The sequence below is a fragment of the Phoenix dactylifera genome, chromosome 17 (assembly GCF_009389715.1).
Source record: "Phoenix dactylifera cultivar Barhee BC4 chromosome 17, palm_55x_up_171113_PBpolish2nd_filt_p, whole genome shotgun sequence".
In the NCBI taxonomy this organism is placed as follows: Eukaryota; Viridiplantae; Streptophyta; class Magnoliopsida; order Arecales; family Arecaceae; genus Phoenix; species Phoenix dactylifera.
In genome coordinates, this window is record NC_052408.1 from 3,706,922 (window position 1) to 3,779,010 (window position 72,089).

The 72,089-nt window shown below is 39.5% G+C and overlaps 5 protein-coding genes across 5 annotated transcripts in view; 3 read left to right on the plus strand and 2 right to left on the minus strand.

Moving 5' to 3' along the window:
* The window catches only part of LOC103719073 (molybdate-anion transporter), a 5,832-nt gene extending 2,175 nt beyond the window's left edge, over nt 1–3,657 (minus strand). The window contains exons 1-6 of the mRNA XM_008808144.4: nt 3,391–3,657; nt 2,932–3,076; nt 2,659–2,827; nt 689–959; nt 329–594; nt 33–248 (exon numbers count right to left, since the gene is read on the minus strand). Coding sequence (XP_008806366.1) covers nt 33–248; nt 329–594; nt 689–959; nt 2,659–2,827; nt 2,932–3,076; nt 3,391–3,541 — 1,218 coding nt within the window. The 5' untranslated portion in view covers nt 3,542–3,657. The remainder of the gene's footprint in view (nt 1–32; nt 249–328; nt 595–688; nt 960–2,658; nt 2,828–2,931; nt 3,077–3,390) is intronic.
* Nucleotides 3,658–24,330: 20,673 nt separating this feature from the next.
* On the plus strand, nt 24,331–28,733 carry LOC103719074 (ras-related protein RABA3). The gene is made up of 2 exons (XM_008808145.4): nt 24,331–24,804; nt 28,002–28,733. Exons 1-2 carry the CDS (start codon nt 24,332–24,334, stop codon nt 28,462–28,464), a joined length of 936 nt encoding a protein of 311 aa, XP_008806367.2. The 5' UTR covers nt 24,331; the 3' UTR covers nt 28,465–28,733.
* Nucleotides 28,734–34,511: 5,778 nt separating this feature from the next.
* On the minus strand, nt 34,512–36,074 carry LOC103719075 (2-keto-3-deoxy-L-rhamnonate aldolase-like). The gene has a single exon (XM_008808146.3). It carries the CDS (start codon nt 35,849–35,851, stop codon nt 34,745–34,747), a length of 1,107 nt encoding a protein of 368 aa, XP_008806368.1. The 5' UTR covers nt 35,852–36,074; the 3' UTR covers nt 34,512–34,744.
* Nucleotides 36,075–37,051: 977 nt separating this feature from the next.
* LOC113463529 (rhodanese-like domain-containing protein 14, chloroplastic) lies at nt 37,052–44,405 on the plus strand. The gene is made up of 6 exons (XM_039114764.1): nt 37,052–37,481; nt 37,689–37,735; nt 38,372–38,464; nt 42,858–42,996; nt 43,103–43,205; nt 44,070–44,405. The coding sequence occupies exons 1-6, from the start codon at nt 37,298–37,300 to the stop codon at nt 44,185–44,187; spliced, it is 684 nt and encodes a 227-aa protein (XP_038970692.1). The 5' UTR covers nt 37,052–37,297; the 3' UTR covers nt 44,188–44,405.
* An 8,566-nt stretch (nt 44,406–52,971) lies between these two features.
* On the plus strand, nt 52,972–54,633 carry LOC103718948. The gene has a single exon (XM_008807965.3). The coding sequence runs from the start codon at nt 53,142–53,144 to the stop codon at nt 54,357–54,359; it is 1,218 nt and encodes a 405-aa protein (XP_008806187.1). The 5' UTR covers nt 52,972–53,141; the 3' UTR covers nt 54,360–54,633.
* Nucleotides 54,634–72,089: the final 17,456 nt, after the last annotated feature.

Below are 72,089 nucleotides of genomic sequence, written 5' to 3' on the forward strand. Positions count from 1 at the left end.
TGGAAAAATAAGCACAGCGGTTAGATGATTACATTGTAAAGCACAATGCACACAAATATGTTAAGGGGAATGCGGAAAAAGTTCATGATTGTGCTCCTCGCCTCCTCAGGAATGTACTGAGATCTCATCTTCATAATAGATGGCCAAAATATCCCTACACATGCTTCGAAGGTACAGAAACCAAATAGCAGGATACAGCCCCCCAACGACATGCTCCCACCTTTTACGGATGAAGATGTTACCAAGAACTGTTCAAAAATGGCAGAAAAATGAAAGAATGATTACATGCAAAGAGTTTCATGACAGAGGAAGCAAACAGGAGACTTACACTGGTGATAACAGGAAGGAGGAGAGTGAATGATGAGATTGCAAAAACAATTTGCATATAACCTTCAACTTTAAGTGTCGCACGGGCCATCAGCCGAGATGCAATGGAGCTCCCAAGCATTGAAGCCAACATGAAGGTAGCAAAAATAAAACCATGAGGAATGTCCTCCTCGTTTGGGCTTAAAGCAGGAGTCCACAAGAATACAAAGGTATACATTGAGCCTTCAAACAGTGATTGAATTGCACCCAGCAAAGCAATTTTCTCATCTGAAATGACAGATTATCATAATATAGACCTCAGTGACCATATTAGTAATAAAAACACCTTCAAACATGTAAAGAGAATAATAAGCATACTAACCAGAAGCAATGGCTACTGCAGCAACCTTAAATTGGCTAAGTAAGTCCTTGTTTTCTGAAGGATCTCCATAATTTTCACCCCATGTTGATAAGATAATCGCCATGCCAATTGCTAGGAAGCAGGCAGCAGCATCAAAGGGGGACACAGGGCCAAAACCCAAAGTATCAGTCAGTAAATTAGCGAACAACCCAGCGACAATGGCTACAAGACCATTGCCAATAAATATAGCCTTTGAAAAAGTTAGGGAGAGCCACTGTGGTTCAAAGCCCCTCTGTACAAGGTTTGTAAAAAGGGATATCAGCATGGAGCGTACAAATTTGATACTAAAGCTATGAAAGACAGCTTGTGCTTCCAGGAAAAAATCAGTAGATTCTGTGGATGTCTTCACAGATAAAATATATGTGAGTCTACTAACCCAACATCTGAATCATACACTTAAGAATGTAGTAGCATTATTTGGTTCTTATCATTTCTGTTCCTTGGATATTGGTTCAGGTGAAATTTCCATGGCTCCAAAACATAACACGACAAATTCCAAAACATAGGACTAACAATCTATTTATGTGCCTGCATATGGTATAATTGTGCATAGCATGTTTTGACTTTTGAGATTAGCTAATTATCATAGTAAATTAGTTTTCTACATGCTTCTTGCAAAATCACAATAACAGTTGACAAAACATATAAACTTATATAGTATCTATCATCAATTAAGCAAAAGAAGGTGATAAAGTAGCATAGTTGACATTTAAATGCAATTGATCGACCAAACATGCAAATTCATATGAACCTTAAGTCAAAGGATAATACTTCTCATATTTATGTTCTAGCATTTCTAAATAAATTTTAGATATCTGATATATGTTTCAGTAGCTTAGAGGAAACAAATAACAAAACAATATATAAGAAGACAACAAGTTCTCGGGGATTTAGTCATGGGAAGTTTAGATCTTATAAAATAAAATGAAGATCCTTTGTTTAGAAGAATCCCAGAAGAATACAAAAACTGATATGCATACAAATAACTAGCTACTAGAACCTAAAAGCATAAGCTATCAGGGAAGGGGCAAATAATGTACACCAAGCGTTAACAGTGCCATCACATATGCAACACCACTACCACTAGCTCGAAGAATCTATGTAACAAATAATTGTACAATTCTTCAATTACCTTTAATTTTCATCTGGGGTTCTGCCTGTAGCTTTTTGAAAATAATTAATTATTTTAACTAATCCTATACATGACTTTAGTATCATCAATATTCCATGGTCCCTCTATCAAGGTCTCCAAAATTTAATAGAGACTTGTACAGGCATGCTAATCACATACCTCTTTTCTTTCTTTTTATTTTTTCACCAAACCAACACAATTTTTCTCAGATTTTTCGTAGAATCATGAAAAGAATATTTTCCCTTTTCAAATTTAATCTCAAATTATTTCTCTTAAAAAAAACATTAGTCTGAAATTATCAATATGCCATGATGCTGATGAGGCATCAAGTAGGAAGGAAAGAATGAACACGAAATATATGCCCACAAAGTCCATATTGATGATATTATATAAATGAGCAATTTTGCAACAGGATCATGCAGAGGCAATGAGGAAGGTTCCAAAACTTCAGAAAATCATTGCAAAGGTAGGTTGTTGGGGGCATATAAACTCTACGTGGAAGAAAAAATAAAAAATAATATAGCGAGCATCCAGATAAAATGGAAAGCAGCATAACAATAAGATAACAAGTAAACAACTGAAGCAGGCCTGGTGATATATGAACTGAAAGCTCCTATTCAGAAGTTTACATCTGAGCCAAAACAACAGATTGATATTGACTCCCAACATGACTCAGTGTCCAAGTAACATATTACAAGTAACCAGCAATTTTCCTACTGAAAACAATCTTCTCCCAAAAACATAGTATATCTTGACTGCACTACAACTTTAAGGTTAAAAAGCTCTAGTTACACATCACCTTGTTGTGTTCAGCAACAAGCCATGACTCGAAGGCCGAAAACAAGAGCGAGGTAGCGATTCCTCCCAATATACGACCCAACATCAATACCTTAAACTGTGGAGAATGCTTGGTGATACAGCTCAGGATGTAACTTATGCAGTATGTCACACAAGCCCTCTTCCGACCCCTGCAATTTTATACCCAAAATATATATATAAAAAAAATCGAAGACCAACAGCAATCACTACCGAAAGACCACATAATTAAAACATTTGAGAAGGGAATTCTCACTGTTTGTCAGCCATAGATCCAACAATCGTCCCAAAGAGCATGGAAGATCCAAATCCAGCAATGAAGAGCCGGCCAATTTCTCCCTTCCCGAATCCATACGTGTGGTAGAGGTAGTAGACATAAGGACCCTGCAACCAATCTCCAGCTGCCAACCAAATAAAAGACAGGAAAGGTGAACTCCTGAATGCATAAAGTCAGCCGAGCTTTTCCTCCCAAAAATCACAACCATTGGGTTCCGAATAATTAGATCTCCAAACAAATTGGCATTCTCGATAAATAAACTCTTAGATCTAGTGGAAGAATGATTAGATCAGTGAATAAAGATGTAGGAATAAAGCAAATCCAAGCGATCTGAGCCTCCCCAAAGCTTTTAAATCACTAGAAAACAGCCCAAAATTGTTTTCAACATCAGATCTGAACTCAGGTGAAGCAAGAGAGAGTTGAGAGATCTGGAAGTACCCATCATGAGGGAGTAGACGACGATGTAGTTGTTCTTGAAGGAGTTGAAGGCGACGGAGGTGGAGATGCGGTCTTTGCTGGTCTTGCTGAACTCCAGCAGCGCCACCACCACCGACAGCCCCCCGAACAGCAGGTAGTACAAAGCCTCCATTGCCGGTTCCTTTCTTTGCCCCTCCCAAGGATCGACAGAAGGGAGAGAATGGCTTCGGGGCTTGGGGAGCCTTCCCTTTCTCTTTCTCGCAGAGGGGGAGGGGAGTGCGGAGGACCAGTGGCGATCCCGAGTTATATATGATGAGATTAGACCGCGCCGGTAGGATGTCATTTGGAAAATATTAATATTAGAATAATTTATTCATTTCGAATAATGGGGCTGTATTTAAAAATTAAAAATTATTGGATTTTGGTTCCGATTTTTTTTTTTTTACAGTTTTGGTGTTTTTTTTTTTTGGGTGAAAAATAAGAGGGAAGGGGGAGGGGCAGAACCCTACCCTCGTAGCAACCCTACTGGGTTGAACCTTTGGGTAGGCTCCGCAGGATCAACAACCATAGCTGCACGGAGTATAGTAGAATTCTCCGATACGGTCGTTCGGAAAGTCTCTCCAAGGACGACTCCCATACAATTCCTGCGAGAGCTAGAGAAGCGTCTACGGGTAAAGCACCAGCGCTACCGCAGTACTAATGGAAGAAAAGCATATCTACACAGGGCAATCCGGACGTGGAGCATGTAGTCCTTTCGAAAGTGTTCGAATCTTTGCTAAATCTAAAATTTAAATATATTTATTAATAAGTTGGTATAAATTATATTATAAAAATTATAGATAGTATTGTTAATTTAATTATTTTTTTATTTTAAAAATTATTCGATTTTGTTTTTTTTTTACTTGTAAAATAATGGAAATGTGTGCCGACTAAACCATGGGACCGGGCCGTACATGTATCTGGGCTGCTTTCAGCAGAGAGCACCATTTTAAAACCTTTATTCCAGCAGCTGTCAGCCTTGCGATGAACAGAGAAACCGCGTTCTTTTTTTTTTTTGCTAGAAACGGTGATTCATACTATGCGAGAACGAATATACCTAGAAGAGTCAGCATACAAAATATCCCGGAATGCACCAGGCAACTCATCCTCACCAACCCATAGGGAGCCGCCTGAGTGGCTCGCAACATACGCCGCCACCCAGTCTGCCGCCCCATTGGCCTTCCGATATACATGCCCAGCTCTAAAGAGAATCCCTCCCCTCACCATCAACCATATATCCCGGAGTAGTGGGTGAACTCCCTGTCGCTGTGAAACCCCTGACGAACCCAACCGATCACAGTGGCCGAATCTCCCTCCAAGAGGATGGAGCTCGCCCGCAGCACAAATCGAGCATATCGCAACCCCATCCAAGCCGCACGCAGCTCTGCACCTGGGACAGAGATATCAAAGATCTGACAGCCTCCAGCTGCCACCGTACTGGAGTCCGGGCCCCTGATAACAAACCCAGCTCCTCCCCTACTGCCTCCATCCTGGACAGAGCCATCAAAATTGACCTTGAGGAAACTCGGGGGTGGGGGCTCCCAGATGAAAAATACCAGATGAGGAGCTGCCGAGGCAGAGTGGGGGCCCCAGGTGTCCCGAGCTATCAAAGGTCCATAGTCCATATCTGCATGACAGAACTCTGCTGCCTGTGCCCGTGCCCGCTCCATCACGAACCACGGGGACAGACTGGTATCACCAAAAATGCGACCGTTCCTGGCCAACCAAACCTGATAAGCTATACATGACGCTCTAATAGCCACAAAACGCGTCAGAGGGGAACCAGACAGACCCCGAACCTCCTCCAGGAACCCGTCCCTACGGCTCCAGATGCCCTCCGAGAGCCCTGACAGACTCCAAGTCCTCCTCGCCCAACCACAGTGGAAGAGAACATGATCCACTGACTCATCCACCTCACATAGCGTGCACAAGGGAGAAATGCTAACACCCCGTCGGCACAACTCTGAGCTCGTCGGCAGGCGATCCCAAGCCACCTTCCAGAGGAATAGTGCAACTCTCTCGGGTAGGCCAAACCTCCAGACCCAACCACGGTCCCTACCCAGCTCAGACTCCTGCAGAAGGACCCGAGAAACGTCACCAACTCTGACTCTGGTCCTGCAGGTGGTACTCCAGACCCTGACATCTGGAGCTGCTGATACCGGAACGGGAAGGGCCCGAACCCGCTCCGCTAAGTGCTCCCCAAGTTACTGGCCCAGCCTGTCCTCATCCCACTCCCTCTCCCCTCGAACGAAGAGATCACATACCCGGAGTCCCGCAACCCTCTCACCACTGATCATCGTACGCCACAAGCTCAGTGGGAGAGCATCCACCCATGGGTCCTCCATCACGTCAATGGACCGGCCGTCGCCAATCAGCCACCTGGAATGTGCCTGGGCCATAGGCAAGAACCTCCGAATCTCCCGCCACATGAAGGAACACCTCCTGCTACCCACCACCTGGCCCCCCAAGCCTGCTCGACCAAATCTCGCTATCATAACCTGACTCCAGAGCCCGTGCGGCTCCAAAACAATCTGCACCGCCCGCCTCGCCAGAAGTGCCTCTCGCCTCGCCAGGAGTGACTGTACCCCCAGACCGCCCTCACTCAGAGGCAGGCAAACTCTCTCCCAGGCCACTAGATGCATCCTGTGGCCTCTCCCCAAGGAGCCCCATAGGAAGCTACGCATAAGGCGCTCAATCCCCACCAGCACCGTCTTTGGCACAACTGTATGGGCCATAATATAAACCGGCATGGAACTAAGCACTGACCTGACCAGCGTCAGCCTGCCCATCATAGAGAGCGATGAGGCCCTCCAGCCCTCAAGCCTACTCTGTACTCTCTGCACCAAAGTGGAGCACTCTGCCACCCGCAACCTCCTCCCAGTAATGGGGACTCCAAGATAATCCAATGCTCCCTGCTCCTGCATCCCCAGTATCTCCCTAATCTCCCGATGCACCCTCCGCTCCGTACTCGGACTGAAAAGTATGGATGACTTGTGGAGGTTAATCCTCTGCCCAGATGCAGCACAGTACTCCGTCAACACACTCTGAAAGACATGGGCATCCCTCGCTCTCGCCCTAGCAAGCAACAGACAGTCATCTGCAAACAACAAATGAGAAATGGGGCGGACACCAGAGGCTGGACTATATGCAGCCAACCCCTGGTCCTCACAAGCAACATGTAGGCAGCGAGAAAGCACATCAGAGCAAATAATAAACAGATATGGGGACAGAGGACATCCCTGGCGAAGCCCCCTAGTGGCTCGGAAGAAGGGGGATGGCGTACCATTTACCAAGATGGAGAAGCTCGGCCCTTGCACACAGCCAAGGACCCAGTCAATCCAAATCTGATGAAATCCAAAGCTCTCCAATGCACGCCTGAGGAAGTCCCAGCGAATCCGATCATAAGCACGCTCCATATCTAGTTTCACAGCCATCAGACATCGCCTCCTCGAAGCTTGCTGCAGGTCTCCCATCATCTCCTGAGCCAGCAAGATATTATCCGAGATACTCCTTCCCCCCACAAACGCCCCCTGCTCCATACTAATCATGCTAGGCAACAGAGCCCTCATCCTCCCAACCAAGAGCTTCGCAACTACTTTGTACAAAGTGGTGCACAAACTAATGGGCCTATAGTGGCCCGGCTCCGCCGCGTCCTGACGCTTCGGAAGCAAAGTGATATAAGTGGTCTGCCAGTCATCTGCCATCACCGCCCGAGTGAAGTATACCTGCACTGCCTCCACCACTGACGACCGAATGATACTCCAGTACCTCCGAAAAAAGAATGGCGGAAATCCATCCGGACCTAGTGCCTTGTCCTCCCCCAGAGCCCAAACTGCCTCCTGCACTTCTCTATCTGACACTGGCTGGATTAATGCTTCATTTTCGGCCTCCTCAACCCGAACTGCCGGACTAGGGAACTGATCCTGCACATAGGGCCCATCTGCCTCCGTCCACCTAGATCTGAAAAAATCAAAAAGAACCTGCCTCACTGCACTGTCCTCCACCACCCGCTGGCCTACCCCAACCCTCAATGATCGGATCATATTCCTTTGCCTTCTGATGACCGTCGATCGATGGAAGAAGCTGGTGTTCCGATCACCCTCCTTGACCCACTGGACCCTCGACTTCTGCCGCCAAATTACCTCCTGTTGGTGCAGCAAGGAGTGATGTGAAGATAAGTAGCGTCGCAAATCCGCCATCTCACCCTCCGGTAGCTCACCATCTCGATCCTCCCTCCCCTGAAGATCTGCAATCCTGCCCTCCACCTCCTCTAGTCTCCGGAATATGTTACCCACTACCTCCCGGTTCCACCTGCGGAGACGACGCTTAGCAAGCTCCAACCTGCGTGACACCCTCTGCATGGCATCACCCTGAACTGGCAACCCCCAAGCCTCTCTAACTATTCCCCAAGATTGGGGGTAAGACAGCCATAGCTTCTCAAAACGGAAAGGACTATGATAACTGGAATTTGAAGCTGTGGAGATTAGAAGAGGACAGTGATCCGAAGCTACCCGAGCAAGATGACTAACCTGGTAGGAGGGAAACCGCTGAATCCAGTCCGGGGAGGCAATAGCCCTGTCAAGCCGCTCCCACACTCTCAGTCTACCAGACTGGTTGTTACACCAAGTGAACCGCGGTCCGGAGAAGCCAAGATCCACTAAGCCCGAACCATCCAGAAAGTCACGAAACTCCCTTCTGTCTACAGAATCAGAATAGGCTCTGCCTCCTCGTTTCTCAGAGGGGCCAAGGATACAGTTAAAGTCACCCACCACCATAGTCGGCACCCCCTGAGACAGCAAACATGACAACTCACTCCAGAGGACTCTCCTGGCTCGATAATCCGTGCTAGCATAGACCCCACACAGGACCCATGGGGGTTCATTCGGTTCTGAGATGACCATCACAACCTGCTGCGGGCAGTTACAAAAGACATCAATAGAGGCCACTCCACGTCTCCACAACATCACAATACCTCCAGAGAACCCCTGAGACTCTATCACAAAGGACTCCCAGTCAACAGCCAACCGCCGCAACACCCGGCGCAACCCTTCTCCAGAAACACGTGTTTCACAAATAAAACAAATCTCGGGGCGGTGAAGTTGAACTAATCTCTTGAACGACGTCAAAAATGAAGGCTTAGCCGCCCCCCTACAATTCCAAGCTAGGACTTTCATTTAACACCATGAGATGGCGATGGGGCTCGCCCCCGACACATTGGGCTAACCGCCCCCTATAAGGTACTTGAGTCTTCCCCGGACTCCACCCCACCACCCTGAATCACCGCACGCAGCAGGTCAACCACTATCCCGTGGGAATTAATCGGGGACCCATGACCAGAGCTGCTTAGGATGCCTCTCAACACCACTTTACCAGCAGCACAAGAAGAGGACTCTGCGGGCGCCCCAGGGGATGAGACAACGTCCACATCTCCCGTTCCTGGCATCACAACTGGTAACAAGCCTTCAGATGACCCACCGCACTGCAGCGACGGAGACGGACACCCCACCGGCAACGCCGTCGCTTGGGAGATCCCATCAACTCCACCCACGTCCGCCTGCGGCCGAGGGACAGCATCTATCTTCCCACCGCCACCAGCCACAGCCATGTCGCCGACACTTCCGACTCTGGAGATCCCATCAGCTCCACCCACAGCCGCCTGCGCCCGAGGGACTGCAGAGGTCGCACCACCTCCTACATCCACAGCAGCTTTCGGCTGCGGGGCTAAACCCACCACGACCGGGCCGCACGACGCGTATGGGACATCCGCCGCTGGCCGCACCGCTCCAACAGGAATGGGTCCATCCCCCGTCGCCGGCCGGACGGGGGCCCTCACCGGCGGCAGGGAGGCACTCCGGAAGTGCCTTCTTCCTGCCTCCCTCCGCCGAAGCTTCGGGTCGTCGAAGGAGGACGACGACGATGACCGAGGGAGCAGAGTCGGCACAATCCTCTTCTCCCCTAGGCCCTTGGTAGTCTTTGACGGGCTGCGGGCCCGCTTCATTGGGCTTGGGCCCTGTCCACAGGCCGGCCCAGAACTACTGTCCTGGCCCAGACCATCCTTAGGAAGGCTCAGAGGGACTGGATCCGGCCCAACCGGCTCGACCCAACCCAGACCCGCTCGGCCCATGCCATCTGCAGTCGATGCCGAGTTCGACCCGAACTCCGGTCCGAGTGCAGAGGACTCAGTGTCCATCACCACAACCGCCGCCTCCTTCCCCGGCGACCTCCTCCTTGCTACCTTGGCTGGCTTCTGCCAGCCTTCCGTATCCGGGGGGGACTCAGAGAGAGACTTACCAGCCATAGGAGACTTCGGCCCCAACCCGGAGACCTCCCGCACCGGCGTATGGTCCGCTTTCGACTTGGCCGCTGGCTGCTCCTTCGACTTGCTCCCCTTCGGCTGCCAGACCTTGGATGTAGACAGCCACGGACCGAAGGGCAGTCGGCTTCCCTGACTGTTATCCTCCTTCGCCACCGCCTCCGGCTCCGGGGGGAGAGAGCCTCCCTGTTCGGCAGACGTCGCCGGATCTGTGGAGGGGAACGGACAGTCTCCCTCACCGTGCCCAAGTCTGGCGCACCTGTAGCAAAACCCCGGCAGATTTTCATATCGGAACTCCTGCCAGTGAGAATCACCACCCACCTGGATGAAGGTCCCCGGCCGGAGTGGTTCGCCCACGTCCATCTCGACCTTGACGCGGGCAAATCCCAATTTCCGGCCTTGGTCGGTGAATTTGTCCAGCGCCAGAGGCCGACCTGCCTTCCCCGCAATGCACCAGATGAGTTCCTTTGACCAGTACTCCGTTGGCAAGTTCGGGAGCCGCAGCCACATGATCGCCCGACTCAGCCTGTTGGCCCCCGGGACGAAATTAGGGCGCCATCGCTCCATAGCCAGGAGCTGTTCTGCCACGAGCCAGGGACCGGCCTCCATGGCAGCCTCCCGATCCTTCTCGCACCGGAACCGGAAGGCATAAGTCTCTTCCGCCATCACGAAGTCCTCGACGTCATAGTCGAGTTTCCCGACCACCCGCAGCTCCCTGCGGATCCATTCCACCGGAACACGGCGGCCCAGGCAGCGCATGAGGACCGTCGTGTCACGCCAAGCCGCCCTAGCAGCCTCCATCTTCTCCGGCGGGATATCCACCACATCCGTGAACCTCCGTTTCAGGGACTCCAGCTCCGAGGGCGAGATCTGATGGTTGGACCAGATCGGCACCTTCGAGTGGCCCTTCGCCACCTCCGCCCACGACCGACTCTTCTCGCCCACTCGCTGCTGTTGCTGCGTCCCCTTGCCGCCCCTGCCTACCTCCGGATCAGGTGCCCCCTGCGCTGCCATCCTCCGAGGGAAAGAATGCAACAAGAGATGGAGGTTACCCGGCGAGGGCTCCCTCCCCCACCCCCCTCACAGTCACTCACCAGGCGTTTGGCAGAATTCCCCACCCACTGCACGAAAATTAGCGCATCTAGGCGCGTCTCCCAAGTCACTCTCTCTCTCTCCTCTCTCTCACTCACCAAGCACTCTTTTCAACCGCGTTCTTCCCTTTATCCCCGCGTTCTTCCCTTTATCCCCGCGGCCGAGCACCTTCACCGCAGTGATGCTTCGGCGTTATCGAGGGTACAAATAGCACCCACCCAAAAATGGTTTTTCGTGGGACGATTGGGAATATCTGACTCTCCCACTCAGTTTTTTTTTTGGTACATCCCACTCAGTTTTTTTCGATGACCAAAGTTGCTTTCATCTTCTAGAAACCTCAACCTCCTAATTTTTTTAAAATAAAAAATAAAGTGTTGCTGAGAGAGAAGAAGCAGGAGTGTAGGCTTTACCATTAGATACTAGGATGCCAAACTTGTGGCATCTGGAGGTTGGCAGATTTTTGACAATTTTATCATTAGAGCTGATCGAGTTTAAAACTGCATGAGAGAGCATCTTCTATACGAGACATGTTTTGGATGCGGTTTGCATTCATCTCGAAGCAGACTCGGCTACAATGATTGAATAGATTTGAAGTTGGCATAGCGATGCAGGCGGACAGTTGCTACTTCACGACACACGAAGACTAGTGAGAGGGTGTGGCTTGTTCCGGGCCATCATGTCTAGCGAAAGACGAACAATGCAAACTGAATAACCTCCTTTATGGCTCATCACATAGGAGGGTTTCTCTGCAGTAACTAAATATTTGTTCCTTCTTAGCTTTTTTTTTTTTTTAATTTTATTTTATTGGTTGTACTTATGCATGTTGTTGTTAAAAAATAATAATAATAACAATAAAAAAATATTACTGAAATAACAGCTATCGTAACCCATGTCCTAGATATACGCGGTAACCCGCTATGCATGGGTAGGACTCGGCCCCATGAACGTACACGACGACGACATGACAAATAAAAAATATAATTCAATCTAACAACAGTTCAATAAAACAAAACAGAGGGAACAAAACTTCCATACTAAATAGATTTCGAAAACTTGAATTGACCGCACACATCAATTCCAAAAATCTAAATTAACAATATGATAACAAAACTTTAAAATAATTTATAAATCAAGTCCAATACTTCAGAGTTTCAACAAGTTCTACAAAATACAGTAACAAAAAGGGTTTCTAAAGCAGAACTATAGCAGTGAAAGTGTGGTCGAACTGCCACCAAGGTAGTAGCCTGGTGGTAAGGGGGCGATAATTCCGCCCAAGTTGTCCGGGTTCGAAACGCGCGGGCGTCGATTAAATTAGGGGACCGGATGCCCCACGCCCGGCTGGCTTGTTGGCGGTTATGCTTTCCTTCCACTTGTACCAAGGTGGCGCTGGGGTGACGTACCCACACGTGAGGCGGTGAACCCAGTGGGGTGAGCCCACGGGTCGGGGAAGGCACGCGAAAACCTGCGACCTGTATCGAACATTTCCTGGTGGAAGGGGGGCCCAGTAATGGGGCTGCTACGCGGGTGGGCTGGTCCCTCCCCCTCCCCTCCTATTTTTTCACCAAAAAAAAAAAAAAAAAAAAAGTGTGGTCGAACAAAGTCTACAAGCCTTGCTCTAAAGTCCCACCCCAAGCACCATCCATATAGAGAGAAGAAAGCAAGCTGAAAGCCTGATAAAGAGCAAAAATCATAGCTAGAGGGAACAGAAAGCTTTCAGACAAAGTATCGTGTTTTAACCCCTATTATTCCTGCAAAGAGTAGATCCAATGTACCATATTTAACCATTGTATAGTAGGTCTAGTGTATTGAATTTAACTCTTCAAAGTAGGCTCAAAATGATCGAAGTTTTGAAACAATCAAAATGATATTGTATAACCCTTATTAATCCAAAATATAAATTAAAGCGAATTATTTTGCAACTACAGTTTCATCTTACTTTTTAAAATATAATGATGGTTCGAAATTGTTTGTCAAATCCTCAATCATACAGAATACCAAAGAGTTTTGAATATTTGAAGAGAGCGTATGGTTTCAAGAAATATTTTAAATAGTTTGGAAAATACAAGGTTCTAAGTTCCTTGCAAAGTTTTTGAATTGATTTAATAATATTCTCTTTAAATATGACAAAAATCCATAATTAGAGATGCAAATAATTTTCAAAGATACCTTGGAGTTCTAATATCACAAACTTCACTTGCTTGATTCGATTTACATGCATACAAGAAATATTTGGCAATAAAAACTGTTGGAGTTTCAGGTTTGAATGATCCCAATACCTAAAAAAGATAGTACATAATGAGTACAATGCATTCCAACAAAAAAATATTGTTACGGATGTGTACTAATGGTGGTATACATTTCATGCTAATATACCAACTTCACATTGGCTTGACATGATACAGACCAGTATGGTCCAAAAATTCTTAATATTAATTAAAAATTCATGCACTTCATTCAAAAAAAAATAATTAATTTGAAAATATAATTTTTAAATTATCTACAAATCAATTGACATAAATATATTTTAATAGAAATTAATACAAGTAATTCCAAAAAAGTGTTTCGCATAACATTTGTTCTCACTTTCGTGAAACACTATAAATTATCTAAGATAGATATATTCCGTGGGAAAAGAAGGTAGGATGCTTAAAGCATAAGATGTCACATGAATAAAATAGTTATTCCATTCGAGTATTTATAAAATAGTTAGCACAAACCTGCTTTAAAAAATATAAAGTTACAGCTCTAGGTACAGGGTTGCTCGACAAAGACCTTTTACCCACGTACCAACCGCTATACTGCTCCCACTAGTTAATATTCGAACTATCTGGTTCAAATCAAATTCAAATAAAAATTCTGGTACTCAATCAAATCTGCATATAGATGCTCACCCATAAATTTGGCCGAATCCAAATCCATATTTTGATTTAAAATTTTTCCAATCCATAATTGAATATTTGTTAAATAATTATCTCTAAATAATCCTAGAATGGAGCCTATGATTTGTTACTTAGGATAACAAACGCTCAGCCTCCAAGCACCAACATTTAATTCTATTTTACAATAATGATTTTGTTGGGGGACAGATGGGGGATCTGGGACTTTAGTCCCATATTGGAAGAGTAGCGAAAAGGATTGTGCCTTATAAAGAGGGGCCACCCCTTTCCTTCCGGGCCTTTTTAAGAAGGACAAAGCTATGAGGAGAATATTGTCCATTAAGAGCTGCACACGACACGCGTCGCGCGATACGTACACACTTCTCCAAAGTGGACAATACCTCTGGTCGGGATGCAGTCACTTTTCCACTCTAACAGATGGCGCTAGAGGAAGGGCCCCGCCGAAACTTCTCCACACGAATCCTTCCCACTGGGGGTAGTGTTGGAGGGCGGATGGGGGACCCGGGACTTTAGTCCCACATTGGAAGAGTAGCGGAAAGGATTGTGCCGTATAAGGAGGGGCCACCCCTTTCCTTCCAGAGGACCCTTTTAAGAAGGACAAAGCCGTGAGGGGAATATTGCCTATTAAGAGCTGCACACGACACTCGTCGCGCGATACGTATGTACTTCTCCAAAGCAGACAATGCCTCTGGTCAGGACGCAATCACTTTCCCGCTCTAACAGATTTATATACTTATTTAATTCTATTTTTACAGTCAATAAATAGAGTTATGTGGTGTTTGTTATGTATTTGCTATGTGGTTTTTTTTAATGTATTTGCTATGTGGCTAGGTATACTTGTACCTTCAAATTTCAAATTGGCAAACTGTGATAGTAACTTGTTGAAGCCTTGACACCCCTTTGACTCTTTTTGGGGGAACAAATTGGGTAAACTCGGGGATGACTTAAGACAGGACCTATATGGCATCTTACAAGACATAGTTCTGATGCAATGCTAACAGATCTATTAACCAAAGTACTTAGATCCAATATATTTGTTAAACATGTTGAAAATGTGGGTCTATTAGAATCATTTGATGTACTTGGTTAGTGGGAGCATTATTTTGTTAAATATTATTTAGATGTCATAAAGTATCCTTTCCATTATTTTTATGTTGAAATATCACATTTATATTTGTGCACATATGGTTGTTTATAATTGTTGTTTAAATAAAAGACTTAAGTATAAAAGTGTTGCTGGCATCTTATTAGACATAGTTCTGATGCAATGCTAGCAGATCTATTAACCAAAGTACTTAAATCCAATGTATTTGTTGAACAAGTTGAAAATATGGGTCTAGAGGAATCATTTGATGTACTTGGTTAGTGGGAGCATTATTTTGTTAAATATTATTTGGATGTCATAAAGTATCTTTTTCATTATTTTTAAGTTGGAATATCACATTTATATTTGTGCACATATGATTGTTTATAAATGTTGTTTAGATGAAAGACTTAAGCATAAAGGTGTTACTTAAGCATAAAGGTATTGTTTATGTTACAATTGATATCATAGTTCATCTTGATACATAAAGGTGAAATTGTGATATAAACTTAAAATTGTTGTAATTGTAGTATCTTTCACTTGAAAACATAAAGGAGTTTCATTTGAGACCAAAAAGTGGATTGATAATGAACTTTGTATGCTTGAAAATATAAGGATACAAAATTCACACTATACGTACTACGTCACTGAGATCCATGTCGATAAGACTACTAGCATTTGTAACCATAGGAGAGTCTTGTATCGGTAAATGATATAAAGACCGCTATGATTCAATATTAGTGGTTTTGTCAAACTAGATTTTTGACTTAAGATGTTGTTTATTCAGGACATTTGTATATGTGGCCACATAAGGTGAACTTAGCCCGAAAGTCATTTTCGAATTATATATATATATATATATACACACACACGATAAATATATTTTCTTTAAAAAATTAAAGTCTTAATCAATGTCGCCCAAGTAAGAGAATGTTGGAAGTTTTCATAAAGGTAGGCTTCCATTGATTATGGATTAATTTTAATTTAATTTGTTATATAATATCGGCTAAGTTGTCGTCTAAATGAATATTAAGAAGCCCATATTATTTTGTGATCATATGGTTATTTTGGGCTCTGCTATCTTAGTTATGTGGTGTAGCGAGTATTGGTGTAGGCCTGATTTGGTTAATGGGCTTTGTAATGGGTGGACCTATTAGCATTACTAATTGGGCTAGATCCCCGCTCTACTTCTATATATATCTGCCTGTAGAGAAATCCTAGGGCATTAAGATCTCTATGTTCTTAGAGGGCACCTATTCTATTGAGGAGACAAGCATAAAGAAGGAGATGGAGAGAAAGATCTATCCTATTTTTATGCTTTCTTCTCCCACAGATATTGCTGCAACAATCATCAATGGTTGCTCAAGATTTTTCAAGGTACGCTTCGATCTATTTTGATTTGATTTATGTTTTATTTTTGTGTTCTAATTTTCTGCATGGTATCCATAAAATTTCAACAATTTATGCATAGATGAGTTAAAGATATTCTTATCATAAGCTTCAATAGATGAAAATTAAATCAGTGTGTTCCTCTAATATAGTATAGATATTCAAACATCCACTATTTATTTCACAGATTTTTATTTATAATATTTTTGATCATATTAATATTTACTTTTAAACCTATAGTTTGTAAATTTGTACCTCAAGAATGATCAATTTATTGGATTAAATTAAAACTTAAATAAAAATTCATGTTTAAGTTGATTTTTTTAGTTTTATTAAAAATTTTAATAGATTTGCATTCAATTATCAATTATTATACTTTTAGATAGAAAAGATTAGCCAAATGCTTGATCATAGCTGTAAACTTGACTTGGCTTAGTTCTAACTTGAATCCTAACATACTAGGTTAGATCCATCTCGTACCTGAGCTCGACTTAACCGGAATGATCTGTTGGGTCTAAAATCTTTTCTATAGACCTAACCCGACTCAATCTAATCAACTAATGAATTGGGTCTGACTCCAAAATCAAAACCTAAATATGAAATCGGATCAGGTCATTATAAGCATACCCCAGTCCGATCTAATTTGTTTGCAGCCCTAATATGTAATCAGTTTCTTTTTCTATATTGCAAATCTTTCAAAAATCTTACATGGCAGCTTCAGTACAATTCCTAAGAAACAGTTAATTCCGGCTGGTCATATATTTTAATTCTCTCATTGTAATATAGCTTAGATTTTGGATATACTAGATATGTACTTATCAATGGTAATTCTCATATCATAATCATGGATCCGGATCACAAGAATTTCAAATTCTAGCCTTTATTGATCAATATCTTTGATCAAATAATACATGTCCCAATCAACCAGAAATTTACCCACTATCCACAATCAAGATCTATCCTTCATAATATACTCTAAATATAAAAAATAAGCATGGGATCACTGTTCTCCATTGTCTTTTATTGAGTCAAACAGTTGGTGCGCAGAGTTAAAGCTGACGTCCGAGTAGGAGATCTCTTCCTACAGCCTAAATTCGTGTGTTACTTATTGTGTTCGCTGGATTCGAAACACGTTTTTCTGGGACCTACACGGAACTGCAACATTTGTCAGGTTGTGATTGGCTCTGCATGGTCTATTGGCTGACGCGGGATGCACCTTGAGCATTGTTTTCTCCGTTGAAGGCAAGCTTTAGGCCTGGAAGCACTTGGAATGGAGTCTTTTTTGCTCTTCTTTTTTCCTCTCAAGAATCATTGATTAAGTTAGGTCTATTGCCTCAAATAGACTTTTTGAGACTAAAGAGTCCAAGAAGAGAGGCTTCTTCAAAGAAAGCAGAAAGCCTGGAAGTCAATTTGTCTCAAAGTTGAGGTAGGTATTGTGTTCTATAACTGGGTTTGTCAACTACAAGAACAATTTTGATTTCTCTCATGCCTTGACAGAGCTTGTTGAGTACTAGATACAAATTGAAAAGACTAGTAGGTAAAGTATGTCAGGGAATTCCCCAAGTTGAACCACTCAAATTTGACTTCAATTGTGTGCTAAATTAGAAGTGTGACACAAAAGATGAAAGGTTGAAAGTAGGACCTTGATTTAAACTTGGATGAGGCTTTGAGCGTTCCAAGAAAACCATGCAAGTTGAGTGCTTTCTTGAGTGAACCATGCAACTCTTTAATTGTCAAAAAGAGGTTAGCCTCACTAGCAAGTGAGGATTATGAGCTATCATCAACCTAGATACATCGATAGCGGATGATTTATTGCGAAGCAACATTTCAATATGTGCCCATATGCATCTCAATTTGCACGCATCGCAAACTTGTTGATGTCTCAATTTAACAAAGGGAGAATCCTAGCCTACAAATTCTCATTTTCTTACTTGTTGGAAGGGCTAAATCTCTCTGTTCATTTTATGGGTGACGAACCCTTTACCTCAATATGAAAAAAGAGTTGGATGAATTTTCCAATTCAATGATGTAGTGCTTAATTTCTTATAAATCAACAAAATTTACTGATTGCTGCCTATTCAACCATGAAACAAAATGTTGTAATAATGAAATGGGCATGTTGTATGCAATGTTATCATGTCGTTCGCCATCTTAAACTCTCCTAAACCACATATCGATATATAATTTATTAGGATGTTATGGTGCAGTGCATGACCTACTGGTGTCCTTTTGGAAAACATGCTTATCTACAAAAGTGATAAAGTTTTCGTTATGGTTTTAGGCGACAATGGTATTAATAATTGCAATGTTTATTATGATGCTTGTGTGCATGTTCCTTGGTGTGGTAACAATAATACTTTATAAGCAAATAGCATTTTTTAATAGAAATCATATGCGCATGCATAAAATACAGTGATATAAATCAATATAAAATATCTATAATTATGTTCGATCACTGTTATCAGCCATCCAAATTGTAGCTTCTCAAAGCATGACAGCTCATGTGATTATTAAAACATGCTATATTAACGATTCCGGACTTTAACTTGGATCAAACCATATTGAATTGATATGATTTTGCTACTATAAATGATTCTACTAGAAAAAATTATTACCTACACTGTATACACCAATATACATGCAATCAATGACGACGGTTGGTTACTGTGATGATGCATCAAGATGTATGCTTGGTGAATAGTTTTTTTTTTTTTTTTGTTGGTAGGACGGATAATTCATTACATCCAATAAAATTAGAAAACAGAATATTTCAAAGTGTCTAGAGCAACTTCCTATTTCCGGCCCACAGGGTACCTCTTGAATGGCTGGTCATATAGGCGGCCATCCAATCCGCAGCTCTATTGGCTTCATGAAATATATGCTGGGTCTAAATTGTTTTACTATTTTTCATCATTGTTCAGATATTTCGAAGCAACGGACCAATGGCCGGCATGCATGGCCATCTGGTGTACGATTGCAGGCAATGATTTCTCTTCCACTGGATCTAATAGACAATAAGACTAGTAAGCAGTGGGCATTCATCCCCTTAGCCAAATGTGGAATTATGATTGCTTCTCTTCCAAAGTCCCACTCTTCTGACACTATAGTTGATGACCTCTACCCATCTTCCCATGCAGCCAGCCATGAAGTCAAGATTGCTTTGGTTGTCAACAGTCTTCAACTCTCCCCTAGATTTTAGAGTTGGAGTCGGTGGCCGGCAGTTCTCTCTCTGAGGGCCCAGCCACGAAGGAACATGTCTCCACTCCCCCCGGATCACGGTTTGGGAAAACAAAGAATAAAAAGAGAAACCTATAAAACAACTTCATTAATTGTATTTGGAGTCATCTGTGGGCTTTTCGAGTGTCAGCACTAGTGGCTAATTAACTTTTAAAAGAAAAACATAAGGGGGAGACTTTGATGTCTCCCACTATTTTACAAAGCTTGTTCCCAAAAGTTTTTTTGATGGACATTGAAGTGGAACCCAGATAATCGGACCTCCACCTATCTCAACTTTCCATGCCTTTGCATGTAATTTTAACATTAATAAATACTCTTTTCTTTTTATAGATCTTTTAGAGAAATGTTATATATGGAGCACCATTTTATTCCTCACCTTTTTCTTATTCTAATTTGGCATCCACTCGATGGGAGTTTTGTTTCTTCGATGATTTCCAGTGAAAATCAGAGATGTAAGAGAGGTTGGAGGCCAGAAACCTTAGCCCTCCACCTTTATTTAAAGATCCCCATGGCCCCCTTAAGTTCCACTATGAACCATCGTTGGAATCTCTTTTTTTTTTTCCCCTCTTTTTCTTTCGAAAAATTATCCCTATACTCTCCTCAATCTTGTAATCATCATTACCAATCGAATTTGGAGTGTGCTGGTCTATGGATTGGCTACGTGAAATCATCCCTATTCGGATATTTCCATGCCTATTTTTTCAATTCTATTTTCAACCACTAGTACAACCACCCCTTTTGACACCGAACCCTCGGCTGAATTTCTTGGCCTCCCTATGACCCTCCAAGCGAAAATTGTGGCCGCCGGTGAGCGGCTAACACCCGAAATGAAGCCAAAAATGAGGAAAGCATATAATAGCATATAAATCTTCTTCCGATACAAAATATGGTGTATCATATAAATCTTGAAAAAAATTATAAATAAGCCACGTTAGTTTAAAATTTAAAACTTTATTTGGATCGAAAGCATATAATAGCAAAATTAAACATATTTTTTAGCAAACAAATCTTGGAAAAAGTTTCATGAAAAACGCATATTAGTAAAAGTCACCTCATGCCTAAAATCTTTTAGATCCCAAGTGCTTTGAACATGCATTATAACTAGTAAAGTGTCTATGAGCATCTCCACACTTCCTTATATTCTTGTTGACTAGAATTCAATTTATCCTAAATTTGGCGTATCTAGATCCAACCCATTTACTTAATTGATTGGGCCACTTCAATTATCCTCATGTAGTGGACAGAGGTAGCGAGGCCCAGAGTCTTCCACTAAGCTTGTTTATATCCTAACCCTCAAAATTGGGCCCCATAAACAATCCATGGGCCTGAACTTTAAGCAGGGGTCAAGTTCAAATTATATCCAGCTTAAATCCATCTCTGGTCTCTTTCATTATCTTCTTCCTTCCAATTTTTTTTCTTTTTTCTTTCAAGGGAAGATCAACCTAAGTTAAATTATGGGTTTATATATTATATATATCGTCCCAAGATATACCTCCATTAAACGAAGGTGGTGTGTGGCCAATCGAGCTCCATTACACCTCTAATTTTTATGCAACTTTTTGCTCATCTTGGGCACAAATTGCATTGGCACCAACATTCATCAATCCTTATATATATAAATGAACGCACATATAATATATGCATGAGCATATATATGGATATATGTATATTGTATAATAACGAGGATGAGTGATATCATCAGCTTCTAATATCTTTGTTGGTACAAATTGATATATAGCGAAATATCGACTGGTACAATATCAACATAATGGTGGATATTCTTAAATAATCTTTTACTTCCTAAAATAAATTTCTTTTTTCAATAACTCTTAAAATTAGTGTTTAAATAGAGTCATGAATAACAATTTTACCTTGTTGGTCAAGATTTCAATATCTTTATTCAAATATATATGTTGGCTGAGATGTAAAAAATATCAGTCTTCTTCAAAATTTCCACACCTTCCATATTAACTAAGATATACTAAAATCATCATAAATCATCCAAGTCTTCAACCACCTGCTAAGATCCAATAAGAAAACTAAACTGACTGGAAGAGATCTGTGTATGACCTCTTCAATCAAATATTTATTGGTTTCGAAAGAAACATAAATAAAAGCAAGGAATGGCAGAACTTATATGCTGCTATCTCCTTCACACACACACAAAAAAAAAAATAACAATGACTGTCCAATGGTTGAGCTGCCTGAGAAGATGGATGGATAAGAGTGTAGCCTGGCTTCTTTTCTTTGGATTGGTTTGCAAGCGGACTGCGTACACGAACCGGCACTGGTTTGATGGAGATTTTTGCGCACAGATCAGCAGTTCTCCGTGAGGACAGCAACAGAATGGAGCGAAGACTGCAGGCTGGATTTGTACCATATCTCTAGCACTTCAGATCTCTTCTTTTTTTCTCCTTAGTACGGTGATTTTTGTCGGTGCCAATAGGTGCTAAAGCCTCAATGATATTGTGGATTTTTTTTTTTTTTACAGGTTGCAAGGCTTCAAGTTTGATCTATATCAAAACTGATGGTCCCATCTCATTTCTGTATATATTACGATCTCGAAATCTTTAACTTGATTGCGGAGCACTCGGTTAACTACTGATTTGAGGGCATTTCGCTGAAGGAGAAAAAAACTGCACTCCTGACCGAACCTGGCTTGGTTTCGTACTCTAATCATACGTACAGTGGTTGAAGGCATAAAAGAAAGAAGGCTGTTTAGTGAGGTCCACTCCGTACAATAGATTAGGTTAGATAAGCATGGATTTGCTATGTTTTCTAATCGAACATTATCAGCCATGTAATATGAATGGGAAAAAAATAATTATTAAATAAGTCCATATGTTATCTCCATTTACTATTCGTGGAAAAAGAAATTGACCGATGATCGGTTAGATAGCATTACATTATTGCAACAAACTCTTCCTCAAGGTCAATCTTGACGGATACATGCTACAGGCTTCATTATTAGAGGCCTGAACTCTGGATTGGTTATTGTTGCTTAAGGGTGACTTAGTAACGATGGTTGGTTGGATCCATGAGGCATCGGTTACTTCAAAATATACGAGCTAGGGTAGGTGGAGGCATCGGTTGCTAGGCCAACTATGTGTATAGAGAGGCTAATAAAGCTGTGGATTGGGCGGCCTCGTATGTGGCGGACCACTCTGGAGGTCCTATAGGTTGGTGAGGGGGAGTTGCTTAAATGCTTCACGACCTGTTATTTTTTGATTTTTTTTGGATATATTCATACTAGAAGTGTGTGAGTCATCCGGGGTAGCAAAGAAAAAAAAAATCCTTCCATCCTCCATGAAACAAGGCAGGTCTTAAAGCTCTATTTGGGGGAGCTGTTGGTAGTAGAGCTTTTAGAAGTAGAGCTTTTATAAAAAGTTGTTTACTATTTGATAACTACATTTTTAAAGTGTTATGGAACTTTAACATATGTTTAGTAAACAAATTGAAAAAGTACTTTTGGTATGACAAAATAACTATAAAGGACATTACATAATATTATACAATAGAGCCTAATAAAATATAATATGTATTACTACATAAATATATGATACAGTATAATATTAATGCAATGCAATATAATATTATTATAATATAGTAATATAATATTATATACTATAGTATAATAATACACTAATATATCAGTGTATTATAATATAATGTAATATAATATTATATTTATAGTATAATACAATAATAAACGTATAAATTATTATAAATTATTATCATTATATATTAATATTATCATTTTTTTAATTATCATATTTTATAAGGGGTATTTTGGTCCCAAAAAAAATTATAACTCAAAACAGTTTTTCGATGGAGCCTAAAAGTGCTTTTCTAGAGAAGCTCCCAAAAAGTCGTTTTATCTTTCTAGAAAAGCTAAAATAGCTTTCTGAAAATTTTACCAAACATCCCTATTTTATCTAAAAGTGCTTTTGGAGGCCAGAAAGTCCTTTTTGGCCCTCCAAAAGCTCTCCCAAATGGGGCCTAAGCCATATTAAGCAACAAAGAGTGAGGGGCTAATATAAGCTGTAAGGAAGAAATTGGATTGGGTGTTATCCATATCCATATTTATTTTGTATGACAAATACGAATACGGTTATAGATATTAATTAAATACAAAAATTTATATCCATATTTATTTAAATGGATATGGGTATAAATTGGATATTATAATTATGGATATAAATATGAATATAAGTCGAATAATTAAACTTTATGACTACAAAATCAAAGATATTAATAAGTGAAAGGTAAAGCAAGTTAATAGCATGTTAGTGTTGTCATTTATTTTTCTTAAAAAATCATAAGTGCTAGATAAAATTAAATAGGGTTACAAATAGAATCAGATATTCAGATACGGATCAAAGAGTTATCTATTCGTATCCGTATCCATATCCATTTTTGTTTAACAAATACGAATATTAATCGAATACTTGAATTTCTATTCATATTCAGATAGATTCGGATATGAAAACGGATCTAGACGAATATTATCCTATTTGTATTTTTATCCCTAGTTCTTGCACCGTATATTATACATCGATATGCATAAAATGCATGTTATTTCCCATTGCATACATCACGAATACCTAATGCATCCCAATTCATGTTCAGACATTTGATCATCAATGGTTCCATAAGCCCTAGATTTAACCCAACTACCTACCACAATACGGTCCCATATTTTCCCTTAAGCTGAACTCCAACATACTGGAAGCAATACTCAAAAGGCAACAAGAGGCAGAACTCATGGCCCACGCCTGCGGCAGACGTAGGACCCACATTCATGTCAAGAGTTGAGACTTCTCTTATGGTATGCTCCTGTTTGAGTCCATGCACCATCATGACTCTTCCCATAAATAAAATGAAAGCAAGCCCCGGAGCCTTTGATGAGGCATGCCCCATAAAAAAAACGTCGCCTCTCCAAAAGCAAACACCACCATCAATAGAATCCACCTAATCCCGGGCTGTTGTTTCTCTCTTTTAACACCTATTTATACCTCCTCTCTGCCTCAACAACTGCATGGATACATATTAATACAAAACCACGCTAGTTTTTTATGTTCTCCTTGGATTGATACAAGCACACACATACAAGTGCAAGCAGAGAACAGAGTGGAAGAAGAGATGTTGACGAGGGAAGAGGAGGATTGGGAAGCCGAGAGAGCGGCGGAGATTGACTATGTGTTCAAGATAGTGGTGGTGGGGGACTCGGCTGTGGGGAAGACACAGCTACTAGGGAGGTTCACAAAGGATGAGTTCTTCTTCGACTCCAAGTCCACCATTGGTGTCGAGTTCCAAACTCGCACCATAACGCTCAACCGCAAGCGCGTCAAGGCCCAAATTTGGGATACTGCTGGCCAAGAGAGGTACAAAGCTCCATCTTTTTTGTTGTTGTTGTTGTTGTTGTTGTTGTTAGAATATCATCTATCTTATAAAATTTTTGAGTAAATACACCTAATCACATCGGTCATCAGAATATCCCGAAGATGTTTCACCAAAAGCAAAAGCCCCATCCGTTGTCATAATGGTTCTTAATCTGAAAAATATATTGAAACAAAGATAACATTCTTAGTAATTTAGATTGGCGATATTCTTCCTGGTTATGATCTAAATCTCATGTATATCTAATGTCTGAACTTTTTTTTGATGTATTAGTTAGAATTGTAGTATCTTTAGAGAAGTTTTTAACTTGAGTGTTGGAGTAATTATTGAAGTTAAGATAGATTAGAAGATTTTTTTTCTTTGGCTGATGATAACTACGTTGTTGGTATTAATAATGTGAATGATGGACAGCTTTACATGACTTTATTTTGGGTGATGTCATTCCACTCGCTTCAGGATAGGGAAAGCAAACTGCCACTCCCTGTTCCTTTAGCAAAAAAAAAAAAAGCTTCAGCACGAAACGCAGTAATATTGGATACTTTATGGTACATCGCTGTCCATCAATATTGGATCCTTTTTCTTGGCTTCGAGCCATAGCATTGTGGTGTGAGATAAGAACGACCGCACGGAAACTGATATCAAACTAGAGGACAGCATGTCCTTTTGTGCTGTGTCTTCTTACTAATTGGGACTTGCGTTGAGAACAATGGGAGACTCGAAAAAGAAAAGGTTTTAAACTTTATTAGACAAGGATCCTTTTTTTTTTCGCGGAACAGGATATCCACTATCCGGCATTATGTGGATAGTATATCCGATAGATATCCTCAATTTATTTTTATGCCTTTCTTTTTTTTTCTTTTTCTTTTTTTTTCTTTCTTCCTTGATTTTTTTTTCTTTTTTTCTTTGTTTTTTTTTTCTATTTTTTTTTATATGGATGGATTTTGGAGATCCATTCTGGGATGTTCCCATCTCACTGATATTTAAAATTGTGAAAGAAAGTAACCCAAAACTTAGAAATATATATAGACGGCTAAATGGTGCACTTACCAAATGTTGTCATCATAATCTTTAATGTGTTTGGTGGAAAGTAAACACAATATCAATAAATATTGCTTTTATCACCGTCTTCTTCTCTAATGGCCGGGTGGAAAGCTTTTACAAAGAAAATATGGGTTTGTTAAAGCCAATAAATTCTTTGTTGGGTTCATAGGACCATGACATGGATCCTTTTCAGTGATAGGGGGATGAGCCGGCCAGCTAATTAGCTAACTGTTATTCTCTAAATTGATGTGTGAAAATTCTGATGGTAGATAAAATGGACCACAAGCCAAATCAATGAGGCAAGTGCTTTTCCTAACATAAATTAAGAACCAGCCAATTGCTTGAGTTGGTAAAATTTCTTCTGTTGATACAAAAAGCTAAAATCCTACTCTCACTTTAGGGTTTCTATTTATCCTAATTTTCAATATAAATATAAAGACTGCCTAAGAAGGGCCTTATGCAAGCCCATTGTTTCCCTTCTCTTCTTTTCCTTGTGCCACCATTGCTATCTGAGATATGTATAGCAGACTGCCAGTGATGACATGAAGAGAAAGAAAGCAGACAGATAACAATGCTCACTTATGGCTTGATCAGAAAACAGAGTTTTTTTCATCTCATAATTTTAGTAGTATTGAACATGTTAGTTAAAAAGCTAAATTACTTTTTATGTTTTTCTGCTAAGAGTATAGAATGCTAAATTATCTCTAAGACAACTCTGTCAAACTTATCAGAGGGATATATCAAGGCAAATCTTAGTCTGCATACTTGGTATGAGAATGTCTTACATTTTCACTGTACTACCTGTGAAATCCATAGCTTTTTTTTTTCTGAGAAGTTTTGAAAACAATACTTGAAGTCGCTATTGCCACACTCAAGCTAAATGAAATCTGTAATATGAACCCAATTTAGTTGGAGGATGGGTATTTTCCATGTTTCTGAACAAGTCTTAATGATTTTTATATGTTCTTTTCTTCTATTGCAATGTTAAAAGAGATTAGTATATTAAATGAGACAAATATAAACCACGCAAAATATATAAAATTAAGTAAAATGTATGCCAAGGTTGGTCCAAGCTAGGTCTGACTTCAATTTGGGCCTGAAATTTATGTCTGTTGCAGTGTTCTTTTGCATAATCTAGGCCAGCCAGGGTCTGTCATCTATCCTCAATGTCATGGAGGGAAGCATTATTTCTATGGTGATTACCATGGAGAATAGTAAAATGTTTCTGATTTAGCTAATTATTGCAGGTCGCTGATTACCCTTGCCACTTCGGTGGATAGAGAACTGAGGGTCTAAGTGTCACTAACTATAGCCACCTTGTTGCAAGTCAGGTTCTATTCACATGAAGGGCTCCTAAATGTTATTTAGCATTGTAGATTTCAGTGATTTCCATAGACTCTAGTAAAGTATTGCAAGATCTCACCGAGCATTTCCGGTCCGTAATTACCCTTGCATTTTGGTGGCTAGAGACTTCATTATAGCTTGATCGAGGAATCAAGAATTAGTCTGCCTGCAGTCATTGGGGTCGCAAGTCAGATTTTGTATACTTTATCCGATCTAGTAAAGCCTATTGATACCAAACCAGTAAGGTGGTTTTGTCCATTTATTCATTTATTTTTGGATAAGTGGTAAGTTGATTGCATAGACTTATGAAGCATGGTTTAGACAATATGATTGATATATTGTAACAATTCTTGATACCTAACTAAATGATTCTCTCTACCAAGAGAATCTTTTCTGGACAGTGTGTTGTATGGTTGCCAACTAAAAGCCTGCTAATCCACTTGGTTATCGATCTTGCCATGCAAATTTAAGCAGGTCTTAAAAATTAGATAACTTGACCTCGAACGTAAAAGCTACCCTTGCTAGCTAGAAAGACCAATTTGCCTTTTATCAAGAAATCCTTTAAGTACTCGCTTGAGTTCAGGTTCCTACCCTAACCTGCAATTCTAGTTCCTTCAAGTAATGGTTTACTTTTCCTTCAGCTTACCAGTTGGCAGAGTTAGAAACCTGACACTAAGCACATTGCTCCTATTGTTTGAAATCTCCATGTCTTGTTCACAAGAACTAAGAATATGTTGGATGAATAACAGATCATATTGTATCTATGTGATCATCACCTTCTCTCTCCTCAATGCAGGTATAGAGCAGTCACTAGTGCTTACTACAGAGGAGCTCTTGGTGCCATGTTAGTTTATGACATCACCAACAGGCAGACATTTGATCATGTTGCAAGGTGGGTTGAGGAACTACGAGCCCATGCTGACAAATCCACAGTTGTCATGCTCATAGGAAACAAAGCTGACCTCGCTGCTCGAAGGGCTGTCTCTACTGAAGATGCTGTGGAATTTGCTGAGGAACAAGGGCTTTTCTTTTCAGAGGCATCCGCACTTAGTGGGGAAAATGTGGAGAGTGCTTTCCTAAGGATTTTAGAAGAAATCTATGGAGTGGTCTCAAGAAAGGCCTTGGAGTTGGATGAAGCAAGAAGGAATGGAGGGAATGATGTCTTGATGCTGAAAGGAAACAAAGTGTCAGTTCTTACTGAGGCTTCCATGATGGAAACTAGTGCTATAAAAAAAGGAACACAGTGTGCCTGTTTGTAACATTGATGTATGGTTGTTCGAGTACGTCTACTTAGTTTCAAAGGTCAGTGTTTGAAAGAGAAGATGCATGCATTCATGGAGATTTGTTAAAAAGAAAAGAAAATTGCTGCTTGTTCTTTATTGAATTACTGATAAGAGGGAATTTTATTTCAACATACCTTGCATGTTTGTGCTTCTTGTCCCCTGAAATTGTATTTATATGAACAATATCATGAAGATTAGTTTGCTGCAATGATATGTTTGATAAGCATGACTAATAATTACCATAATGAATTTGCTGCTAGATTATAATTTCCATGCAGCTCTAATGTGTGTTGATGTTCCTCCCCCCACCCACCCACTTTTCATACAGCTGATTGTTCTACTTTGCTGACATATATTAATTATGTTGCGGTCTCGATACGCATCAATTATGTTAACAACATTATTATGTCCTCCTGGCAAGTGGAGACCTAGTGATGGAGGAAAGCATGCATCAATTGATGCTGAAGTTCTTCCATGCTCCACAGGTTATAATGAAGCTAATACGAAATACATGGAGGGCCAACTTAGGTGTTTAGCCCCTTGTTTATGGGGAAAGAGCTGTAGATCACCTGCAGTTGATCACCACTTGGTTTACCACCGGATATGGAATTCAGTGATCAGCTGAGAGCAGGCAGCACCCTATCGACACCACCAACCCCATCATGTTTGGCACCAATCACCGCCGACTACTATATCTCAGGTGAACTAAGTGGTGATCATTGGCAGGTGATTGATAGCAATACTCTTGTTTATGTGATATCTTGTATAGATGGTGGGAAGAGTTGAAAAGCAAAAGCAAGGTGGACTAAGTGGTGAGACAGAATTCCTCCACTTATGTGTGTAGCAAATGTGAAAAATATCAGAAACATTGGTAATTGAGTTACTAAACATGAGAGATACAAAGGTTTAGCATGATGATCGCATCCTCGAATCTAGAATCTCTACTGCTGATAGAGGCATAGCTATCTGATTCTTTGATTTGCATGGTTCAAGTGTTGGTTCCTAAGTTGCAATTAGACTCGATGAAGTGATGGCTTTGCCCAATTTCCTCTCAAAAATTGTAGTTGTTTCTTCTTGCTGAGTTGGTTTGCTCACAGTAGGATGAGACTCTATTTTTGTTAATTCTCAATTAATATAAAAAATTGTCTCGACTGGTGAGTTTGTTTGTTGATAATATGGTTTGGCCTTATCAAGATACATCAGATAAAATGAGGAAAAATTTTAAAAAATGAAGTGCCTTAGAGAATGATAAACAAAGATTTAGCACATACAAGATTTAATGGATGCTTTATCAAGTTCCAAAATTGCTTATCTTTTCATATTAGACTGAACTGTAACTTGTTTGATTTGGTAAATTAAGAATACACAACTAATAGAGTATTCTAGTTGAAAGTTACAGCTGCTCTAGCTCAGCTTAATTATAAAAAGAGCCAGGTTTGAGTAAGACCTAGCTTGCTCATGTTCGGCTCGTTTAACACCCCTAGCTGCAACTATCAAAATCTCAAGTTTAGGATTCTCCAATTCCATGGTATTTAGAGCTGGACCATCCTTAAATTTAATCCTAAATTACAAAAAGTCAAATATCTAAATATTAATTTATATTTATTAATTATTAGTTTTTGACTCATTTTTCTTTCCAAGACACTTGTGCGTAGTGAATAATACAATGAAGGATAGCTTTTGTAAGGTCCTGTTTGCCATTGCTGTATAAAGCATTTGGTAGTAGAGCTTTCGCTAATAAATTTTTAATGAAAAGCTATGTATTGTTTAGGAACTACATCTTTGAAGTATTAAGAAATTTTAACATCTATTTTGTAACCAAACTAAAAATATACTTTTTTAAATAAAAGAAACTAAAAAATACTTTTAATATCAGAAAATGACAATAAAGAATATTGTATAATACTTTCAATTGTGTAACTATTTGTACTATCAAAAACTATTCTTATAAAGTATTCTTAATCTATAAATTATTTTATTCGATACTTTTACTCTACATAATAAATAAATAATATATTATAATATTAATATAATATAATATGATATTATATAATTATTATAATATAATAATAATAATGATAATAATATAATTTAATATTATTATATTATATTATCTTATACTATCAGAACCTATTATTATAAATTATTGCTAATTAATAAATTATTTTTCTATATTTTAATCTAAATAACATAATAAATAGTGTAATTATTTTTAGGATGATTGCTAAGCAACAAAGAATATCCAAACTGCAATCTAGTCATTCTTGTTTCTAATAGCAGCATAAATACTTGATTTTATTCGTCTAGATATAAAATAGCAATAAAATTCTTCATATATCCATAATAATAATAACAACATAAATGTTCACTAATATTTTGCAATATTCGTGTTACAAGCATGATATTTTGAATAAAAAAGTCAATGACTTTGTTGCCTGAAAAATGCTCCGAATGGTGTAAGCATTCCTTAACAGGTTTGAGTGTTGCACAGGTGTGCCATTGGCATCGATAGTGAGAAAAATGATAAAGTAAATGGTTAGTAGCATCGTTGGTACCTTAACCTTCAAGAACTTGCACTACTGTAATATCGTCTTCCAGAATGGGAGGTAGGATTAGTTGGGGCTATAATTCTAAACTACAGCTACGGATAAACTAGAGTGGAACTAGGTAACTAAAGTAAAGAAATTAAAGATAAATTAAAAACATAAAGATAATGATAAGCTGTTTGATTGGCTCAAGATCATTTTCTTGTGATTTAATTTGATATTATAAGTAGCTTCCATTAATTGCTGGGCTATGTGTCACTATATAACTTTCGACACCTGTCCTTTCTAGTTTGTGTTATATGGGTCACTATTGTTAATGGATGATAATTATTTTTCCGCCAATACTTTGATATTTTCATTGATGCTACCATTCCTCATGCATTCTAAGTAGTGGTAATATAGGTGTAACTATTCAATTTTGACACTTACTTTTATTGGTTTGCGCCACATAGACCCCTATTGTTATGCTTGAAAATCATCTTCCTTCCACTACTCCTATATTCTGGATAGCGCTATCATTCCTCTATGGGCTCGTTTGGTTCGCGGAAAGCATTTTTCTTCCTGGGAATATGATTCATGTAAAACAAATTCCCAGTAAGAGGATGCCTAGAACGGTACTTTTGGTATGTTTGATTGACCATAGGAAAGTGACAAATTTCCAAAGTGCTTATATTTGGTTGGCCATCCACTTTCCTGAGAAAGTTATGTATAATTCCTATTATGCCCTTAATAAAAATTAGGTCTTTAATGCCTCTTTAATGCTTCTTTAATGTTGAAGGGTCTTTTTGGAAAAAAGTAAAAATAGAGTAATTTCCGCCTCATGGGAAAGTAAATTTTCCATGTTTCTCATGGGAAAGACTTTCCCATGAAATGTGGAAATCATATTCCCATAGGAATACAACTTTTCCATCTCTCTCTTTTGAAAACTCCAACCAAACAAGAGGCATCTCATTACTTTTCCGTTGACCACACTTTTCCCCCTTCTTTTCCCGCGAACCAAACGAGCCCTATGTACCAAGTAGTGGTACCTACTATTAGTCACTTCTAAGCCTCCACTCCATAAAAGACCTCATCCTAGGTTAATAACTCGCACCCTCTTGGTCTGTACTACAATCAATTGGCCTGCATCCTTGCTATATTGACTTGAACCTTTGGTATATCAGTTTGCCCCTTTGGTGTATAAGCCTGAACCATTGTTGTATCAAACTATATCTTTTTTGGTGCATCGGCCTTTGAATCATAGTTGTCGATCTGGATATGGTGTAAACAATATCCTCCATATCCCATCAACTGATGGTCAGAAGGGTGATGTGATATATTTGACACCACATTCATCGACCTAATTTTGGACATAGAAGTCATTCAACTTAACCGGTTTGAAAGAAAAGCCAATAAAGATCTTGCAAACTCATCAAGCACTCTACTCAATATGGAGATTGATAAGTTCACCACTTAAAAAAGGTGAACTTGAGCAACAAGTATAGACAATGGAGTATCTGGTAGAGGCAAGATTGAAATTTGAGTAGTAGGTAGAAACTATGAAAGATCTGGTGGACTCGTCACCGTGCTTGCCCTCCAGCCAATTGTTATGGGTCGATACAGCTGATTTGGAGGTGAAGGTACCCAATATGGCTGACTCCCCTTAGCTCTTAGATTTGGAGGAACGTAGACCATTTGCTGGTCAACAGGTTGCTTCCTAGCATATAAATTTGGCACGTATGCTACTAATAACTAGAAGATAGTCGTACCCACCTGGTAGCTGCCCCCTATCCCTCAAAATGGAGATAAGTTGCACTGTAAGTAGATAGAGCTGCTATCCCCTCCTAAACCTTCGCCCTAAGGGGACAACTAGTTCTAATAACAAGGCTATATGTCGGAGTAGTTCCACCAATATTCCTACTAACAACCATTTGCAAACTAGGATGGTCATGACCCGTCTTACATTCAATTATCGACAATGATGTTGACCAAGCCATTAGTAAAGAGCTGTTTAGATTGACCTCCTATGTTAACTTGTAGGGACCTTTTTTATCACCTCAACCCATAACTCCCAAGGACTCTTTTAAGATGGTCTTCAACTTTGTTCATCTTGTAGGTCAAAAATCGAAAGTCAAACTTTTTGAGAATTCTGACATTTTTATATCGTAGCATTAATGAGCTAATTTACCCACCATAAGGGTAGGATCGACAGATTTCGCCATAGTATGCGCTATAGTATGCTGCGACGTATGATATTAGCCCTCGACGACAAAAAGAAGCCTTTTAACCTACTGCCATTAGATCCAAAAATATCTTGTGTCATTCCATGAGCGACCTTAATTCAGTAGTCACTTGGCAAGTGACTACTTCTAATAGATCGTTCCAATTCTCATTTATACAGAACTTCAGTCACTTGATCATATCCTGCAAGGAACCGGCTAGCGGATGGATCATCTCCACATATGGAACATGGCTTTAAAAGCTAGACTCTCTAGGAGTAGAGCTAATTTGGTTGCCGAAGACCTCAACTTCCTTTGGAACTGAAAGAACCTTTCCAGATGGCCCGACTTAGGAGCTCTAAGACTTCTTGACATGATGTGATGTATTTCTTGGTAGTCCTGAAGAGTAAACATCATCCTCTTTCCTAGAAGCATGATGATAGCTACTTGAACAGTCCCATCGAACGTGCCAGAAAAGAATGTACCGATCGAACAATCCTCATGGATGGTGCAAGCATTCCCTAACGAGTTCGAGTGCGAGTGCACGAGAATGCCACTAGTATCGATAGCCAGAAAAAAGATAGGATGAATAGTTGGTAGCGCAAGTCCTGATGCTTTGACCTCTAAAGGCCTTCGCTACTGAAATACTGTCTTTCAGAAGAGGAGAAGTTAGGATGTAGTTGGGTTACAATTTTGCACTTCAGCTATGGATAAACTAGAGTTGAACTAGAGAACTAAAACAAAAAAATTAAAAATAACTTTAAGGATAGATTAAAGTAAAGATAAAAATAATGATGAGTTGTTTGATTGGCCAAAGATCTTTTCTTGAAATTATAATTTGATATTTATAAGTGACTCCTATTCATTGTGGGATAAGTGTCACTATATAATTTTTGACACTTATCTTTGCTGGTTTATACTATATGAGCCGCTATTGTTATATATGGTAGTTATCTTCCATTGTTAAGATCCAAATCTGGATCTTTCATACAAGCTTTCATTCATTCGAAAACTAGTTTCCAATGCATCTCAAGTAAAACTTTTGTTCCAAAAATTCTGTATTTTTGACCTCCTAAAAGTATTGCCAGATGGGCTTGAAATATATCTCAACCCTTCAAATCCTAGCAAATAGTTATCAAGAAAAATTACTACACTAATAAAATGGGTACCTTCCCTTGACTGAAAATGGAATGCAGTAAATGTTGTTAATTTTTAACATTTATTATTTTTTTTGTTAACAAACAGATGAAAATAAGTATAAGACCATAAAGCTCAGTCATCCAGAAGTTTATTTTGATGGAAAATTCTATTTTCTTCTCCAAAAAAGTTCTGGTTGTTGTAATGCAAACAGACGCACAAGGGCTCATGAACAAACATTTTCATTTTTATTATAAATAACCTCTTATTATATCCCATTTCCTCCGGCCTAAACTTTAAGAAACAAGAACCTAAAAAAGCTTGCAACTCACTTCACTCCTCTTTTTTTTTTTTTAATAGTAAAATGAACTCACTTCACTCGCTCCAGTACTCCTCGTCCTTCGTCTTCTCGTCCTCGTCGTCATCCTCCCCGATGTCCACCTCCGCGCTCCTCCACCGCCGCACGTCCTCCACCGCCGCCTGCCGGAAAATCCCCACATCCACTGCCCCCGTTACCATATGATATCCTCTCATCTTCATATTCTCCGCCCGATCGTGCGGCATCGCAAGCCCCCCCAAATACGGCCCCTTCTCGCCAGCGCCGCCGCCCTCCGCCGCCGACAGCTTGTTCCTCATCCCCAGCACCTTCCTCTCCGCCTCCTTCATCGCATCCCTCACCTTCCGGTTCCTAGGATCCCACAGATACCCCATGCTCGCGCTCAGATCCAGTGGCTCCATCTGCACCACGTCGACCCCCTCGACGCCGGCGATCGCCTCGATCTCCGCCAGCCCCGCCGCCGTCTCCACCTGGCACATCACCAGCAGCTCCTCGTCCACCCGCGCCAGGTAGCCGTCGTCGATGCCGTAGGCGGAGGCGCGCACCACTGTGTGGGCGGACCCGCGGACGCCGCGCGGCGGGAAACGGCAGAATGAGACGGCGAGCTCGGCGGCGCCGGGGGACTCGATCATGGGGAACATGAGGCCCTGGGGGCCGAGATCGAGGGCCTTCTTGGCCCAGGCGGCGGAGAGCTCCGGAAGGCGGAGGATGGCCGGGGTGCGGGCGGCGGCGAGGGCGCGGAGGCACGGGAGGGCCTCCGCGATGCCGCCGGAGCCGTGCTCCATGTCAACGACCACGTAGTCGTAGCCGGCGAGGCCGGCGAGCTCGGCGAGGGTCGGGGAGGAGCTCAGGAGGAAAAGGCCGTAGAGGGTCTCGCCGGCGGCGAGGCGGGACTTGAGGATCCGCGGTTCGGGGGAGAGGGGGGCGGGGTCGGGATCCAAGGAGGCGGCAGCTGCTCTGATTCGAGGAAACGAGGCTCTTTTCATGGAAGATTGGGAGGTCATGGAGATGCGGGCGACGGTTTGATTGGATTCGAGGAGGATGATAGATGGGTTTCGGGGATTTAGGGTTTTGGGGGAGAACAGAAGAGGGTTTCTTTGGCTGGCGGCGGCAATGGTGGTGGAGCAGGAGGCGGCGGCCGCCATGGGTTACCGCTCTAGGGGTAACAATGAGGAGTAGAGGGAGCGAGGGAGACCGGATCGCTGGATCTCAGCGCGAGAGGGACGGCGAGAGTGAAAATAAAAGACGGCGGTGTGGAGGCGTTGGCACTCTGATTTCGGCCCACTGGAATAGGCTTATTTTGTTGGGTCCTAGGCTGGACTTCAGCCCAGAATTTATTGGGTTGCTATAGTTGGGTAGAAATGGTAATCGTACTGGTTTGGGTTTTAAGTTGGATTCATAATAAATTAAAAATTTATCCACTTAAATACTATCTGTTTATTAGATGGTCAAAAATATATTTCGGATCTGACAATTTAAATAGGTTTAATAATTACGCATTACTATACCTATAATTGGGCCAACGAACATGATCATTGTTGTATCCTTCGCTCAAAACAAGGATTCACCTTCCTTCGCACCCATCCACCATTGGATCATCCATTGCTCATTTTTGAGATTTGCACGAGTGGATGAATAATAGAGTTTGGAGTGCTTTTAGACCTGCATAATAGGTAATCCAATAATAGATAGGTGCGAAGAAAGGCGAATCTGTCTTTTATACCAAGGATACAACTATGATCTAATGGAATGAATCTTTATTGTATCCTTGCTAGATCATCTACTATCTGCTTTGAGATATTTGCAGGCTGAGTTCGGAGCACTTTGAGACTTATGTAATAAATGTTCCAATGGTGGACAGGTGTGAAGTGAATCCATCCGAGAATGCAACCACAATCTAATGTAATGGACCTTAGCACTATCCTTCGCAGGGAATGATTTACTCTTCTTTGCACCCATCCACCATTGGATCATCTATTGCTCACTGTGAGATTTGTTCAGTGGATGAATGACGGGTTCAAAATGCTTTGAGACCTACGTAGTAAGTGATCCAACGGTAGTGGACAGGCACAAAGGATGGTTAATCCTTCTTTTGTGTGAAGGAGAACGTATCACCCGAAAGAAGGATTCAGCTTGTATGGCCATGTCACTTGTTGTGCCTGAAATTTGAAGGCAAATTCCATACCCTGTGAGAGAGTTATAATTGAAGGTTTGCAGCATCTGGCAATTACCTTCTAAACATACAATTCTGGCCTTATCCAGATGAATAAAATAACAATTTGATTCCGCTTATCAGGAGCAGTTGGAAGTAGGATGAGATATATAGTAACATGCTATTTCGGAGAGAAGATACGAGAGAGAGTGGTGGGGTCAGTGGAAGGCAAGAAATCCACACGAAAGCAGGGAAACTCTCAACCTCCACCACCAGTTTGGATACACCAGTTTGGATATTGCGGCAGCACCAATCCAAATGACTTGACTCCCATGCCTAAATTATTTCAATCATATATTTCCATTATAACAAGGCGATCACCTCCTCTGTTCTTGATTGTTTGGGAGAAACAAAAGAGGGATAAAAAATAAAAAAAAAAATGCTTGCTGCTACTACCGCTCCCACCATCAAGCTTCATCTCCCCTCTTCTTCGGGAATTATCTTCTCTTCGGACCTCAACTCCATTCCCTTCTCTCCCTCAGCAAACACAAGATTCAATTCCAGGCGCTCGGTCCGTTCCTTTCGAATCAGAAGTGCCGCCACCAAACCTGCTAAGTCACCTGGTTAGCCCCTCCGGTTTCTCTTTTTTTTTTTTTTTTACCTTCACCTCTTGTTGTTTTTATTAATCTATATTGTAGTTATCGGCTATATACTTGTTTTATTAGCAATGGAATTCCTTCTGCACTTGCTGTGTGTGTGTATATATATATATATCTGTTTTCCTTATTTTCATACATTCAGATATGTGTTGATTTGTTTTCTTGCCTCAGCTGAAGAAGACTGGAAGATCAAGCGAGAGTATCTACTTCAGAAAAGGGTACTTCTTGTCCCAAGTTTAACTCCTTTCATTTTGTTAGTCTTCTTTTCAGATTGTTTGCATGTCATTTGATAAAGTTTAGTACTTTGTTTTCCTTTCTCAAATGTAGAAAATATGCTGAAGTCATGCTTGACACTGCATTAGAATGTCGTGATGGCATCTTATAATCATGCACTTTACCTACTAATTGTGGCGATCTTCTGTTCCTCATGCTGATTTAGCATTAATGAAGTCTGGTACCAAGTGACTAGCAGTGGATATAATCCAAATTCCCTACTTTCTACTACCTCCATGGTAATCTTGGTGTCTGAAGTCCATTTTGCTGCTAATACTAACAAAAAGAGGATAATGCATGGTATATGTATAAATGTCCTTTCTCTGAATCACTGGTTGAAGTGGGCATGAAACATTTTATCAAGAAAGAAATGGGCATGAAACAGGTCCCACAGGAATAATCCACCATACACCAAAAGTATTCTACCTTGAATGTGTTTGAAATTTCTTGGTCTAGTTTGGCTTTAAATGATGCTTCTCCTTTCACTCACTCTTTGGCTCCAAACAGTAAAACATTCTTCATTTTCTCTGTGCATGGAATGGCGTAATTTCCGTCAATATGGAATTATGGTTTGGTTGCAGGTACGCAGTGTTGACGTAAAGGAAGCTTTGCGACTTCAAAAGGAAAACAACTTTGTTATTCTAGATGTTCGCCCTGAAGCAGAATTCAAGGAGGTACTCTTTATTACCTATTGGAAGTAGCTAAGGGTTATTCTTCGCAAGAAATCTCTATGATATTTCTAGTAATATAATTTGCTCAAGAGATAATTACACACATTGACACATGCATACAAAAGCATAAACACCAACCTGAATCTTATAAGTTTGGATTGGCCATGTGGATCTCACTACGAAATTGGTTCTCGTCCACAGGTTCCTTTAATAAAAGTTCTTTTCCATTGCCTTCAACTAACTATTTTTAATCTCTTCCATTTTCACATTTCAACCTTTACCATGAAGCACCCCGTCCCTTTTCTAGTGGCACTTTCTACTCTATGCCTCAATCGTAGAACCATCAGAAATAGTTTCCCTTGCGTTATTCTATTTAATTGCTTTCTCTCTCCCTCTTTTTTGTGCAACACCTTTTTCTTTCAGAGGATATTTCTACAACACCTTTGACTTTATGATTTAAATATTATGTTTATAGATACCCTTCACATTCAATATTTTGATTTAAATGATGGAGTTGCTGCTGAACTGACTTGTAAACCTCTTAAACTTCTGAATGATATCTTTGACTATCACTGCATTCTCGCACTTCATTCCTCATGCTTTATACTGCACTGTTGGTTTATCTGTATTATCACCAAAGTTTGGCTTGTGTACTGATATCTTAGTTTTGCAAATAATGAAGTCTAGGTTTATGGCAAGGTATACCATACCGTACCGAACCAGATAGTGGGGCATACTGTATTGTATGGGTTCAGTATCGGTATCTGTAAGGGGGGCGTACCGACACTCGGTAGGCCGAACCAGTACGGGGCCGGGTACCAAGACGGCATCCCTTGGTTTATGGTTTATTTGATTTACAACTCTTTATTCACCCCATTTTCAGTCCCATCAATCATATCCATCATTTGCATTAAACATAAATAAAAGGGTAGTTTGTTGATACCAACAAATAGTGCTTTCATAAAAAAATAGGGGAAGGTATCATATAAGGTGTATCCCACATTAAATTTGAAAAAGGACAATGTTCCTAATTGTTAGACATGAACTATATTGTTTCACAGCTTTAGAACTACGGTCAGAGTCATACAACTTTGTGTAGAAAACATAGTAAAAGCAGAACTTTGTTGTTACATTTGTTTCCACGAGAACCTTTGCCAGTGCAGAAAGCATACATCATGGATATCTTGGGTGCATTCCTGAAATATGATTCCGTTAGTAGTTCCTTATATTAGAAAAACTTCTATCTACTGAACTGAACATCAGTTTTAAATGTACACACAACATATTTCTGTTAAAAACAAGCCTATACCTATTAGATTTTATGGTTCATTAATTGTAATTTGCAGAAATGAACACAGGAAAATAAAAAGGATGATTCACAACTTTATTGTTATTTGCACCATACTCTCATCAAGTGGAAAAGTGAACGCAGTGGATTGGGTGTGACGGAGGGAAGCATTGATCTTACAAAAGTGATAGGAAGTTGGAAAACCTGAAAACAATGAATAAGATATTAGTTTTTTTATCATAAATTTAAAGTAGCACTAATTGATGTTTTTTAACAAGATTTTTAATCAAATCTGGAAAAGATATAAAGGAGCTCAGAAAATTATTTCAGCTAAAACGTGATTTGGATGAAGTTGTGGTACAACATAAGTCATTAGCAGTAAAATGCTTTGAAGAATTCGTAATCTGTAATGAGCTTTCTAGAAGAGGGATGCAGTGAAGTAACTCTGTAATTTTAAATTCAATATGTCATCATGGTTTCTGTAAGGCAATTGAAATAAACATAACACCAAGCTTTATGCCATCTTACATGAGTTTAACATAAAGACATAAATTATTGGCAGCATTTGAGGTAAAAATATGCACAGATAACAAGATTAAGACATATAGAGTATGAAAACTGCCAGCTGTTCCATTCTAAGTACACAGAGAACATATGAGGTAAAAACAATCAGATTTGTTAAGGAGGAAGGCCACTGATGCAACTGGAAGTGGAACGTGGCCCTGTGCTCTAGGTATTCCAAGTTTAGAGTGTGACAGCATCAACATCTAATCTTCTTCTAAATATTCTATATGTAAAACATGCAAGAACCACTAATAGTTTATTAATAAGAAAAATGAATAATACTTGAAAACTCCATTTGTGTGCAGGAAGATATCGCCGTCCAAATTTAAATGCTAGATCATTTCAGCGTGATGTCAAGACTCCTAGTTTGTTTTGCCATCCATTATTGCGGCCTTGAATTTGATGATTAAAGTGCAACATTAGAAACAAATGACATGTGATACATGCATTGATATCAAGGAATAATTCACTCAACATTAATGCTAAAGAAGAATGCCAATATTGATCAATATATCAATCACCAAAAATTCTATGTCCCAAGATCCAAGTATAACTATGTCCTTCTAGCAGAGAACATTGGGCAGAGAACTCATGCTCACAAGGATCAGCATATGATTTTGCAAACAATCATCCTATAAAAGAAGAAATAACAAAACAAATGGTCAACCATTGTTCATCGTACTGCTCCAATTCATTCGGCTTGAGGCATTACTGAGCCGAAGCGACAGGAAACCAGGACAGTCCCCCCCCCCCCCCCCCCCCCCCCCCGCACCACCCTATCTTGACGTCACCAATTAGCATCCCCTTTCTCTATTGCTTAGCTTAGGGTTTCCCTCGGTCCTCCCCCTCTCTCTCTCCCTTCCTCCCTCTCTCTCTCACCCTCTCCCTCCCTCTCTCTCTCTCTTGCGGGTTAAGATCCCTACTATGCCAAACTAGTTGCTAACCGGTATGCTCTCGTGTATTGGTTCAGCAAACTTTGTGGTCAACTATTTAAGAGTTGGAATGTAAACCTCATACTTTAGCTAAAAATTCAATGAGAAGTACACATTTGTAAAAGCGAAGAGGTGGCATGTTGGCAAAAAGCGAAAAGGCATAACTTATCGCGATTCGAGGTTGTAACATAGTTGATGTTGAATATAACGGATCCACTGCTGGTCAGTAAAACAGATCAAACTGGTTATTATCGAAATGATTCGAACTATTTCAAAGACCTGATACAGTATCCCAATGTCAATTATCAAAAAAATCAAATAAAAAATAAAAATAAAAAGGCTTATTGATTTATACAATTTATTACTTTACTTGGACTCTGTTTAAAATATTTGTAAAAGGCGATCAACCATACTTCAAAAAGCTATTGACACGATGTAAAACAAATAATTTGGTTCATGGTGTGTATAATACATTGGACGATGTGATATGCAGTCTCAACTTCCACTCCAATTCATTTATCTTATATCACTGATTATTATGGCATTCACAAAGCCATTACTTCATTAGGATTCAAAGCCTTCGTCTACATGTTGAACCAAAAATGTTCCATAGTCAAAAGCAGATACTCATGGAATATGGTTATCTGTGTGATGGTCACTATAATCTTGAAGATCATATGAGGTAAAGGAAGAAGGAATTCTACTCCATGAGCTTTAGCTGAAGGAATTCAACTCAGGGGTGGCAATGCTTAACCGTTTAAACTTGATTCAATCTGTTGTAGGTCAGATTAGGTTACTTATTTAATAAAATGGTCAAGTTTGGGTTAGGATTTTTAAACCATTTAATAAACAGGCTGGGATTAGGTTGACAGATTTTTGATCTTATATACGACCCGACCTGATTGCCACCCCTAATTCAACTGCATACCTCTTGAAATGGCACGATGTGCCAATTTGGATTTCTATATTGTTTTTCTACACCTTTTACATCTTTCCTTCATCAACTCTATCTCTTCATCATCTATAGTAACATCAATGGATAGTTCACTTGTATCAGCTTATGAGTTTTGAGGAGGTAGGTTCAGAAGCTTTCAATAGAGAAGTAAAGGATATGTGAGAAATACAACATAGGCTATCTACATGCGATGTTTTAGTTACTTGAAGCTGGAGTGTTTGTGGATGCAGGTGCAGTAAAGCAGCTCTATTAAAAATATGAAAAGCTAGAACAGGATATACTTGTGAAGTCCTGTTGTCGTATCTCTGGTACCACCTTCCTGCGTCAGGAAAAACTAGATTTTTTTTTGTTTTTTGCTTTTCTATTTGCTCTCAGCCGTTTAACTTAGCTTTAAAGCTGCACATGCATCATCTATTTTCTTTAAAGTCAGATACTGAACCAAGATATGCATTGCGACAGTCCTCTGTATTTTTGTTGTCCAACCAATTTGTTTAGATTATCATCTTGATAGCTGAATCTGTAGAACTGAATAACTTATAGCATAGTGGATATGATATATGTGATAGCCATTTCTTTCCTTTGATATTATAGTTTTTCATGGGCAGGATTCTTGTACATTTTGGTATAAAACTATATTTGACTTTCAAACTTCTACAGTCTCATCCACCAGGTGCTATTAATGTACAAATATATCGACTTATAAAGGAATGGACTGCATGGGATATTGCTCGGCGTGCTGCATTCGCATTCTTTGGGATATTCTCTGGAACAGAAGAGAATCCTGAGTTCATACAAAGTAAGTTGACAGAGCCTGTTTGGAATTATGTGATAACTACAAATGTGTTAAAGATAATGTTGACAGAGTAAGCTAGCAAGGCTTACCATGAATGATTTGCAAACAGGTGTGGAGTCCAAACTTGACAAAGATGCAAAAATAATAGTAGCATGCTCATCAGGGGGAACAACGAGACCATCACAAAGTCTTCCAGAAGGCCAACAATCCAGGTAATTTTGTCCAAAATATTTTACCTTTAACAGATTGCCTCATCCCAAATACACATCAGATTTCTGAATCCTTCTTCACTATTCATGCCAGTTAAAGACAACATCCACTGTCATTGAAAATCATTTCTCACCTATTGGATGTACTCATACTAGAATGGTATAAAGGTATCTGTGTTTTCAAAAAAAAAAAAGCATTTCTCACCTTGGTTTTACTGAAGTTTGTGGTGGTTGTCTTTAGGGAATGATCTAGCATTAAAAATAAAAATCTGACTGATTCATTTTATGGTTTGAGCATCTTCTCTTTATAGTTGTGATTGGCCGTAAATCAGATGTCAACTCGTCCGGCATCTTAAGTTTTAGCTTGGGACCAATATTAGCAATTCTTCATTATCGTCTTTCAATAATGATGGTAATGTTTTAGGTTTCATAAAATGATAATGTCGACAAAATTTTTGCAAACCAGGGTATTGGATCAAAACTAGTTTTTCTGAAAAATAAAAGCAGAAGCTGTATGATGGCTTTTGTGAATCAAAAGTATGTGAAGACAATCTTCTAGAATAGTGGGCTGTTTTATTTACCATCTCTCTCTCAACAACACCCCCCTCCCCCCCAACACACACACACATCAAATGATTAATGCAAATGAAAGGCTAGTTAATGTTACAAAGAACAAAAGTTCTTGACTTTTACATTAATATGTATAGTGTCAAGGTGTTTTATGTACTCAACTATCAGCAGGTTAATATTGGAAAGCAACAAACACACATGTTGCTGTATTATATGCTATTGGTATTATATTATATGCTGTTCCTTTGGATTGAATCTCATCACTTTATTGAGTTGATGCATCTATTTTGGTGGCAGATCTCTGATAGCAGCCTACTTGCTGGTCCTGAATGGATATAAAAATGTATTTCATCTAGATGGAGGGCTCTATTCATGGTTCAAAGAAGGGCTACCTGCTGTTGCAGAAGAAGAGTGAGAGGCTGAGATTAGAGTATAATTTCTTAGCTGTAGATTTTGTTTCTAAGCTACATAATTTATTATGTTCTACATTTAAGAGCTATATATATGTATTACATGACAAATGAGGAAGCTTGTTCTCGCTCCCCCCACTTTCAATTTGAGCTTTGTTGTATGACATTAGAGAATATGCATCAGTCTAGTATCTTAAAATGGCTTGATTCTAGCCTTTCAATACCCTATCAAAGATTAAAAATTTTGTTGATTAATTTGCATACTCTTTAGCTTGGGCAAGGATGAGCCTAATTTGAGTTGAATTTGGGCAACCTAAATAAAAGATGTCCATATTACTGGCAAATCCTACTCTAATGTTGCAGGCCTTTTAACTAGTTGATGTTCAAATAGAATTATCCTTTAGAGTGGCTTCGTAATTTCTCCTGAATGTGATGGATTTAGAAGAATGTTAAGCCTAATAGCTCATAAACCTATAAAAAATTCATGTATGCTGGATTTTGGGCATACTATATATAGAAGGCGCAAGTTAAAAGTTTGTCCTGCTGGTAGTTTTTTTTGGCTGTCATATCAGAGACCTAGTTCAAATCCTGCATTCGGGGAGGTTTGGAGTGTAAGGTGTGCTTGAGAAAGTCACCCTTCATGATGCAATCCATTGTTTTAGCAACCTCCTCCTACCTGAAAAGAAGATATTATTATTGTGGGGACCTGTGCGGGCGTGTGTTTAGTTTTACATCGGTTATCCGCTGGCAGATCTTGGGTACTTATATAGGATCAAGAAACCTAAATAATATCTTTCAACTAGCCATTTTGGGTAAGGTTCTGTGTTGTGATAAATGGTATCAGAACGAACTCGGCTCATAGTCTATATAGACTAAGGGACATTGCAGCACAGGTTCATGGAGGTTGACTACGGGCCTATCATTGTGCTTGTGATTAGATGTAAATAGATTTGAACTCTTAGTCTGACGAGGATGTCAGGACTTGAACAGGGGAGTATGTGAGGACCTGTACGGGCATATGTTTAGTCTCACATCGGTTATTTGTTGATAACAAGTAATATTTTCATATTTTCTACTTCCCTAAACAAAATTATCTCTGCGGTCATGCATAATTTCTCTAAGAAAATTTTAAAGAAGGGCTTTTGTGGGGGTAAATTACATAAAAGCTTACCCATAACGTGACTTCCATGGAAATAGCCTTTTCAATAAAAGTATTTTAACCTTTATTTGCTGTACAAATTTTTTTTCACAATTTTATCTCTATACCTCTTCTAATGGAGTGGCCTTAGGATATAGATCTAGTGAGATGTCCAATGCCATGCAATGGGCCCTCTAATCATCCTCGTCAATTATTATCCTTTTGATGCCACTCAATAAATCATCATTACATTGTTATTTTTTCTTCCCAATGTCTATTGTCCCAAATACCGCACCATAAAATATTATTATATTATTATTTTTCTTCTCTTCATTTGGGTAAATTATGTGTAGAAATTGGCTTATATAAATGATTTGTGAAAATTACTAACATGGATAAAAAAAAGGATTTCATGGATGCCAATTGCTATGCTTGATAAAGTTGTTAGGCCGTGGTATTCAATGACCAGAATTCAAGTCTTCCCTATACTTGGCAGGTTAGGTGGCGAGTAGTCCTTCCCTTTGCCACCAAGGTGGTAGCCTGGTGGTAAGGGGGCGATATTTCCGCCCGAGTTGCCCGGGTTCGAAACGCGCAGGCGTTGATTAAATTCGGGGACCGGATGTTCCACGCCTGGTTGGCTCGTTGGCGGTTATGCTTTCCTTCCACCTGTAGCTTGGTGGTGCCAGGTGTGACGTACTCACCTTCGGGTGAGGAGGATGTGAGTAAAACGGTGTCCACCCGTATCGAACATTCTCCTGGCGGGGCGGGGGCCCAGTGCGTGGGGGCTGCTACGCGGGGGTGGGCTGGTCCCTTCCTCCCCCCTACCCCTATTTTCCAGCAAAAAAAAAAGAAGAAGAAAAGTCCTTCCCTTTTCTTTAAGAAAAAAAAGGTATTTTGGTTCAAAAAAATAATTATGCAAAATTTTGGTTCGAAGAAAATAGTATGCAGAAATCCAATAAAAGAACGGTGGAATAAAAATATTTATGAATAAAACCTTCATTCAAAAAAAAATGTAGAAATTGGCACATATAAATAAGAGTAAATTATAAAAATTCTTCTAAAATTTACGTTTATTATACTTACACTTAATAGTTTGTAAAACCTATACTTATGCTAGTTAAATTAATAGTATTAGTGAATCCATTTACCTTATATGAAAAGTCAAAATTGCTCCTCAGTGATGAGTAAATTACAAAAAATTTCTTAAGATTAATGGTAAATTATACTTACATCTAAATATTTGAAAAATCTATGCTTATCCTTCTGAGATTTATTTTTATCCAATATTTTAGCCCATAACTTAATAGAATATTAACCAAACCGTTAACTTAAATGAAACTTAAATGTCACATCAGAAAAAATTTAAAAAATGACTAAACTAGCCTTAAATGATATCACATCTACTCAAAAAAGAGAATAGTCATGAGGCGTCATGAGTCTAGAGCTTGATCTTGATGAATCATCTGAAAAGAACGATGTGCCAAGAAAAAAGCAATTTAGATGTGTCAAGCAAGTGGATACCTCTAAATTTTTCTACTGCAGGAAACTAGCATCAAGAGTGTTATCGCTTAAGCCAGCTTGTCCATAATCCAAGCCAAGCCATGGAACTGCAGCTGATACACCCTCTAAAAGAAAGAGTTCTCACACACATACTGATTTGAATCTTTTTGATGATAGGGTACCAGAGCTATTATAGTTCCATATGTAGACATAGAAATTCTTATCCATAACGACAATGTTAAAGAATCGTATCTATGGTATTGGACAAGTAGAACTTAGAATTAACAAAAAATACACTGGCATCCTCGATCTCTGTGACGTGTTGGGTAGGAAAGTGAGAGCAAAACTTGATCAAGAAGGACGCTCATTGTCAGATGCTGGTCGAGAAGGATACTTGTCGTCGGATGCCAATTTGGCAGAAAACTTGTCATCGGTCGCTTGTCGGAAAGAGACGCTTGTGGTGAGGTAGTGAAGCGAGAAAGAAACTCTAGCCACGCAATCTTAAAGAGAAGAAGACTCTTGAAGATGGAAGACTTCAAAGAGATCCAGAAGTCGAAAAAGTGAAAGAGGAGCCTTATTTTTTTATAAGGTAATTTTAATTTTTTATAATAGATATAGTTTCACTAATACTATAAATTTAACTGGGTATAAGTGTAGATTTTACAAAATATTACGTGCCAGTATAATAAATGTAAACCTTAGGGATTTTTTTGTAATTACTCATATATCATTAAGTGGTTGTTATTTCACCATAAGGTTATTTTGGTCAGTTTAAAAAATTTTCTGACGTGGCATTTGGGTCCTATTAAAATTTAATAATTTGTTTAACGTTCTCTTAAGTTATGGATTAAAGTATTGGATAAAAATAAACCTTAGAAGGATAAGCATAGGTATAAATATAATTTACCCTAATCTTAGAGAGATTTGTTTAATTTACTCTATAAATAGTGGGTAAATATTGTTGAATATAAAAAATTATGCGTACAAATAAAATTTTTATATTTGTCAACTACTATAATTGGTGAAGTTATTGAATTTTGGTACTCGATGACAAAAATCCATAAGCTATATGCACGCCATTTATCAAGTGGGAAGTAACCCTTCCTTTTGGAAAATGTTATTTAGGTTCAGAAAATCCGTGTGAACCACTTGGCTAAAAAACCTTATAGAAATTAGCATAGGTAAAATCTATTCAATAAAAAAACATTTGAGTTCGAAAAATATCTGTGCAACTTCTGGGCTCAAAAATCCTTCATTGGAGGAAATTGTGTATAAATCAGCACACATAATGATGGAGGGTAAAAGCAATTTAATAAAAAATTTATGAGTAAAAAAAAGTTTCCAAGGGTATTAATTTCTATGATTGTTATAGTAATGACCTGAATTTGATTGACAGGTGTTAACTAATCCTCTCTTTTTTTATTAAATTTTTTTATTTACGTATATATCCTCCTAAATATTGAAATTTGTATGAATACCCTTCCAAATTGATATTTACATGTATACTCTTATAAAATACTTATTTTGTATATATATCCTTCCTCTTTTTTTTTGCATATGTGCCCACACTATCAAACGTTGTCAAAAAATTAGTGATTTAAAATTAAAACTAACTGAAATATCCTTAATAGGTAGATATGCAAAAAAAATATTTATAAGAATATATATATGCAAATAATACTTTGTGAGGGTATTAATGCAATTTTACATATTTATGAGGGTTTACATGTAAAAAATTTTAATCTTATTTTTTTTATTTTAATTTATTTTAACACTCACATTTGTCTAGTGCTTGTTCCTCAATATTTTTCATAAAAATATTGCTTAAGAAAAAGATTGATTCGATATTAGCTAATAAAAGAAGTTATGAAAGTTCTTTCACTAATCATAGGATTATTCTACTTTATTCTTCTTCATTTATTACAACCACTATATCTTATTTCATCAAAACATAGCTTAATATTTTTTATTATAGATGCATATATAAGGGTATGTATTAGAATATAGAAAAGGATTAAATTCTCTTAAAGGTACACGATAGATTGCAATAATCAAACTTTCTTGCTACTGTTAAGCTCATAGGTGAAAAAACAACATCAATTATCCTCAAGCAAAATCATTAAAAAACTTCGAACCTTTCAGACTTATTAAAAACCTCTGCAGCCATATGGTAGAAGGCCACCCTTTATATTGTGTACCTTAAACCACTTCTCTTTGAAACTTCGATGTTCTATAAGGAGAAAAGATCTAGTGTATGGGCTCACTTGTTACAGTAATTTTAAATTAGCCACGAGCCTGCACTTGTCACATTGTGTACCTTATTTGCCATCTCTCTTTTAAGAGCCCCAACACCCTCACTCTTCTCCCATCCCACCGTGTTCAGGATCTCTTACCCTACCTCCCACAATTCTCCATCCATGACGTGGAAACTCCCATCGATCTCCATCCTTGAGATCGCATTGAGAAGACATAATCGAAGGGGGAAGGAGCCTGCATCTCGACCCTTGATGCTGTATTCACAGCCACCCCTATCCCTAGTGCAGAAGTAGCAAGTAGCAGCAGCATACCAGCTTGGGATAAGATCTTCTGATGCTTGCATGAACTACAATGTGCCAGCTCTGGAAGACAGACTACAGGAATGTTTCATAATTTTGGCGTCTATATTGGTGCTGGAAAGCAAGATGCTGAAATGAATGGTTCCTTAATTATAGATATTTATAAGGATATACATGCAATAAACTTTTTACAGAACTAAAACTTGGTGAGTGTGTGATGCATGGGAGAGAGCATAAAGTAATGGGTGTGTGGGATTCCTTCATTCGATCTTTTTTTTTTGGCTCCTATGTAATTTAAATATGTAGATTAAAAGACACAGTGCACCTAGATGCTAGCTTTCTCTTAACTGAAGAGTTTGACCATATTCATGTTTCTCCCTGAGAGACTTTGGTTTCTTAAGATGTCAATTTCTTTCATAAACAGTCTGACTTTTTTGGAGCCAAATTTCTCTCTAATCAATCCGATTTACCTTTTCACATGACACCAGTGCATGCTATAATTATTTTAAAATCTTGACTTTTTAAAATATATATATATATAGAGAGAGAGAGATGGAAAGGGACGAGTTGATTGAAAATCTACTTATTTGTATTTGAGAGTACTAGTTTCTCAAGGTCTCTCCCTTCTATGCCTGATGCTAAACATCTACCATGGTGTTTTCTTTTTTTTGGAGGGGGGATGGGGGAGGTTGAAATATAACTCTCTGACTTAGATTACATAAGAGTAAAGGCAGCCATAAGCATCAAGAAACATAATTTCTGTAAGTTAACTAGGAACTATATCTATTAAACTCCACTAAAAATAACGAGTGTGTGAAGAGTTCTCAAATAGAATAGGAACGCACACGAACATGAATTATCAAAATATTTCATTCCAGACCAATTCAATAAGTAATCAAAATTCCCAATTGAAAGAGTTTTTTTTATATATAGGATTATCAAAACTTTTCCGTCTAAAAGAATACTTTTTTTTCCGGATATCAATAATTTTGGATTTAATTTTTCTTGCTAGATTGAGGATAATTTCTCCTGCTAGATTGAGGAGCATTTTTATCTCTATATTTTTGCTCAACATCATTGCATTGAGGTGATCTTAGAAATCTATCTTCAAGAAAGAGTTTAATATTACTAGGTTGGATGGAGGATTGTTGGTGACTTGGGGATCAGGAGCAACCAAATGTGATGATCTCATCTCTCTACCCACATTACCATTGATCTTAAGGTCATCACCTCATGCCAAATACTACCTAAAAATTTGAAAAATCTAGAGAGGCCTATGATCTTTATTATATTAAAAATACAAGTTTTCAAATCTAAAAATATTCCTTCAAGATTTCATTTATCATTTTTTTGATATTGAAGATACCCGTTCACTTTTTATACATTACCTCTACAATCTAGCCATGTGTAAATAAGGAAACAAACTAAAATTGTGATTTTAGATAAATAAGCAAATTTTATCTTTATTATTTTAGGAATAAATGAATAAAAAAAAGAAACTTGGCTAAAAAAAATAAAAAAACCTGTTATAAATATTTAAGGAGAGATCATTAAAAATATGATAAAATAAGTAAGAAAAATTATGAAAAATATTCTTTTTGCGAGAACATACCCAAAAACCCTTTCTTTTTTGCCATTCGCTCACCAACATTTTGTGAAAATAAATATATAAGTAACAAAAATAAAATTATGTTCAAACAAATTGAGAAATTGCCATAATAAAATAAAAAAAATAGAGATACCAATATTTGATGGATAAAAAATATTTAATTATGATAGTCGCGAGAGTAGGCAATTAAATACAAAAAAGTATAAAACATCTATGAATAAACAATAAAACATGTAATTATTTTTTATAGTATTTTTCATATTTATAAATATTATAATTTAAAACTTTATTATGTTTTGAAATGTGTGTTGCACATGCTTGGGTGCTAGTAAGAGATAAAACTCCAATGTTTAAAAGTTATGTTATATTATAGTCAATCAAATAGAATAAAAAATCCCAAAAAATATATAAATAATATGGATATCAGTCACTTACAAGAGGTAGCTGATTCCTATTCTCTTATTCAAAACTCCTTCTGAGCCTCCTGCATACTAATAAACTTTGATAATCAGATGTGAAAACTTTTTATGATCCAGTAAAATATATGGACCCACAAACTTTTGCCATCATTATTATTCTCCTACATATTATGCCACCTTTATTATTCTCCTTATATCTTTCATCTCATGTGGATGACAACTGCCTGTAAAATCATGGATTGATGGCTGGTTCATGATACAAATATACTTAATCTTGCATATGCTAGTCAATTAGCACATATATTTCCTTTTCTGTTAGAAAAAACTATTTAGGATAATTAAATTCGCCCCTTGGTCGACTATTGCTGATTATAAGTTTTATTCTTGCTTCATAATTTTAATAGATATTTTTCCTAAATTCTATTCATATTTACATGTTTACATGTAAAATAAATATAAGTGTGCAGAAGTAAATATAACTGAATATATAATATTTGTCTCCCATTTATAAATACTCAGCACATAATGTTAATCAATAGGACTAACATAAAATGACAGTCAAAACTAATTGGCAACTGAGCATATATATATATATATATATATATATATATATATATATATATATATATATATATATATATGTATCTTTGTGTACCCCTAGTGTACTCTGAAGGAGTGCCAAACCATGAGGTTAATTGATTCGCGAAGGGCTTTATTATCTATTTAACCTTTGGCATCTTAAAAAAAAGGGCACAAGTGCATCGAAGGGTACACGAAGCATTTTTCATTTGGTTGTGGACTCATGATATTGTGGTTTCAAAAGTTTCTAGGTAATATGATTTTCGAAAAAAAATTTCTCCTCATATTTAGCTTATTTATTATATATATCTAAAATAGAGCTCAGCATGCATCATATATGTTAATAATATAATTATTAATAGGCTCGGCTATTATTAGAGCTCATCTACTATATATATCATTAGAGCTCACTTTCTATTTAATATAATTTATCAAATTATTATATTTTATTTTAAAAAAAACTAAAAAAAGAAGGAAAAAATCGTGTCCCATGTATAGCCGATATTATTAATATTGGTAATAATAACATAAGTTTCTATATGAAGACTCTTATGTAGAATTTTCTGTTTGATATATAGATATTGATATGGATATTAATAATAAAAATTTCTACTCGATCATTATTTAATTTTAATATTTTATATATAATAAAAAATTATCTATTAATTTTTTTATTTATTATAATTTATTATATCATTATATTGCATTTATGAGTGGCCAGAAAAAATGTAGAAAAAAAAATCATATATACGATTTGGCATTTCTAATGCTAGTATCAATAATAAATTTTGTTATAAAGATTTAAAGTTTTTTTTTGTTTGTCATATGGATGTTAATATTAATAATAGAAATTTTTGGTCAACAACCATTAAAATTTTATGCATATAATACTGTAGGTAACTAGATCTTTTTAATCATTATATTTATTATATTGTTATATTTTTATTTTAATAATAGATAAATAAAAAGGGCTGCCCTGCGGGTCATCTACGCTTGTTTGTAACGATCCTACCGCCATTCGCCCCGTTTGAGCGCAGTGCCTCACTACTTCTCCATGGAGGCCTTTAATCCATAGTCTCAAATCCATTTCCTTCCTCTCTCTCTCTCTCTCTCTCTCTTCAAGGCTTGGAAACAAGAAAACCCTAATTAGGAGGAGGAGATGGAGCCGGCCAAACAAAGGCGGAAATTAGCCGATCAAATTGACGTAAGAGAACACGATCCCCGATCCCCAATTCCCCCATATACCAGAGCCTCTATATCCCCCAAAACCAATTCCAATTCCACCAATAATGAAGAAGAAGAAGAGCAGGAGCAGGAGGAGCAGGAGCAGGAGGAGTTCAAGAGCTCTGAACTCGGGAAGTGGTCGTCTCTCACCGACGCCTTGCTCCACTCGATCCTCCGCCGCCTCGACACCCTCGAGGACTTCTTCGCCTTCCGCGGCGTCTGCCGCGGCTGGCGCTCCCTCGCCGCCCCCTCCTCCGCCGCCCTCGCCTCCCAACCCCCTCTCATCCTCCTCGCCCGCTGCCACAGCTGCACCGAAGCCTTGTACGACATCGCCAGCCGCCGCCTCTACAGCCTCCACCTTCCCTGGCGCCTCTTCTCCCGCTTCTCCATCGGCTACTCCCACGGCTTCGTCATCACCACCACCCAGCCTCCCCTCCCCAAGCTCCTCCTCTGGAACCTCTTCACCGACGCCAAAATCCGCCTCCCCAAAGCCCCCGAGCCCTTCGACCGCGTCATCCTCTCCTCCAACCCTTCCTCTCCCGGCTGCCTCGCTATATTGTTCTCAAGATCAGGATCTACCGTTCAGTACTGCCATGTCGGCGACCATCTCTGGAAATTAAGTTGCCGGAATTCGCCGCGAGCAAGCGTGATCGATTGGTCGGTCATCGAAGACATGATCTTCTTTAAGGGGAAGCTGTTTGCTCTCACCAGTGCCGAGCAGCTCGTGGAAGTCGAGCTCTTCCCGCTGCCGAAATTGACCCTGCTGAGAGCTGAAACCGGGGCGGCCGTGAAGAGAGGGTATGGCGAGAGGTGGCTTGCTGAGTGTGGCGGCGAGCTGCTGATGGTTTTTGTGCGTATCGAGATGGTGTTCCATGTTTACCGCTGGGACCTTGGAAGAGGTCGGTGGGTCGAGGTGTCCAGTCTGGGTGGAAAAGCATTGTTCATGGGGTCCCGTGGTTTTGCTGCATCTATTGAACCTATGTGCTCCGAAGTCCGGGAGAACTGCATCTATTACGCAGGGAATTGGAAGGACCAGTGGTTTGTGTTCTCTTTGGAGGATAGGTCCCTTGAGTTTGTGCCTGCTGCTTCATGCGGTTTGCTTGGGGGTCGGACTTCGCTGCCGCCTGTTTGGGTTTTCCCAAGCCTTTGCTGACTGATTTATGCAGCTGTGTGCGGTATCTTGAGAGAATAAAGGAGAGAAAGAAAACTTATTAAAGTTATAGTTAGTAGTCTTTTACAAATTAAATATTTACTCAATGGGTTGCTCTGTTATTTTTCATCTTGTAATTCACTATAATTATCTTGTTATATGACTCTAAATATTTCTTCTGTATGTCATGCGGTATTTCTTATTGTATTTAATTAAATTATTAAACTTCTTGCGCAAATGCACCATGAAATGAGGGATGTTCAATTGTTATCTGAAATTTTATGTTAAGTTGCATTTGTGCTCATTTTCCTTATCCAATAACTTAGCAGAGTTTCACTTGCACCTCATTGCTGGGTTGAAGGACCAAGTAAACATTAAATGTGGTCTGCAAGGAGGTTTCTGTGTGTAAGTAAGATTTGACGTGATGAGTTGCTCGAGCATTGTAAACCAGTGTTGCATGGGCGTGGTCTGTGTGAGTTGGGAATTCAAGTTGTGAGGAGACTGGCTGAGCAAAGGTAGTTATTTATGCTGGTATGATTTTATTTTTAATTTTTTCTCGTCTCTTGTGATGATGATTTTCTTCTTTGAGGCTATTGCAACTATTTATTTCTGTTGTGTCACAGAGCTTCACCATATTTGCTCTTTAGGTAGGTATAATCAGTTATGATCTTACAAAAGTTATGCATGCCTTAACATTGTGTGAAAGGGAGAGATGCCAACTCATTTATGTTATGAATGTTCACAAGCTCCCGGATTATTTTTTTTCTTTTATTGGTAGATGAGGCCCAATTATGGGCCACAAAGTGGGAGGTAGCCCTTGACCTTAGCCTAAACTGTTTAACCCTGATGGATCACCAAGATACTTTATTGGCTTCCAGGTTAGCTGGTCATTGAATAATTGTAGCTTATAGTAGTCTGAAAAATACACGGTGGTACCTGTTTTCTTGTTGTCTTACTTTGATAGTTTTTTAAGTATTAATCATCATATTCAGAAACTGCAGAAGTTCATATCATGAGCAGATCAAAAGCTGATATGAAGGATGAAGAAGCTCCAAAGGAAAGGAATGGAAAATTCAAAGATCATTAACTGGCTTGGAAACCAATTTCTTGACTTGAACACATGGTTGTGGAAAAATGCTGATACAAAGTGCAAAGTTGTTAGATGCTGGATGGTAAGATGAGGTAAGTGCAGAAAAATATAGGTGCCATCAAGAACTCATTGGAGTATGCTTTGTCTTAGAGGTGAACCTGGCTGATCTACTGCAGGTCCTATTTCATTGCATTATAACAGAACAAAAGTCTCAAGAAAATCTTCTGGTGTGAGAAAGTGATGTTTCAAGTTTTGCAATCAGTCAGAAGTTTAAATTTATGTTCAATGCCTTTTAAACCTTGACATTCTTGGTTATGATTATTATGAAGCATGTCCTATCAAAAATCATTCTTTGCACTGCTTATCTATATTTATTTCCAATGGACTGTCAGTACAATATGACAAGTATTATTTCTTTTCTTCTAGGACACTTCATTAAATTTGTATAAAACATTATATATGCTTTAGCTTGATATAGCTATCCTTTAGTTGTAGATGCATCTTTTTGTATTTTTTTAAGATTTTCCACTGCTCTCGCCAGGAGAAGTCATTAGATTAGATGGCAGAATATTTTTCTTTTTTTTTTCCCTTTTGCCCTGGTGTCTTGGTAGCAACTGGCTGCATGTCTTCTGGGTCGAGGATCTGGATTGGTCGGGTCACGACTCCTTCTTCTTCGCTTGCTCCAGGAATGCTTTGTCACTCCTTTATGCTCTAAATTCTAAAAAGCTTTCCAATATTTGGACTCCGCGGGAGCTTTTTCCCTTCCATGGCAGCCTTTGGCTATACAGGTTTCATCGCCGATTCCGTGTGGTAACAGCTTGTGGATAAAAGGAACCATCGAAGAACTAACTATAAAATGAATACTAACTTACCTTAAAGAAAGGCGCAATCGATGTTCTTCCTTTTGGAAAGTAGATTGACTGTCTCTCCGCTTTCTGCGCAACCTTAGAGACTTAATCTTCGCGGTATCCAACGAGGTCTGTGGTGAATATTGTGGTTGTTTGGGCACTTCTGTAAGCCTTGCACCTCTATTGGGTAATGCCTGAGTCGCAGCATCAAGGTCTGACCCAAATTGAGCGAAAGGCGGCCACTTCGCGATAGGGTTAGGGGGGAGGGGCTCGGAGCTAAGTCGTGTAAATCTACTACCTTGCCGAGTCCTAAAGTGCACTAATGAGAATGGAGAGAAGGTCACCTCACCCGGCGCTTCTTTGATGATTTCGTTTTCTTTTATATAGAAAGTACGAAGTCAGACTCCAATTGAGTGGAGCACCTCGATGATAAAGTGAAGGAGGGGGAATCTTCTATTTAGACGAGCAAGAAAAGAACGTAACCAACGATTTCGCGGAAAGGAAATCTCCACGTTTGGTTTCCGTCCATTCCGCCCAAGTGGCTCACCCGCGGTCATCTAACTGGCCTTTCCGTCAGCATTTCCATCAGCTACAATAGTAGGAGACATTGACGTCCCCTCAGAAATTTCCGCTCCAGTAACATTGGTCTTGTAGGAGTTATTTTCATAAAGAATTTTTCCATATAAAAGAAGCTATAGAGCCATAACATTTGCCTTCATTGCTTCGGTGTACGGAGTACACTGCACACCAACCCCATCTCTATGAAATACAGAAATTCTTGCAGAAAACTCCAACAAGGTAGGCGCAAGAAGATAGTTTGGTCAAAGTTATATAATAAAGGGTTGGGACTTTGTTTAGAAATTGAAGAAATGATTGGTTGGAGAATGGCAAGGAGTGACATTGAAGTCGACATGGAAAAGGACAAACAAATTATGAGTCCATATGCTGAAATTCATTTGAGGCAACTGCTAAGATAGATTTTAAAATGCTAACTCCATTTGCAACAATAAATATTAATTTAATTTTAGATACAAGACTCAAGGGGAAAAGGTGGATCAAGGAGAAAGAAGATTGAGTTACTTGTCATATTTTGCAGTGAATGCTTTCTATACTATCAAAGATCTGGACTAGACAAATTCTTAAAAGGTTGAAATACTTAGAAACGTAGAAGATTTGATGGTAGAAAAAGAGATTTGAGTTCTCGATCCAAGTTATGATGTTTCAATGTTTCTTTCTTCCTATAGTTGTCATGTTTTATTATAATAGGTATATCAAGATTTTAGGGAATTTTGATGACATTCATATTGACTTTAACTACATAACTGATCATGTCCATTTCATTACATAGTAGCTAATTTCTAGGTATTGTATAGCTCCTGTTTTGCCGAAGTTGCATATTTTGCATTGGCCTAGTAACTGCTGGCAGCATATGAAAATGCTTCAAATTGAAAACTAGTTGCAAAATATTCTCAATCTTGCTTTTATTCATAAATCCGACATGTAGACAGGTTAAGAGGTTTGCTGGCTATTGTCACAACTTTTTATAAGATATAGATGATTTCATTACTACTTAAATGGAAGGAGCGAAGGAAGTCAAAGGTTGTTTTAGCCATGTTCTTACATAGCACTAATTTCAGCACATGCTATGCAAGTAAAAATGAATCGAGGGATGTATAATGTTTGTTGTCAAAACAAAGAGGAAGGGAGCTCTAACTATGCACCTTAGTTCATTTACAATGACAAAAGTCGTAGTGCTAGTTTAAACTGCAAATGCATAGAAGGATTCTTATCATATGTCATTTGATGAAATGAAATAGCTTGCACTGTACCATGCTTCTTCTGTTCATAAAGTCAACTTTTAAAGTTGCTCGAATTTCATTTACTGCAGGAAAGGAAATGCACTTAAAACACTTTAATAGGTGAATCTCTATATATCCATGTTATGTTGATGATTGCTTTCCCATGATTACATGGTTAAATGTGTTTTGATGAAACATAGTACATTAATTCAGAAAAGCAAAGAAAGAAAACTTTAGATAGCCTTAATTATGCAAGGATCAACATTAATAGAGTAACTAACATTAATAAATTGTATAGAAAAGGGATTGGAAACTTAGAGTGTGAATTAGGAGTGAGAGCAAAAGATAAGAGATTCGAGATCATCTTGGTTGTGTGTTTTGCTCCTTAGAGGTCGATGCATGTTTAGATGGGTGACATGTCACCCATCTCATACATGGACGGCTGTTGCCCATCTCTCAGTTCACCCATCTCATGCATGGACATGTCACCCATCTCATACATGGACGGCTGTCGCCCATCTCTCAGTTCACCCATCTCATGCATGGACGACTGTCGCCCATCTCTCAGCCTGCTGTGTATGGCATGCCACCCATTTTGGGCATGCTAGTGTTGTGGGCAACAATCGTCCATCTTTAAGATGGAAATGTGTTACTAGAGCTAATCATGGGCCAGGCTGGATCTATATAAAATTTGATATTTTCTGTGCCCAAGCCTGGCCCATGATTAGCTTTCGTGTCACCTATCTAGATATGCACCAGCCTCTGGGTTGCAAAACATGAATGGGAGAGGATCCAAACTTAAAATAAGATTATGGAGCTGGGGGAGAATTAAAATCAATGGTTCTAACTATGCGGATAAGTGGTGTACAAGCAAGTTGGCTTGTTTGAATAATGAACTATTCATCGATTGAGCTCAAGCTGAGATCAGGAAACATAGCTTAAAACCAAGTGGCTTGGTTTGTTAGGCTTGAGATACAAATTGATTTGATTGACATTGCTCTGCTTATCTGTAGCTTGCCTTAGCAATGAGCTGATGAGGGAGAGAAGAGGGGGATAGAGCTGAACTCCAAGGGAAGGCCACATGAATGAGGTGACTAGAGAAGGTGGCATGGATGACTACGTTGTGGAAAAGAGGGTTCAGCGTGGAGGAGGTGTGGTGAGGGAAGAGGTGGGAAGAAAGGATAGGCAATGGGCAAAACATCCTGGACGCTTGGCTATTGGAGGTGGCATATTTGGGGACATTGAGGCACTGGATCTTGAAATTGCCATTGTTTGGTGGAGAGAAAGAACTCCTCCAAGGAAAGGCTCCATGAATGAGGTGACTAGAGAAGGTCGCACTGATGACTACTAGTAGTAGTGAAATTAGATTGTGCAAAAAACCAACCTAATCATATGTTTTAAAGATCCATTATGCATCAAGTTGTTCCAAAAGGACTATTAAAAAAATGTTTAGTGTCTAAGTTACAATAGGGTATATGAAATTAAGAACGTATCTTCATCTAGATATCTTAAAACATATGGAATATGAATATTGATTATTTTAGATGCTTCTACCTGGTTGATGGCTGCATCTTCTTCTTGCCCTACCTAGCCGAGTCTGATACGACTACATCATCCTCTTCCTTTTGCCAACATCACTGCCCTATTGTCTGGCCATGGCTTCTCTTCCACCTTTGTCACCAACCCTGCTAACATCCCTCTCCTTTCTCCCACCCTTGTGCACCACCCCATACACTTCCTCCCCTTTCTCTCCACCAAGGTCGGCCTTCCCTTGGGCAGCGAGAACATTGCCTCCCTCCTTGCTGCTTTTTTCCACACCTGTACTGTGGGGCTCCCCTGCGACCCCACACTCTTCTGTATCACCATCTAGGATGTCCACGAGCCCTACTGTGATTTCCCCAATGATGCCGCCACACATGAGTATTTTGGAGCATCGTATCGAGAAGGCACATTTTCTGTTATATGCTAGGACATTTTGGTCCAGGAGGGACTGAATTGAAAAGAAAATCAACCCTACCTTTTCTTTCAAAATTAATTATTATGTAATTTTTTGCAATTTATTTCAACAAAATCTGACATTTTTTTTTTCCTTTTGTCTTTGTAAACAAAGCTTGATGCTGAATTGCTTGGCATGATGCTTCCAACTCTCCTTTCCCCCAAATCCTTCTCATTCTGACCCAAAATGCCAATAAACCTTCCCCCAAACTCTTGCTACCAACCAAACCTCATCCTCTCCTTTCCTCTTGCTATCTTCATCGCTTCCTCCCCTCATCTCGGACCCCTCCTCCGGTCGTGATTCAACATTGGTGATGGCGAGGGGCAGGAGGAGCAGCAACCCTTGTGTGCCAAGGACATGTTGTTGAGCATGGTCGACGATTTGGAGGAGGAGCTCCCGAGGAGATAGAGGAGAACCAGGGCCCCTTGGACAGGCTTGAGGAGGCATTGCAGAGGGTGACTGGGGGAGGGAGGCGCTTTCCCTCATTGAGAGACAAGAAGCTGAAGCGTATGTGCCAATGAGTATGTTCGCCAGCTCAAGAGTAGGGAGTTGGAGGTGAGCTTTGGCTCCCTCGCTTTGTATTTGATTCTTTGTTCAAACCAAGAACTTAGTTATAGGAGAGCATTAGAGAAATGATATGAAACCAAGAATTGTAAGTATTGCATGGTGGTGGCATGGTGACCTAGTACTGGCACAGTGCTTGATACACATTGGAACGGCAACATGTCAAGTACTAGAATGCAGATGATGGCGTGTCAGTGTTGCATCCGATAAGGCATTGGCATGGTGCACATCATGCTGTGCCGATCAATACTTAAATCTATGAGCTAAAAACCAGTTTGACAAATTATTGAGCACTACCTGCATCCAGTTAGTTGGAAAAATAAAAGAACAGAACCCCATAAGTTCATATATAATCCATGACTGGAAGGAGGAACAGGTGGCTTAGTGTCTGACCTTCTTGCGTGAAGGCTTTTTCATTGGAAATGTGGGGAATAGGGATGGGGATTTTTCAGATTCCATGTTGACATGGTATTGCTCACTGAATTATGCAGCCTAGAACAGGGATCTAGGAGTTTTGTTGAAAGTCATGTAGAATATGTTTTGGATCAAGGAGTGTTTTGACATGCCTTAGCAGGCATATGCAAAACTTAAAATAACTTGTTTTGTTGCTTTTCATGAAAGAACTTATTTAGTTGCACATTTTGGAAAGAACTGACAGTTATAACTGTTCAAATTAAGTTTTATAAGTTAACTTTTTCTCCCCTTATTTTCTGTAAAACTTTCTTCATGTGAAATCAGGTTTCCTAAATATCTGGTTTAATGAAACTTTAAGATGACCAAACAGCAGATAAATTAGACTGCCCTTTTTGCCCAAGTTTGGCTTGTCAACTTCACCAGAGAAAAAAGATATCTGTTTGTTGGGTGATGCAAACACCCTTATTGGCGTTGGGAACTCGATATACTCTTACCAATCACTCAGAGTTGAAATAATAGAACATCAGGGGTTTAATAGGAAATCTTTTGATGGAACACTTGTGAAGACCTTGTTTGGGAACAGGAAAAAAATGTTTTGCTGAAAGACTGAATTGACAGAAGAAGATTAACCCTTCAAAATTCTCTCTTAAGCCATATAGAGTTAGATTCACAATAATGCTTCTTGATCACGACATGTGGACAATCATTATGGTCCATCTATGACCTACAAAATAATGCTATAGAAAGTTAAAATTTAAAAACAGCCCAAGACTGTGGAACGTATTTAAACCTTATTAGATAGCAGATATGTATTGGTTTTTATAAAAGCGTCAAGATTAATAAATAGTATTAAAAGTTTGACTAATGCCATGGGTTTTTAGTTTTGCTTCTGTTCCTCTGATATGAGATATGAAATTTATTAATTTACAACTTTACAACTTATATGCAATGGAAATCACGTATTACTTTATGTAGTCAAGAATGGAAGTGGTGGGATACTTCAAACCTCCAGAAGTTCTGTTTCGTTGAGTCAACAAGATCAATTTGTACCATACTTGTAGGTTCTTTTGTTCATTTTATGTAATGCAGTTCCCAATGAGATTTTTTCTTTACTGCAAACTTCACATCTTGAACTAATCTCATAACCCGATCAGTTTGGCATGCTTAGCATTTTTTGCATCTTTTTTATTGTATGAAAATAGGCGTGTCCTAATTTACCGTTTTACATCAACAATAAACACATACGGGTGGCAAAAATTGACCGGATCCAAAAATCTCAACCTGATCCATCCCTATTTGGATCAGGTTGATGTCAGATTTTTCAGTTAGGGTCAGGTATGGGTTAGATTTCTACATCCGAACTTTAAATGGTGGAATGGATCAAAGCTTTGACCTGACTTGGGTCATGTGGGAAGTATTCTATATGGGTTGAAATAATTTAGGTGGGCTGAGTCATGATCTTCAATAAGAATTCTTTTGAGTGATAGGTCTTTTTCTTGATACTAGTTATTTAAATCTTTGTGAAAATTAACCGGTAAGAATTGTGAATATTGGATTTGATAGATTAATTTTAGGTTTATTAGGGAATGAATCTTGCAAAACAGAAAGTTAGGGACAAAAGGGTGACCTAAAATGACCCATGGGTGGGTATAGGTTGAGAGGTCTTGACCTGATCGTAGGTCAGGTTGGATATGGGTCGAGGTTTTGTATGTTGTTGTCCTTACTCGACTAACCTATTGCCCCACCTCCCGACATTCGCATACACACACACACACACACACTCACGTATCATGTAGGTTATCTTTTTCTGTTCTCTTTTTAAATATCAAATTTATATTCTTTTGTTGTAAAATCCCTGTTTATCAATTCTACCATCTGATCTTCACTCAATGACCCTATTAGGTGCTAAATGTTTGATTTTACAATGTTCTATTCTCTTCATGCATTCCTTTCCTGTTTGCTTTTGTACATGTTAATGGACAGTCATTGTTGAATATAATAAAGAATATATAGGTCAATAGTTTGGTAAATCGCATGGATGAAATGGTAAGGAAAGATTTGATATCGCTACATCTTTTAGAAAGTGTGGCCCTAAACAGATGGAATGGAGGAAAAGCATTTGTATAGCCAACCCAACTAGTTTGGGATTAAGGCTTAGTTGAGTTGAGTTTAGGTAAATAGTTAGGTCCAATTGACAATGATAGTCTTCTAATTTTTGATCTACTTAAGTAGAATTTTTGCTATGCAACATATGTATGTTTCTGTTGACGATCACTCCGTTTGTCTGCTACACATGCTATGGTAGCACCAATTGCTATCTTCAGAGTATGGGAAGAAGTCATTAAGAGAGACATGGTAAACCATATAATCGAAATGATGAGTTTACTTAATGAGCATATATATATGTGTGTTTGTATACATATTTTACCATTTTGGAGCATTGTACATCATAAATTATGCAGTTTCTATCGGAACCTGACATCATCTTGTTTGTTAACCTGCTGTAGATGTGATATTTCTTGGTATATGGTATCCCTTTATTACAATATTAGTATTACTTTGTTGTCTCAAACTCATGGTTAAACTAAGTCCCATAAAAGTAAATCAGTTTATGCCAACTTTTGAGTTGACAGAAAACGTACACTCCCACATTTATGATTTTAAGTTCCATGTTTTTTTATCCATGTAGTGTCAGTTCTGTCTGCTCCTAAGGTGGGATGTGGCTTGTCAGATAATTAGAGTACAAATCACAAGTCTAGGAATTTCTTTCGTGTTATAGATTTGTTTTTGACGCTGTTATAATGCTTATAATAATGAATAGTTTTTTCTGTCTGGCTCTGTAAGAGATAGTTAACATGTAGGTTTAGTGGTTTTTATCGTCACAATTATGTTACAACGGTTACCCGATAGTTGCTTTTGTCCTTTTGTAGCTGATTTCAGCAATGGACTGCCATAGATCCTCCACTGAACATCGAGTAAATGTCATCTCAAGGAGGCAACCGAATGTCCTCAAGTTCAAGATAAAATCAGGTACACCTCAGATGACTAATTGATCAAAGTTTTAGGGAGAATCCTTAATAGGTAATATTGTGAATAGTATAACCTGATTCTTTCATCCTATGCTGGTACGAGGCGCCTGCTTGTGCTTTTCTGTTTTTGTAAACTTGCTCATGCTTGTGTTTCAACTACCACTCGTGTTCAGCTTCTCTAACAACCATCAGTTACTGCTTTCTCATATTTCGTAATACATTTTTGCTGACAGATACCACTCTATTGTTCTTCATTATATGGATGTGTCCTGAATATTCCCATCAATGCTTCTTCACTCTTTCATTGGAGTCATTACTGCTTTCTTTATTAAAGCCCGGCAAAATGTGAGCATTTTACCCAAATAATCTGATAAGAAAACCTGAAATCTTCATGCTATTTTGCAATTTCTGCTGTGTACTTTCATAAGCCTGCTAGTTGACGGACACTAACGTGAGTTCGAGACATAATTATCATCACTGTGCCAATATGTCCATCACTCATTTTTACAACGGACTCAGTGATGAGTATTAAAGCTGTTTCAGAATCCATCTGGTGCTTTGCTTAGTGAATTAAGACTTCGATTCTTTTGTACAGGACCTGAGGCTGGTGTTTCTGACGGCAGGCCAAAGAGAATTTCGTCGTTCCTGTTCCTTAACTTACCATTTGCTCTTTCCATCCAGCAGACATACATGCAACCAACTGTTGTGAATATACATTTCCGGAGGTGAAGTTACCTATTTCTTGTATTGATTTTTTCCAAACTACCAAGCAGCACTGCTTATTTGAAGTGCCAAAAAAGAGTACAGAAGCAAATGTTAATTAGTGTTAGACAAATATTGTGATTCTTTTTTTGGGGAAATATTTGGCTGGGGCAAGATTTTGAGAATTCTGGGATCATGTAAACGGAATCATTTCTGTATAGATTACCTGAATGCCATCCCTAATTATATACGACGCAGATGGTTGAAGAATAAAAAATGTTGACAATCATGGTTGGGCGCCCATGAGGGCCTGTACAAGCCTTGTTCAAGCTTGGTTCACATAGGAGTTATTTTATGATGATAACTATTATTATATGGTGATAACTATTTAGTGTGGTAATCATATCTCCATAAATTTTCAAAAACTTTTCCAATTTTTTAGTGATTATAGGAAGGGGATCAGAAATGGGAGACATGGGAAAGAGTTGTGGGATAGAGTTTCCGTTTCAATTGTAAATGCATTTCTGAACGTGAATTTGTACTTCAATAAGGAAAAGGATGCTCAAAAACACAATGAGGAGTCAAAACAAAGAAAGGTTTTGGAAATATTGATCATGCATTTTCACAAGTTATGTTACCTGATCTGCCTTTTGGTTGGATATTTTGATTTCTTTAAAAAAATTCCAAATCACTCTTTGTCAGAAAAAATATTTTTCTCTAATTTTCAAAAAGGTTAAAAAAAATTGAAAAAATAATAGGGTAATTGACTTTTCCATCCCTTTAAAGACTCCACTATAACAAAAAGTCCTTATTAATTAAATCTAAAACAACCGGTCCAGAAACTTTCCAAACTGTAATTCCCGGTCCCTGAGCCCCTTTTATTTTGAAATAAGATATCGAAAATGCCCCTTCCCTCATGATCTCCCATCCTTCCGAAGAAGAAGAATTTCAGAGACTTTCCAAACTGTAATCTCCCAGCCGCGGCTGCTGCCGACCGCGGCCTGCCCCCTCCCGCGGCCGCACCGCCGGGAATGCCTCCGCCCCAGCCCCCATGGTGGGAAGGTGCCGAAGAAGAGGAAGAAGGGCGCCGTCCCGCGTCCTGCGGCTGTCGCCGGCCACGGCCCGCCCTCCTCCAGCGTCCGCCGTGGCCCAGCCCCTTTCCGGCGCCGCCGGCCTCGCGGGAAGAGAAGAAAGAAGAAGAAGGGAAGAAGAGAAGAAAAAAAAGAAAAAGAAAAGAAAAAGTTTGAACTGGGGTCAACTCCTGCTCTGCTGGGGTCGACTCGTGAAAATCTTGGGTCGACTCGCTCACTTCTACAACAATTTTCTAAGAACACTTAACTGTGTGCACAGTCCTGTTAACTGTGTTCGCAGACAACTTAACTGTGTGCCGCCAGCTCGCGGAAGGAGAAAAAAGAAGAAAGAAGAAGAAGGGAAAAAGAGAAGAAAAAAAAAGGAAAAAAAAAAGAAAAAAAGGAAAAAATAAAAATAAAGTTAAATAAGCTTGGAACAATTAAATAAGTTTGGAACACACTTAATCTAACATGACACACGGTTAAATAAGCTTGGAACATATTTAAATCATCCCGGAACACACTTATTCTACCCCAGAACACAGTTATTTCACTGTGCACACAGTTAAGTGTTATTAGAAAATTATTGTAGACTTATGCTGAGCTGGGGTCGACCCCTGAAGAGCTGGGGTCGACCCCTGAAGAGCTAGGGTCGACCCCTAAAGAGCTAGAGTCGACCCCTGAAATCAGGCAGAAAAACAGCTCTCTGGAAAGCCTGAGAGAGTCGACTCCAGGTGAGCAGGGGTCGACCCCAGGTCTGTGAACACAGTTAAGTTGTCTGTGAACACAGTTAATTTGTCTAGGAACACAGTTAAGTTGTCTGTGAACACAGTTAAGTTGTCTCGGAACACAGTTGTTTAGGAACACAGTTAAGTTGTTTGGGAACACAGTTAACTTGTCTGGGAACACAGTTAAGTTATCTAGGAACACAGTTAATTTGTCTAGGAACACAGTTAACTTGTCTAGGAACACAGTTGTCTAGGAACACAGTTAAATTGTTTAGGAACACAGTTAACTTGTCTAGGAACACAGTTAACTTGTCTAGGAACACAGTTAAGTTGTCTGTGAACACAGTTAACTTGTTTAGGAACACAGTTATCTAAGAATACAGTTAAGTTGTTTGAGAACACAGTTAACTTGTCTAGGAACACAGTTAATTTGTCTAGGAACACAGTTGTCTAGGAACACAGTTAAGTTGTTTGGGAATACAGTTAACTTGTCTGGGAACACAGTTAAGTTGTCTAGGAACACAGTTAAGTTGTCTGGGAACACAGTTAAGTTGTCTAGGAATACAGTTAACTTGTCTAGGAACACAGTTAAATTGTTTGGGAACACAGTTAACTTGTCTAGGAACACAGTTGTCTAGGAACACAGTTAAGTTGTCTGTGAACACAGTTAAGTTGTTTAGGAACACAGTTATCTAAGAATACAGTTAAGTTGTTTGGGAACACAGTTAACTTGTCTAGGAACACAGTTAATTTGTCTAGGAACACAGTTGTCTAGGAACACAGTTAAGTTGTTTGGGAACACAGTTAACTTGTCTGGAAACACAGTTAAGTTGTCTAGGAAAGCCTGAGAGTCGACTCCAGGTGAGCAGGGGTCGACTCGTGCTGTTAAGGGGTCGACTCCAGGTCTGTGAACACAGTTAAGTTGTCTGTGAACACAGTTAACTTGTCTAGGAACACAGTTAATTTTATTTTTATTTTTATTTTATTTTATTTTCTTCTTTTTCTTTCATTTTCTTTTTTTTCTTTTCTTTTTTTTTTTTCTTCTCTTCTTCCCTTCTCCTTCTTTCTTCTTCCTTCTCCTCTCGCGAGGCCGGCAGCTACGGAAGGGGGTCGGACGGTGGCGGCCGCAGGATGGGGCCACCGGGGGGGGCAGCGGCTCCTCTTCTTTGGCACCTCCCCACCGTGGGGGCGGAGGTAATTCCGGCGGCGCGGAAGGGGGCAGCGGGTGCGGGAGGGGGCGGGCTGTGGCCGGCGGCAGGCGCGGGAGGGGGTGGGCCGTGGCCGGCGGCAGGCGCGGGAGGGGGTGGGCCGTGGCCGGCGGCTGCCTTTTTCTTCTCCTTATTCGGTGGGAATGGGAGAGGCGGGGGCATTTTTGTCCCATAAAGCAATGTTAAAATATATATGGACCGGTTGTTAAACAACCGGTCAACAGGGATTTAATGTTAAAGTTCGGTCAATAAATGGACCGCTGAGCAAGTTCCCCAAAATAATATCTAGAAAAACAATACAATTGCTACAATTCTGCTTTTATTTTTGATGATATAGTAGCCATTATAACATCAGTCAAATATGAACTTTTTCTCTCAAAAAAAGTCGAATACAACTATACTTTAAATACTTGTTATTAATATGTATAATGTAACAGGCCTTTCCAAAATTATTATATGCTGAGGGTTCAAACCATAATGGATTGATGTGTTCTTTGGGGCCAAAATACCTACTTTGCCCTAGAAGTCCAACAAAAAAAATTAGTTTAATGCTCACGATGAAAACATGCTGAGCTAACTATCATGAGATCTTTGACAGCTAGCGTAACCTAAGACTTTTATCTTGTAGTTTGTATGCTTTACCATGTGATCTAGTTCTCTTGAGTTCTTTCTAGTTTTCTCAAGATCAGCTTTGATGGTAGTGTTTAAGAGAGTGGAACCATTAATAGTGCAGGCTTTGTAATTAGAAGTCTCGAGTCATCCTTTGCAACAATGAGTAGTTTTGAGTTGTATGATATTCACTGCTTCATTGACAGAGCTGAGAGCGATATGGGAAGGTCTTATCTAATCCACTATCATTCCGAGGGCAACCAATATTATATTGGAAAGGGACTCGAGTGATGTAACTAATCCGACAACCTAGGTCAATGGTGCTCATCCTCTACTAGCTAATTTACGAAGAATCAAGCTTTGTATTGCAGCATTTGAGGCTATCCATATTTACAAAGAAGCTAATAGTGCTGCGGGCTAAATGGCCCCTATATAGCTAATCATCTGTAATTCTGAAAAATGTGTTGTTTCCTTTAGCAAATCACTATTGCTACCAAGATTAGAAGGAAAATACTTTGGAGCATCTATTCGTCAGTACATATAAAATATTCATTGGACTTCTACAATGCCGGCTTAGCAACTGGGTTTATCATATTCTTGCAAATTATGCTAATTAATTTCCTCATACACATATTACAGAAAACTTTCCATATAAATGAAATGGACATAATATAGCATTCTTGAAGTTCAAGTTACACATCATCAATGTTGGCCAAGTACTGTGGCTAAGCTATAGAGCGATACACTTCGAGTATTGTCGAATTCCGTTTGGCTTTCTTATTCCCATGTTTCTGCTCATCAAACAAGTCAGTCGCTGACGTAGTCAATGGTTTGGCCAGCAAGAAAAAGACTTTTCAGTGCATAAGGACATTGACCAGAGCCACGGCAATATCATTTCATTTGACCGGCTGTTTGCTTTCAAGGTTCCAGAGTTCGCATACAATCTAAGAAAAGCAACCTCTGTTGGTATTCAAAAAACTTTATAGGAGTTGTCAATATTATAGAACTTGGGGAAATAAATCGGCAGGAGAAAGGAAAAGAAAAGAAAAAGAAAATCAAGTATATTTTTATGTTTGGTTAAAGTAAGAAAATTTTGAAAAAAAAAATTATTGAGAAAGCAAGATACGATAAGTTATCTTAAGTCTTCTGTCTATGCTTCATTCTCTTAAAAGATCTTTTATTTTCTTTTTATGTTCTCTTCATAAATTTTCATTTGGCCACCAAATGATGAAAAAAAATTTTCAGCAAAACTTAATTTCTTTTCTTACACTTTCTTAACAACCAAATGGAGACAGAATGTTGAATTTATTGAATAACAATAAAATTTTTATAAATACGCACTCTAAAAATTTGACTTCAGAGTGGTTCATGTCTTTTTCTTTTTTCACTCCCGAGTTTGTGACTTTTCTTCCTTTCTTTTCTTCTCTTACTTTTGTCGCACTACTTCATATTACGGTTCTACAACGGATGCAAGAAGTAGATAAGCAAATAATATCTTGTGCCTTATTTATCAAAATAATTTTCAAACTTGATAAGAAGTTAAAGAGTGTTGAATTTATTAGATGTTGTATTATGTAATATTACAGATCCACCCTCTTAAATTTTGACTCCCTTTGTATTTTCCTTCTTTTCCTCTTTTTGTGTAGCACTCATAATGCGAGTCTGATATTTCATTTTCTTTATTTTCTTTTTCTTTTCCCCCACTTCTATGGCATTTTTTATCCCCACATTGTACATAATCAATTATGTAATGTCCGGGCCCAATACAGACCGGGCCCAATACTGTAGGGCCCAGTTGAATAGTATTGGGCCAGGGAGGGGTTAGCAGGCCACACTGGCCCAAGATGACAATGATCTCCCGCCTGAGGGCTGAAAGGACAGGACCACCAGATGGCCAACGGAGAAACCCCCACAGGCATGCAAAACAGGAGCCCGCCACCTCCTCCCCCTCGGCAACTGAGCTGTGAGCTGGCCTGAGGAGGAGGGGCAGCTGGTGGCTCCCGGAGCAGTGAGGAAGGAGAGAACGCCACCTCTCCTTTGGGGTCAAGTCATAAGCTCTATATTTAAAACCCCTAAGATTTGCTAACCCCGGATTGGATGTACCCTCCCTAAACTTCTAACCCTCTGGATCTACTGCACCAGAGAGCCAAGCCTTGGAGCTGGAGGCGGAAGGGACCTTGCAGCCCTAGGAGAGGAAGGAGGGAGTTTGCCGAGAAGAGATACTGCCCAACTCCAGTCAACCGAATCAAGGTAAGGGCCCTGTAAGTAGGGTTTAGGTAGGAAAATGGGGGGGAGAGAAACCCCTCTCTAGGGTGTTCTCCCCTTTGCTTCACCATGAAGCAGAGGGGAGGAGACCGACACAGAGGAGACTGGCACAGAGAAGACCGGGATGGGAGAAATAAGAGGAGGACCTACGGGCTGCAGGCCGGACCCATGAGCTGCGGGCCGGACCCACAGGCCGCGGGCCGGCCTGAGAAAGGCCCAAGCCCAGGCCCAACTGCCACCCGGGCCGAGCCCAACCGGACTCGGCCTGCGGGTGATAGTCGCGGCCGCCGCCGCCCTGGGGCTGAGGGGCAGCCTGGGGGGGCGCCGGGTCTGGCCGTGCCGGCGACAGACGCGGCCCCAAGGCCGCCAGCCTCAGCCCCCGCCTCTCCGCCGGCGAAGAGATGGCGGCGCGGCTCCCACACACGCACAAAAAGAGAGAGAGAGAGAGAGAGAGAGAGAGAGAGGGATAAGTGCTTACCTCGGACCACGGCCTTACCTCGCCGTGGTCGGAGCCGGTAAAGACCCCCGGAGGAGATCCGGCGTCGATCCCTCTCGGCTTTTCCACTCTTCTCCGGCGTCACTTCGGAGAAGGGGAGAAAGGGGACCGGCCTCCCCCGCCGCTGCCCCGAGAAGGGAGCACCACTCCGGCTGGCAGATCGGAGGGCGCTTCATCTCCCCCGGCCGCCTACAAAAAAAAAAAAACGGGAGGAGACGGGAGGCGAAAGGGAACCGGAGGAAGGGGAAGAGGGAGAGACACGGGCGAAGGGGAGGCCGAAGCCTCTGGAAGCTCCCGAAAGAAGAAAAAAAAAGAGAAAGGAGGGCCTTAACGGGCTAGCGGGTCGGATCCAAGTCCAGATCCGAAACCCGTTAGGCCCAAATGATTCAATCGGTTTGGGTGAGCCCAATGTAGGGTTGATCCAAGCCCAATTTAATTAAACGGATCAATTAAGCCTAATTGATGTTGGGTCTGAACCCGACCAAGCCTGAATGAACCCAAATCAAGCAAATTGGGCCAAATTTGAACCCAATTAAGTTGGATTAGATCCAGCAGACCCAATTGAATATAGATCAGGCCCAATTTAAGCCCAATTATATTGGCAGAAGGCCAAATTGGCTAGAAAAAAAAAGGGTGACCTAACATCCGACCCAACCCTTTTTTTAAAGGCCCAATTAGGCCTTGTAGAACCAAATCTACTTTAATTAAACCCAAAGGCTTCAAGATGGGTGAATTGAACTGGGCTAAATCCTTGGTTAGGATACAAACAAGTCCATGGTAGGATGAACGAAATTTATGATTAGAGGATAATGTGGGTCTTGCAATGTGATTTTAGGAATCAAAGACCCGTCGTCCGAACCCCAGGGAACTTGAAATACTACTTATTGTAAGTAACCTGTTCTAATGCTGTTAGGG

Bases quoted from the DNA above. Each gene is read 5' to 3' on its own strand.
- LOC103719074 (XM_008808145.4), top strand. From the start codon at position 24,332: ATGCCCCATAAAAAAAACGTCGCCTCTCCAAAAGCAAACACCACCATC. The intron at 24,805-28,001 runs GTACAAAGCTCC...TCCTCAATGCAG, and splicing joins GATACTGCTGGCCAAGAGAG to GTATAGAGCAGTCACTAGTG.
- LOC103719075 (XM_008808146.3), bottom strand. From the start codon at position 35,851: ATGGCGGCCGCCGCCTCCTGCTCCACCACCATTGCCGCCGCCAGCCAA.
- LOC113463529 (XM_039114764.1), top strand. From the start codon at position 37,298: ATGCTTGCTGCTACTACCGCTCCCACCATCAAGCTTCATCTCCCCTCT. The intron at 38,465-42,857 runs GTACTCTTTATT...AAACTTCTACAG, and splicing joins CTGAAGCAGAATTCAAGGAG to TCTCATCCACCAGGTGCTAT. The intron at 43,206-44,069 runs GTAATTTTGTCC...TTTTGGTGGCAG, and splicing joins CCAGAAGGCCAACAATCCAG to ATCTCTGATAGCAGCCTACT.
- LOC103718948 (XM_008807965.3), top strand. From the start codon at position 53,142: ATGGAGCCGGCCAAACAAAGGCGGAAATTAGCCGATCAAATTGACGTA.